The sequence below is a fragment of the Glycine max genome, chromosome 1, assembly GCF_000004515.6.
Source record: "Glycine max cultivar Williams 82 chromosome 1, Glycine_max_v4.0, whole genome shotgun sequence".
Classification (NCBI taxonomy): domain Eukaryota; kingdom Viridiplantae; phylum Streptophyta; class Magnoliopsida; order Fabales; family Fabaceae; genus Glycine; species Glycine max.
Window position 1 is genome coordinate 41,364,701 of NC_016088.4, and position 72,089 is coordinate 41,436,789.

Sequence of the window (72,089 nt, forward strand, 5' to 3'; positions counted from 1 at the left end):
ATGGAAGGAGAACTTGTGGGCAAGTGTATAACCTATCGTAAAATACAAAAAACAAAATTGGTGAATTATACAAAACTTTATTGTAAGAAATAGTCTTTATTTTATTTTATATATATATATATATATATATATATATATATATATATAGATATATAAAATTAATGTGTCTTTTTACTGTCGACGACTTCCATTTGTTGTTTTGTGTGTTCAAAAATCTTCCTATTATTACAAAACCCGAAGACATAGTTAAGCTAGTGGTACGATGCCATTCATTTCCGATCACCGACAATAATGATGGGTGTCTTCTCTGGATTTCCTCTTCTTTTCCTTCTTCCTTTTTGCTTTGCTTCCTTAGCTTTTGGAGCCACTTTGCCAGAAGACGAAGGTACGTAATGCACATGTACATGCGTAGATAGATCTTAGTCATTTTATTCTATTCTTGCTTTGATTCGTGATGGGGTTTGGTTATTTTTATTTGATAGAGTTTATTGATATAAACATTTATATTTATGTGCGTGTGATAGTGCAAGCTCTGAGAGACATAGCACACACAATTGGGAAGAAAAATTGGAACTACAGCGTAGATCCATGTACTGGAAAGAGTAATTGGAATTCTTCCGAAAAAAATGTTGTCACATGCAATTGTTCATTTGTTAATCACACTTGCCATGTTGTAAGCATGTACGTCTCTCTCTCTCTCTCTTTATTTATAGGACTACTTTATTGTCAAATTTATGTTTTATCCTTAATTAATTGTGAGATATATTAATAATTACAATCATTTTTTCGAGTGAGTGTATTTATTAAGCTATCAATAAAAGAAGATATATTTATTGATGGAATAATTATCCTTTAAAAAATAGTCACTTTTTAAATTATTAATATAATGGATAGTCTTGAAATTTTTTTTATAACATATTAATTAATTTTATTATTTTTATTGGTTTTGATGAATTAAATATTTGTTTCTTATATATAAGATTAGAAGTAGTGTTACATTAAAAAACTGAAGTGACACTTATTTGAAGTATTAGTCAAAAACGTAATTAATATTGTATTGAAAAATTAACATGATATTTATTGTGAGACAATTATTTTTATTTTACAAATGCATGTGAGTAATTTTTAATGATGAATTTAATAATAGTGGATACAAATAGATTATTAAGTGAAATTTGCATGAAACTTATTACTACCTCCATTCCTTTTTAATTATTAGATTTTTGGAAAACAAATTATTTTTATTTATATGTTGTTTGAAAAGTTCACTGTCCCATTAATTACTCTTTTACTATGTTTTTTTATTATAAGACATAGTTTAAAAGGAATTGATAGTCCTTTTTATAAGGCATTTTAAAATTCCTATGAATCATTTAATATTTTTCCATTAATGATTCTTATTAAATATTCTAAGTATTTAAGTTTTTAATTGATAGTGATGGTAATATTTTTGGACTTTAATATTTTCATATCACTCATAACAAGTTAATGACTATTAATATTTAATAAGGACATAATTGGTACTCCCTCCGGTCCTATATATCGGTCACATTCTAGAAGAAATACTTGGTCTTATTTATAAGTTATCAACTAACCTATTAATAATGATTTTCCAATTTTATCTTTTATACTATTCTCATCACTTTATTATTAGGGAATAGAAATATTGAGATTAAAGGTTGCTCTTGGTCCATATCCATTGATGGGGATAATAGAATAATAAGTGAATATTAATAATGACGTGGAAGAGAGAGAATGTGAGATAATAATTTAGGCTAAGCATTTAATTAGTTATTAATGAAATTAGTTGGATGTGTAATTATGTTAGGATATAATTGAAAACTTATTTTATTTTCAGATATATTTAATGGCTTAACTTCCCATCCTTGATCTTGATGATTCGATTGAAAAGTGACCGTAGTTGATCAAAGATGTAATAGACTCAATATTTATAAGAAAGATTTCAAATTCAAGTCTTAGTATTAAAAAAACATAATTGAGAGGGAATTTTTTATTAAAGATAACTAATCTAATTTTTCGATAGAAATTATTCATCACAAAACCAATAAATACTTTATATTAAAGTAATGATCCAAAAATAGTCATTGCACGACTTTTTAATTAACACACTCTAAACATAATGCCAATATAACCCTTTTGATTCTTAGTGGTTACACACTTATTCATGTTTTAAGGACAACTCACAATCCTTCATTTTCTAATTATTGTTGTCCAGAAATATATTTTAAAGCTAATAATTTTAAAAAATGAGTAAAAGTAGTAATATAATCGTTAATGACACTGCTCAATATTAAAATTATAAAAAATTAATATATTTGTAAATAGTTAAAGTTTATTCATCTCTCACTCACTCACACACACTATATATATATATATATATATATATATATATATATATATATATATATAATATTTTCATTTCTTCATTATGCATTAACAACTTCATGATTTTTAATGGCTGCAGCATTTTAAAAGAACAAAATCTTTCGGGTATTATCTCAGCGGATCTGGTCAGATTACCCTATCTCCAACAAATGTATGTATGGTGTAACATTCGTAACTTACAATTTGACTGTTATAATATACACGATTTATTATCTTTTAGTTATTAAAATTAATAAAATTATAATTTTTAGTTCTTAAATTTTTTTCTTTATTTTTAATCTTTTAACTTGTTATTTCATCCTATTTTTAGTCTTTTAACAATTTTTCCGTCCTAACTTTTAGTTTCTAAAAGAATTAAAAATAAGGACGAAAAAATTAAATGACTAAAAGAAAGATGAAAAAAAATTAAAAGAATGAAAACAGAAATAAAAAATTTAAGAACTAAAAATATAAATTTAAAAATATTTTCGGACTAAAAAGACAATTTATCTTGATATATATATACCTTCTATTATTTGATTTATTAATTCTTTGTCTCTAATTTATTGTAGTGACTTCACTCGGAACTACCTTAATGGTACAATTCCTAAGCAATTGGGAACCTTAAATCTCGTCAACATGTAATATATCATGCTTTGTTCCTTTGCTTTCACTCTTAATTTTCCTCCTTATTTGATCAGGATTCTCTTGAGGATAGAATTAAAGACAATGGTACAATAAAAAAAAAAAAAAAAAGAATTAAAGACAACGGGTTTTCGTTTTTCTCTTTTTTTTAATGTCTCATAATTTTTTTTTTTAATTTGTTATCTTGTCCTTATTTCCTAAAACAACGGGGAATCTAATTGTACAATTTCCCTTTTGTAAGTTCCTTTCTTGGAAACCGTCTAACTGGTCCAATCCCAAAGGAGCTTGGAAACATCACCACTCTCAAAGCTTTGTAAGTTTCTGGTTTTGTATATTAAAGTTTTTCCCTTTCTAGTTTTTCTTTTTGTGAGAGTTTAGAGGATCTGAATTTAAAATGAATAGAGTATTGGAGTTCAATCAGTTATCTGGAAGTCTTCCTCTAGAGCTTGGGAATCTTACCCAGATTGAAAAACTGTAAGCCCTTTTCAGTAGTCTCTGTATGACTTTGAATTTGGTTGATCGATATTGATTTCTGAAGCTAAGTTTATTGATCATTTGGTGCATATTCTATGCCTTCCATTCATTACTTGTTGTTCCTTTAGGCATCTAACCTCCAACAATTTCACTGGAGAGTTACCTGCAACATTGGCTAGGCTCACAACATTGAAGGAACTGTAAGCTTTGTGCATTTAATATGTTAGATTGTATTGTATTTGACATTGAGAATGCTTAGGCCTACTCTATCTTATGATGAAATTAACTTTATTTTGAAGAGTTGGGGAGACAAGGATCTAACTCTTAACCGTTTGATTATGGAGGTTTTGATGCCATGTCAAGAATCAACTGTCCTAAAAGATTAGGAAGTTAGTTGAAAGATTATGTTTGGTTTTATATCTCTAAGGTATTTAACTTCTATTTGTGGTTTATCCTCCTACAATGCAGTAGAATTGGCGACAATCAATTCTCTGGAGCAATACCCAATTTTATACAGAGCTGGATAAATCTTGAGATACTGTGTGATTATACTTTTTTCTCCTTTTCTTTAATGAACTTTAGTTGTTTTAATTTTTTTAACGTAATGTCGCCTTATCCAAAACATATTTTTAGTGTTATGCAAGGGAGTGGTTTGAGTGGGCCAATTCCTTCTGGAATTTCAATTCTGAGAAATCTTACTGACTTGTAAGTATGATGCTCTCTAATGAACCAAGATTTAAGCATTAACATGCTTTTTATTGTATAATTGATTAAAATATGATATGCAGGAGGGTCACTGACTTGAATGGATCTGATTCATGGTTTCCACAACTTAATAATATGACAAACTTGGTAACACTGTGAGTCAGATGATTTGATTATGATTATTATTTTTACTATTCAAGTTATTGTCTTGATAAGAAAGTGTTTCAGGGAATGAAAATAAAGATATGCTTATGTGTTGTTGCTATCACTTTGCATATTGTATGATTGGTTGCCAGAATATTGAGGAGTTGCAACATTATTGGATCCTTGCCAGAGAATCTTGGAAAATTGACTAATTTGGAAGTATTGTAAGTGGTGATATATTTTCTTTTCCTTTATGTTCTTTTTAAGATGATAAATCTCAATTTTTATTGTCATATTTTAGTATATTTAGAGTTAAAATGTGGGTTTGAGCCTAACTCAACCCCAAAAACTAGCTCACTGGGTGAGGGTTGCCCTCTACTTACATACTCTATCTTGGCACTATTTCTAGCCAATGTGGAACTTAGGTTTTTTTTTTTTCAATATTTAGAAGCTTGTAAAAGTCTTGCAGTTTACTCTCACTGATTTGGTGAAGAACTTAAAACATAATTGTTGTATGCACTACATTATAGGAGCTATGTTTAATGTTCCTTTAATTTAATTTTCCCATTAGAAAAGAACATATTCTGACCGTAATTTCTTTTCTAGAGATGTTAGCTACAACAAATTAACTGGACCAATTCCAAGCATTTTTGGTGATCTTCGGCACTTGGATATGTTGTAAGAAATTTTCCATAATTTTTCTTTATTTTTGCACCAAAATAATCTCATACATTTCTGAGTAGCTAGGAAGTGCTATTCTATTTCATTAAGCTTTCTTCAGTTTTAGTTTGAAATGGTAAAAGCTCTAACTGGGTTATTTTGGATAGACATACAGTATCATGGCATGAATTTGCTAACTGTTCGCCAATATGTTTGTTCAACTAAAGACTTAAACATATCGGTGTTTCTGTAGTCTTTTTATTTGGAATGGACACATACACCCCTCATTTGACTTTGCTTGAATGTTCAGAACAATGTATTTAACCCTTTGAAAGAAAATTTTCTCCATCAGATAATTATGTTTCTATTTTTTGAGGAAAAAAGCAATAGAAAATAAAGAAAAATTGATAGGAAAAGCAATAAGTGGAATTAAGGAGTAGCAAAGCAGAAAAAGATATCGGTGACTGGAATTTTTGTCATTCATTTATGTTGGTCACTGAATTGAAACTAATATTGGTGAGGTAAACTAGATAAATCCTTAAAGACAGTCCACATAATTTTGAATATAGTTCACTAGTCTATTTGTCATTTTTCTATCAATAATTTGAGTTATATTAATTGACTTGATATTTGCTTTGCTAGTTTTTTAGAAGGGAATCATCTCACTGGATCGCTGCCTCGGTTGATAGATAAACCTCACTATGTGTGAGTTACCTTTCAGATGCTACCTATATGATTTATTAATTTAGTAATTCAAGTATTTTGACTGATAAAATGGTGCCCTTGCACTAATTATTTGTTCCTTTTGTGCATAACTTTGGCATAGTGCTTTTAGTGCAAAATATGCAGAAAAATTCTAACTTCGTCCTTAGGAAGAGATAAGAATCCTTTGATCTTTTCATTAAACAAAAAAGTAAAAATAGAAAACACTCCCATATATTAGAGACAAATAATCTGAGTACATTTGGATAGATTTTATAGAAAAGAAAATTCAAGCTTGTATCATTGTCTTTCTTTTTTGTATTTTGACAGTAACGCTATTTCTCCCTTGCCTCATTGTACTATAAAATCCATATGACAAAAACAAAATTTTGAATATGAAGAAAAAAGGTCTTGGATAATATTACATGCTATACTCTGCTTTTGTTTCTTTTAGCATGATGTAGGCAATAACATTTTTTTTATAGATAAACTGAATCATTCGGGGAACAAATGATCCAGAGCAACTATGGTAATGTTGAATATAAACTAGAAGAAAAAAGTCATTGTGTTGTTTTTTCACTATTCTATTAGTTATTAAAAGTTTTTTAGTTATTTTGCTATAGAAGAAATAATATTAGAGTGTATAGAAATTTAGTTCAACCAATGAGGAGGATAAGATGTCGGCTTTACTAAGAATTTACCAATATCTTCCACTCTCTCAAATAGAGAGAAACAAAGAAAACAAAAAGCTAAAGAATCTTGCAAATCTATCTTGTTATCAGAAAGAGATATTTCCACAAGAGGAAGACGTGACTTTAGAGTCTTATCATATAATGGATCTAAAGAATCTCACTTGAGCATTCTGCTCCATCGATATACATAAAAGAGCTAAATCAGCTTCACTTTGACATCAGGCTTAACCGTCCTTATTCTTACCAAAACCTTTGAACTTCACCAAAAGAAACTGCTCCAAACTGAGGAACTAATCCAATGTTTTCCAAAAGAACAAAACTTAGCTTATGTTGTTAGGTACTTTTGGTCTTCTCTATCAAAATTGGAGTTTTATCTTGGAAATCCATGTCAACATTTAATGTTGAGTTTAATTGCGTGAGTTATTAAGGTAAAACATCCCTAAAAGCATCTATCAAACGACATATAAGTTTTGTCTTTGCCAAAACTCCAATCTGATTATTCCACAAGTAGTACTTGACAATGTAAAAATATATGACATGTAAGAAGAAAGAGCTGTGTGAGGCCTATAGATCTGTAGCATGTTTGTACTTTTAGTCTCATCCAATCTGTGCTAACAAATATTTGACTTCATATGTTGGCTGTAGCCATTGTTGAGGGAAAGATACTCTTTGCCTTGATCAGTTGGTAAGAACTTTGGGAGAACCACACCGCAAAACTTAGCCATTGTAGTTGGAGAGTGTAAGGTCTTATAAACCCTACAATAGAATCCCATACCTAATTGGCTCCTGATAGCCCACCACACACTATAGCCTTAGTGTCCACCTGCATTGCTCACGATACCAATTGATAAGAATCTTGGGAGAACCACACCACAAAGGATAGCTAAGGTTTTATAAACCTCACATCTCAATTAAGGCTGTTCTTCCCTATTGCCATTAATGATTATTAATAAGATCACCAATAGAATTCCATTTTTGTTGAGTCTGATTTTGGTTCCTGTATGCTTTCCTAAGGAAGTGATGCATGTTAATTTTATTAAAAAAAATGTTACTAAGCAATTGCTGTCATAATATTTTCTTCTTTTAGCTACTCATAAATTTTTTGATATTTTGTTGCTGGAATTTTTTTCCGTACTTCGTTATAGTTGTATGCTCTATGCTCAATTCAATAGTTGATAAGTAGCTCATAGCGGACCATTTTGATTTTCCCTTTGATGGAATCTCCTATTAAGACTTTTAGAATTCTTAATCAAGTCCATGAAGTCAACATCTTGTGTGATCTTAGTTTCTAAATCACACATTTTATGAACCTTATACAGAGATCTCTCTTATAACAATCTTAGCATCGGCAACAACATAGAGGAGCTACAGTGTCGACAGGAAACTGTGTAAGACTCCTTGCAGTTTCATACTTTTATTTTTCTTTATTTATCTTTCTTTTTAATTTTGTAGTTTTAAGAAGCTATCTAAGCCTTGACCATTTACCATATGCCTCAGGAACTTGTTTGCTTCATTTTCTAATGGAAACAGCTTGTAAGTTTAATGTTCTTAATTCTATATTTTTTTATACTAAATATTAACAAGTTTATACAGGTTATAATGTGTGCTGATTTATCACCCCTACCTCACTCCATTCTTCCTTTGTAACTTTATTTTATTTTTTCAGAGGAAATGTTTCATGTTTGTCAAACATTCCGTGTAAAAGTAAGTTGATTTATCTTGGTTTTCACTATAGACTATTAGTTATTATTTTGACATTTGAAATGGTTGGTTTTTAATGTATTTATACCTTCTTTTTTTTTTTTTTTTTGAACTTAGAGATACAATAACAAAGGGATATCTCTCGTTACACTAGATTGCCAAACTTTTTATATAAGAAAAAAAGTTGTTGTAGGAGTAGGATACTAAACCTCACTATTAAGTTACAATGGTGTTATAAAACCGAAGAAATGTGATATCATCCTAAATAACTAAGCTTGAGCCTTGATGCCTTAAGTTAGTCTTTTGTGATGATTCCAGCCAGGAAAGGTTATTGAAAATTTTCCAGTGACAGTGGACAATGGTGTTTTGTGTTGGATAAAATGGCTACACTCCTGGAGGGAGGGGTGAATAGGTGTGTTCAAAATATTATAAAAAAAATCCTCTTTAATTTTTCAAAAACATTTTGAAATTTTTTTTCAGACTTTTTAATAAATAAAAGCTTGCTTTGGATAGATCCATGTATAAAAAAATATTTTGAATCAATGATGAGTAAGTGATGCTTTTGAAATTTCCTTTAGTTCTTGGGTTCAGTTTCATATCAGCTTAATCTTTAACAATTACAGTTAACTAAAGCATGTTAAAAAACCAAACTCAATAGAAAGAATTTTAAGGAGAGAGAGAAAGAATTGCACAATGATTTTTATACTGGTTTAATAACAGCCTATGATCAAATAACCTGAGTTTGGATTTACATTAATCAAACACTATGATTACATACAAACTTACAAACAATATTGAAACCTACAACAATACCCTTACGCAGTGTAGAACCTACTACATTACCCAATTCTCGAGAACCCTTCTCCAGATACAATTAACAATGAAAAAAATTAGGAAAGATTTCACTTGGATAGTGAAGATATGAAAATTTTAGTTCTTATCTTTTTGTTGGTAGTTGATTAGATGATAGTTGATAGTTGATAATTTTAGAGAATTGTTTTAGAAAGAAGGCTATGTCATTGATTTCTTGGATTGATCAATTACAACATACCAATTGCCTATTTATAGGCTCAAGTCACCAACCTCTCAATGGTGGTGAATGTTTCTACATTACTTTAGGTTTTTCTAGAGTTTTCATGATAGATTAGTATCATGATAGTTCTAGATTCTTCTATCTTATACATACACTTATAGTTCTAGATTGTTCTACCATATTCATACACATTATAGTTCTAGATTGTTCTTCCATATTCATATACACTATAGTTCTAGATTGTTCTACCATATTCATACATATTATACTTAAGAATATTCTAGAAATTTGTAGCAATTTCAACACTCCTCCTTGATGCAAATTTCTGTGACTCCGAGCATAGCTCGTAATTCTTCAAATCTTGGTCTCGACAAAGCCTTCGTGAATATGTCTGCAATTTGATCTTCTGTTCTGCAGTAGTCGAGTTTGATCTCTTTAGCTGCTTTAGCTTCTCTGATAAAGTGATACTTGATTGCTATGTGTTTTGTTCTGTTGTGATGAACTGGATTCTTCGCCATTGCAATTGCTGATTTGTTGTCGCAGTTGATTTTAGTAGGCTCATCTTGTTTTTCTCCCATGTCTTCAAGTATCCTACGAAGCCATATAGCTTGACTCGTTGCTTCAGCAGCTGCCACGTACTCTGCTTCTGCTGTTGATTGTGCTACTGTAGCTTGCTTCTTCGACGCCCAAGAGAACATTCCCGATCCTAGTGAGAAAGCATAGCCAGAGGTACTCTTCATGTCATCTGCTGAACCTGCCCAATCACTGTCGGTGTAGCCAAGTAATTTTGAGTTGGTTTCGGTAGTATACCATATACTGAACTCTTTTGTTCCTTGTAGATACCTCAAAATTTTTTTTCCTGCTCCAAAGTGTATTTGACTTGGGCTTTGCATGAATCTTGATAGAAGACTTGTAGCATACATTATGTCAGACCTTGTAGCTTGAGACTTGATGTAAAGTGTAGGCTCACTCTTGCTCCTCCTGAATCCTCGATCCATGAAATACTGATCGATTCTGTTATACCATGCTCGAGGTGCTTGCATCAAATCGTAGAGTGTTTTTCTTAGTCTTAACACTTTGTTTTCTTTGCCTTCAGACACGAATCCTTGTGGCTGCTCCACATAGATCTCTTCTTCAAGTACGCCGTTAAGGAAGGCGGGTTTGACATCTAGTTGATGGATACTCCATCCTTTTTGTGACGCAAGAGCTATTAGGGCTCTTATGGTATCAAGACGAGCTACTGGTGCAAATGTCTCATTGTAGTCAATTCCGGGTTGCTGTGAGTAACCCTTAGCTACTAGCCTCGCCTTGTGTTTTTGTATGGTGCCATCAGGGTTGAGCTTTGTCTTATAGACCCACTTAACCCCAATGATATCTTTTCCATGGGGACGATTTACTAACTCCCATGTGTTATTTTTCTCGATCATCTGTATCTCTTCTTCCATTGCCTTGACCCATACTTCCTGCTTTGATGCTTCTTCAAAGCTTCCAGGTTCAAGTATGGCCAAGTTACAGGTTTCATATATGTCCACCAAAGATCTTATTCGTCTTGGAGTAAACTCTGGTGATGATAGTTCTTGATCTTGTTGTTGTGATGGAGGTGAAAGTGGTTCACCTGGGTCTTCTTCCTCATCTTCTTCTTGAGGTAGTTGAGCGGGTATAAGAACGTTCTTCTCCACTTTTTCTTCATCCCAATTCCATGAAGCATATTCATCAACTTCAACATCTCGACTGATGACGAGTTTCTTAGTTTGGAAGTTGTAGACACGGTAGCCCTTAGAGATATTGCTATACCCAAGGAAGATACCTCGTATAGTCTTGCCTTCAAGCTTGTGCCTCTTCATGTCTGGAATATGAATGTAGCATATAGATCCAAAGACCCTTAGGTGCTTTGCTGATGGCTTCTTCCCGTTCCAAGCTTCAATTGGAGTCTTGTCTTTTACAGACTTAGTTGGACATCTGTTGAGTATGTAAACAGCAGTGTAGACTGCTTCAGCCCAGAATGTGTTAGGTAGTCCCTTTTCCTTGAGCATCGATCTAGCCATCTCCATAACTGTGCGATTCTTTCTCTCGGACATTCCATTTTGTTGAGGAGAATATGCGACTGTAAGTTGCCGCTCAATGCCTTCATCCTCACAAAATCTTTCAAACTCGCGAGAGGTGTACTCTTTGCCGCGATCACTTCTTAGTACTTTTATCCGTTTTCTACTTTGATTTTCAACAAGGGCCTTGAACTTTTTGAATACTCCAAAGACTTCTGATTTTTCTTTTAAAAAATATACCCATGTCATTCTAGAGAAGTCATCAATGAAGAGTATGAAGTACCTGTTGTTCCCATGTGATAGCGTCCTCATTGGTCCACAAACGTCCGTATGTATCAGCTCCAATAGATCTTTCGCTCTCCATGCTCCACTTGTTGAGAAAGGAAATCGGTGTTGCTTACCAAGAAGACATCCTTCACACACTTCATTGTTCTCCTTTATGCTTGGAAGATCTCTCATCATGTTCTTCTCATGTAACAACTTCAAGGCATGTGAGTTGAAGTGGCCAAATCTTCGATGCCATAGCCATGAATCATCAACTTGTACCTTCATGACAATGTTTGTTGCATATTTTAAATTTAGAGGGAAGCTTCTATTGCTCTTATTCATCTTTACTTGGGCTATCTCAGACCTTTTATTTTTGTTGTCTAAGATTTTGCATACACCCCCTTCAACGTGAAGTGTGTAGCCTCTCTCCATCATTTGACCAATGCTTAGAAGATTTTCTTTTTGGCTGGGAACTAGTAAGACATCATGGATGAGTCGCGTACCTTTATCTGTCTCCACCATGAAAGTGCCTTTGCCTTTTGATTCAACCACACTTCCATTTCCCAGTCGAACTTTGACTTTGACAGACTCATCAATACTTTTGAAAATAGTCTCATCCTTGGCCATGTGATTGCTACATCCACTATCCAAGTACCAGCTTCCTCCCTTTTCTTTTATTGAGTCTTGAGTGGCGTAGAACGTACATTGTTCTTGATCATGCTCCTCTGCGATATTAGCTTGATGCCTATTTTTGTTGCAACAATTTTTCTCTACGTGCTCGAACTTCTTGCAATGGTTGCATTGTGGCATATTACGGAACCAACAATTTTTCTCTGCGTGGCCTTGCCTTTTGCATATATTGCATGAAGGATTTTTATCTATTTTGTTCTTAAGGAAATTCCTAGAGCCTTCTCTTCTTTTGGAGGTTTCTCCATAATTTTTCTTTCCTCTATTTTCTTTGTTTTGGGGCTGAAATTTAAACTTTGACTGGAAGGCATTTTCAATTGTAACTTCTTTATGCCTATATAGTCTTTGCTCATATGCTTCAAGAGAGCCCATAAGTTCTGTCTCTGATAGAGTGGACAGATATTTGGTTTCCTCAATCGTTGTCACGATTGGGTCAAACTTTTGGGGCATAGTAATTAGAATTTTCTCAACAATTTTCTTGTCAAGAATATCTTCCCCAAAAGCTCTCATTTGATTAACTATTTCTTTAACTTTAGAATAGTAATCTTTAACTGTCTCAGACTCCTTCATCTTCAATAGTTCAAAATCTCTTCTTAGAGATTGAATTTTAACGGCACGTACCTTAACACTTCCTTGAAACTCCTCCTGCAATGTGTTCCACGCTTCTTTGGCAGTCTTAGCTCCCATAATTCTTGGGAAAATTGGATCAGTCACCGCTTGTTGCAAGGTGAACAACGCCTTTGAATTTTTTTGTTTATTTTTCTTCAACTCTTTTTCTTGAGATGCATTAAGAGCTGAAGTATCCGCGGGAATGGTGAAGCCTTCTTCTACTATGTCCCATAAATCTTGAGATGAAAAATATGTTTCCATTTTAACACGCCAGAAATCATAATTTTCACCATTGAAGATAGGGACAGAAATAGTTGACGATTGAGTAGTGTTATCCATAGCTTAGAAAAAATATTATTAGAGTGAGTTAATAGTACAAAGGAAATTTTTGAAGTAGTTGGGAGAATTTTGGAATGGTAGGTAGGTAATATAACTACGCCTAATGTATGACCGAACGTAGCTCTGATACCACTGTTGGCAGTTGATTAGATGATAGTTGATAGTTTTAGAGAATTGTTTTAGAAAGAAGGCTATGTCATTGATTTCTTGGATTGATCAATTACAACATACCAATTGCCTATTTATAGGCTCAAGTCACCAACCTCTCAATGGTGGTGAATGTTTCTACATTACTTTAGGTCTTTCTAGAGTTTTCATGATAAATTAGTATCATGATAGTTCTAGATTCTTCTATCTTATACATACACTTATAGTCCTAGATTGTTCTACCATATTCATACACATTATAGTTCTAGATTGTTCTTCCATATTCATATACACTATAGTTCTAGATTGTTCTACCATATTCATACATATTATATTTAAGAATATTCTAGAAATTTGTAGCAATTTCAACACTTTTTATCACACATAAAGACTACCCTATACCAATTTGATTTGATCCACCATCCCTTTCAAGTTGCGAGTTCTTGAAACTTGGTTATGAATCTTCAAAAAATACTCTCCTAGCTCTCACACTCTCAAAAGGTGAGATCATCACAAATTGAATAGAAGAGTTATGTGAAGAGACTTGAATAAAGGAGAAACAGAGTTAATCTATTATTTTGTTCTTGACCCCTTTTGGTTATCAATTTGAAGATAATAGTCGATTATATCATGGGATAAGCGATTAATTGCGAAGGTGTCTTAAATTCTTCCAGACTGAAATTATCGATTATCACAAGTAACTAATCAATTATTTGTGAAACTGTGATAAATTCTCAAAACAGGCACTTTGAGATAATCGATTAATTTGTTCATCACTTTAAGACTTAAAAATATGGAAACTTGTTTCAAATCCAGAATTAATCCAAGTTATTTACTAAGTTCATTTTATCAGAAGGGTGCTAGGATAAGTCTATATATGAGGATAATCTAACCTATATCAATTCATCTCACACACAATCAAGCAATGAAAGAAAAACGAAAGACAAAGCTATAATAGTTTTGTTCCACTCTAGTTCTATTTTTTTTTGGTGAGTTCTCTAGTTCTATTCTATTTCAATATACAATGGCATCATCAGAACATCAAATCAATCTTTGTCATCATGTTCTTCATTTTGTTGGTTCAAGGTTGTCAAAGATGGAGATAGAGATTGTCATGGTGGTACAAAAATTATGTCCCCAAAATGGAGATAACTGCTTTTCAAGAGAGAAAACAATTACAAGAGGTGACAAAACTGGCGGAGCAGTGACAGTGGATGTTAAGTTGTAATTCAGTAGTTAGTTGTATTAGAGGCTGTTAGTGATAGTTATAGACTTTCCTATATAAGGGAGTCACTGTAAAGTGCAGTAAGTGAATAATAGAATTTTGCATCTGTTATTTTCTTTGTTAAAAGGAAACCATGTGGAGGATGAGTGTTTCAACAAATTGGTGTGTAGAGCTTTGTTCGTTTCCTGGAACCAGAAGTTTCTTCCCAAAGATGATTTCTCACAATGAAAATTTCCCTGCTTCTTTATCCATCCTCAATGGTAACAACTACAATAGGTGGTGTCTCCAAATCAGAGTCATCTTTCATTTCAACAATGTCACAAAAATTGTGTAAGATGGTGTTCAAGAACGGGGTAGAAACCCATTGATGGGCAAAGGGAAACTTATCATGATTCAAACAAGAAATATGGTAACACATTGTTCATTATTTATTAATATGTAGATGCAGATAACATGGGACATTCTTGATAAGTCCAATATGGGTGCTTACAAATTAAAGAAGGTTTTTATTAACGGCCCTGTGAAGGCAATGAGCTTCTATAGATGAATGATCAAGAATGTGGTGGTTGAGTGTTTTACTTAGATGTTGACCCTTACAAATCAAATGAAGACTTGTGGTGAGAAGTTGGAAGATTTGACGATCATTGACGAGATTTTGAGAATCTTATTAAGTCCAAGGTTTGATCACATAGTGGTTGCAATTTAACAAGATACAAATCTTGGCGGGATGAAGGTGGAAGAGATGCAAGGGATACTTGAGGCACAAGAGTTGAGACTTAATGAAAGAAGCTCACTAAGATCTTTAGAGCAAGCCTTGAAAGCTCAGACAAACAGATGAAATACCGGTGATGGTGTCAAGAACAAGAAAGGAAAATGAAAATGGAAGAACAAGTGAAAATTAAAATTCTGGTGAAGGCATCCAATGTTATAATTGTCAGAAGTGGGGACATTTTGCTAATCAATGCTAGGGAAAGAAATTGCCAAGAAAGGAAGATGAAGCTCAATCAGCACATGATGAGGGTTCTGATTCCGATAATGTAATGCTAATGACAACTACTAATTTAGAAGGCGATAATTCTAATCTTTGGTACTTGGACACGTGTTATTCCAATCACAAGACTGGCCAAAGAAAGTGGTTTGTGAATCTTGATGAAAAGGTTAAGAGCAAGATCAATTAGTCACAATATTATCATAACTACAGAAGGTATTGACAAGGTGGTGGTTCAAAGAAGAGATGGACAATGATCCTTCATCAATAATGTGCTCTATGTTCCCAACACGAAGAACAATCTGCTTAGTCTTGGGAAGCTATATATTTGAGAAAGGCTATATGTGACACCCTCTACCCTTCACATATATACAAACAAGGAATAAAAATTCAAATATTAATTAAAAGTATTTTTTAAAACATTTTTAAATACAAGCCTTTCAAAGGGATAAAAGGTTCACAATCACTTTCTTCTATATCATATTCAAACTTGTCCTAATAAATAGTAAAGTCATCGGCTCAAACAAGACCGTCTAAGACTTCATACAATTAATACAAAATCCTATACCCCAATGCCACATCCTATCAGAGCGTTGTGTCTCGACGTCCTTCAGCACAAAGTTCCTTAAAATAATTCACCTAGTCATTTGCTCCCTCAAACACAAAGTTCAAGATCATCACAGGATCCAAACACAGACAACACACAGGGAGTGAGTTATCACATTCCTAACTAATAGAGAAGCAAGATAACTAGATATACATATCATATAAATAAAATAAAACTTACTTAAATATAACTCACATAATTCCACCACTTTGTCATTCGAAATTCACCTTTTAATCATCAATCACATTACACAAGAATCACACACTCCGATCAAGACATAATAACACATCAATTTCATAATAAACAATTAGCAAGCGTATGCAACAGTTATGCTAAGACTCAAACCTATATGCAATGTGGTACCATATCAGTGAAAAACCACCCTGGGGCACTTAGGAGTACATAACAAGACACACCACACAATGAGTTTGTCAGGTCACTCTCACTAAGTAAGATCATAGGGAGACCAATCAGGGTCACGATGTTTTGCGAGAATGCTCCAACCATATGAGATCAGCATAGGCTTAAAGGAGCACTCAAACCCAGTGACCCCCAAGGCCTACACTCCAAAAAGTCCGTCAGGGCCTCTTCCTCTTGATTCAGGTCTAACCCCTAAAATAATTTTTGCATGCAGATACTGCTCATGAATTATGCAATACCCATGACCTTACACTCGTGTTTTAAACACGTTCAACACAATTGCGCTACGATTTAACACTAGTTCCTAAATAGGAAACCTACATTTTCTCTTTAATACTGCGCATCAACGCTTTTCTCAAGATAACACTAGTCGGGTTATTGTACAATTCATAGCTTACAACACAAGTAATTTCACATCAAGTGTTAACTACACACTTATCCACAACTAAAACTCATTCACAATTTCACATCTCATAGTGTCACAATCCACCATCACATGTTTACACGTATCTCACAAATTAACACATGTTTAACTTTACACTTATACTCAATCTCAATAACAATATTATAATCTCAAAGCAACATGTTATTCCACAATTCATCACATATTCCATTTATAAACACTGCTCATGAATTACATAATACCACGACCTCACACTCATGTTTCAAACACGTTTAACACATTGTGCTACAATTTAGCACTGGTTCCTAACTAGGAACTTACACTTTTCTCTTAAACACTGCGCATCAACGCTTTTCTCAAGATAACACTGGTCGGGTTATTGTATAATTCATAGCTCACAATATAATTATTGTCACATTAAGTGTTAAACACATCCACTTATTCACAATCGAATATCATGCCCATACTTTAACATCTTATAACATCACGTCAACCATCTCATAACATTCCTAATGATATTCATAAGGTACAACATACACATGTTCATCAAATTTAATCATAATATTCTCAAACTTCAACACTTAATAATTTTTGGAATCATACTATAACACTCTACAATATTATTTACATAAATTATTAATATAAATAACTACTTCTATATATATAAACTAGCATACATCATATTGAATCACAAATTTCAAATTAAGCTTTCAATGCACAAATTCTAAATAATTATGTGAACACTTTGGTCAATTTCAATTATGATATTAATTTTTAAATTATATATAAAAAACCCTAAAAACAAGAAAAAGAGAAAATACAAAATCAATGTCTCACTCTAAATTTCTCCTTACTTTATTTCATCAATTCATGTTAATTAGAAAAATGCTCGATTTATAGGGTTCACGCTTAACACAATAGCATATCAATTTCACAACAATTGGTTTGTCAAACATATATAATTCACAATTATAACTATAAGGATAGAATAAAAATGACGGAAACACCCAGAACCTATTCCAATTGATACTCTAAGGATCCCTACACATGTTCTCACTAATCCTCAATTGTGAATAACTCATCCCTTAACTCTAAGCGGGCTCACGTGTCTTCCGAAAGCGATAGCGGCATCTCTAGTAAGTTCCTAGGATTCCTCAATTTCTTCCTCTGATTGCTCTGATAGGGTTCCCAAATGTTAGAGAGAATGAGAAGAGATTGAAGCCTCCATTTGTACTGTCTTTGTGCGATTCCTTTTTCTCCCTCCAGGAATATTATTTCGCAAATCCCAACGGTGAAGGTGTGCGCAATTGAATTTCGCACAACATATAAAACTTTCACGACAATCCAACGGTTAACGAAACCGGGATCGCAGTTTTATCGAGACAGCTCTGGGTTTCTACGGGAAAGGAAAAGACTACAATGCAAGGGGTACTTCTCTTAGCTTAGACATGATAACGAAATTCCCAACGGTGAGAATTTTCGGAATTTGGTTGCGAACGTGGTGCTCAAATTTCACGACGATCCAACGGTGAATGAGTCAGAGATCGTCATTTTTCTTAGATAGGTTTGGTGGGCTGCGGGAAAAAGAAAGAGTTTTGAGAGGAGAAGGGGAAAAATGAAAATGAGGCCAAGAGGAGGCACCTGACTTATCATAGCTATTTATACCTAGGGTACTCAGCCTATTATTTGTTCTATATTTATTTATTTATTTTTACTAAAAAGCTTTTTAAATTTATTTACGAAAAATTGGGATGTTACACTATATATTTGAAAAACAAATTAGGAAAGTGATCAAGATGTTTAGAACAAATAGAGGGGGTGAATACAACACACATAAATTTCAAAAATTTTATGGCGAAGAAGGAATAGTTTATGAGGTGACATATCATTACACACCTGAACATAATGGTGTTGGTGAAAGGAGAAATAGAAGAATTCTGAATATGGCCAAAAGCATGATGAAAAGAAAGGAAATGTCTCATTATTTTTGGGGTGAGGCAGTATCTATTGCTTCCTATATCTTGAAAAGAAGTCCAATAAGGAGGCAAAAGGAAACCCCACCTGAAGAAGCTTGGTCAGGGAACAAATCTGATGTGAGTCATTTTTGAATATCTGGCTACTTATGCTTTAAGCATGTACCTGAGCAGGCTTGAAGGAAGATCGCGTTGAACATATGGTGCTAATTGGATATCATCCAATATGTGCTTACAAGTTATATGATCCAAGAAGGAGAAAGGTTGTCATTAGTAGAGATGCATGGTGGATGAAACAAGGAGCTGAAACTGGGAAATAAATGCTGCTAGTAGCATTGAAAGGACTGTGGCTATGAACCTTGAAGATGATCAAGATAGAGAAAGTTCAGTATCAACTAGAAACCATCCTGGAAAGTCTCAAATGGAAAGGCATATGCCACAAATGTTGAATGACGATTTTGAAATGTTTCCTCATGCAACAATTACTGTAGAAGGAGACTTAGTAAAAGTTGCTTTGTTCTCTGAGACAGAGCTTGTGAGTTTTGAGCAAGCTCTACAAGTCTCCAATTGGGTGGCTACAATGGAAGAAGAGTAGAAGTCAATTTAGGAAAATCAAACTTGGAAATTAGTCTGTTTGCTTCATCAAAAGAGACCCATAACTATAAGGTGGGTTTACAAGATCAAAGGGAAGCTTACTAGAGAAGTGGCTAAATACAAGGCCAGATTAGTGGCAAAGGGGTTCTTGCAATAACTTGGCTTGGATTATTATGAAGTTTTTGCTTCAGTTGCAAGGATTGAAACAATCAAACATGTGACTGCAGCTACTACCTATAGGGGGTGGTCACTTTACCAATTAAATGTGAAGTCAGCCTTTTTAAATGGGCCCTTAGAAAAAGAAGTTTATGTAAGTCAACCACCTGGATTTGAAGCGATAGAACAAGATGACAAAGTGTACAAGCTAGGAAGGCTTTATATGGCGTGAAACATGCCCCTCAAACTTGGAACAAGAGAATACATAATTTCTCATGCAACAAAATTTTGTAAAATGCATTGCTGAACATGGTCTTTACGTTAGAAACTCAACAACTTTGCATCCATTGACTGTGTCTATATTTGGATGATTAGTGACTGATAGCAATGAAGTAGAAATAGTTGAGTTAATGAAGAGGATGATCAAAGAATTTGAAATGTCAGATTTGGGGGTGTTATCATACTTTCTTGGAATAGAGTTTCCTACCACTAGGAAGGGAATTTTCACACATCAGAAGAAGTATGCGACTGTTGTCCTGAAGAGATTCAACATGACTAATTGCAATCCAACCACACTCCAGCTGAAATGAACCCAATGTAGTTATTCCTTTCTATTCTTAAAAATCCTCCAAGTCATAAATCATAAAATCTCCTATGACTCAAAAATCCGATATAATTTTTTTTAAAAGAACTGTTCAAGAAACAAATGATTCCCTCTTTCACTCCTGGTCTCAATTTGGAAAAGGAAGGGAGTAAACAATTGGTTGATGCTACACTATATAAACAGATTGTAGGATACCTATGCATCACTGTACCTTACCTGGCCAACAGTGTTGGCCTGATAAGAAAAATTATAGAGAAGTGGAGGAAACCTCCCATCTTGGTAGCCAAAAGAATTTTGAGGTATATCAAAGGAAGATTGGATTTTGGCATATTGTTTCCTAATGATAAAAGGTGTTTAAAGGCAAAGATGTTTGAGTAGAAGAGCACAACATTGTATGATTTTATGTTTGGCAGAGCACTAACCTCTCAATACTCAAAGTAGCAAAGTGTGGTAGCCTGATCTTCATGTGAAGTGAAATATATAGTTACATCTATGGTAGCTTGTCCAGCTTTGTGGCTGGAAACTTTATTGGAGGAGCTAAACCTGAAAACTAAACTAATGAGAATGTTGATTGACAATGAGTCAACAATTGACTTGGCTAAGTATCCTATTGCACATGGAAGGTGAAGAAGGTGAAAGTATGCAGAGACAAGATTCCACTTCTTACTGTGAACTAATCTAAATTAGGGGGGGGGGGGGGTGTTAAGTTGTAATTCAGTCAATTACTTGTGTTAGAGACTGCTGGTGACAATTATAAACTTTCCTATATAAGGGAGTCACTGTAAAGTACAGTAAGTGAATAGTAGATTTTTCTGTGTGTGTGAATATTCTGTTACAAAGAAACTGATGATTAGTGTGAATATTTCAACAATGGATGGAGACAAGAAAAGAAGATCAAATAGAAAAGTTAATATTAATAATTTTTTTTAGGGAAGATCTTCACTTATATATATATATATATTAAGATTTAGAGGTGGACATTTATAAATTTTTAAATATATATATATATATATAGAGAGAGAGAGAGAAAGAACAAGACCTTTTAGAGAGAATTTGGAAAATGAAAAGTTTCTTATTCAGGAGAATGTGGTGTTACATAGGCTTTGTATATCATCTATATTTATATGTTATTGACAGATTGAGTGGACTGGAGATTATTTCCTTAGATTATAGTAAGCTTTGAAATTTCCTAGACACTACTACCTCTGGTCCTATATATATATATATAAAATAATTGATTAATTCATCAAAACTAATTAAAGTAGTTAAATTTATTAATTTGTTATAAATTTTAATTTTATTTTAAGACTATCCACGACATTAAAATTAAAAAAATATTACCTTTTGTTTGTTATATATCACATTAGAGGTAATAATATCCATGGACACTAAATGTATATGCATGGTATTATTTCCTAAATAAATATCATTATTTCCAACAAACCTTTATTCCAATATGATTATTTTGGTTGAGAAGAAGAACAAGGGATGATAATTTTGCACCGATTACAGGGCTTTAAACAAAATTACATTGTCCAACAAGTTTCCAATTTTTGCAATAGATGAATTATTAGATAAACTAGAAGCTACCATTTTTACTAAGCCAGACCTAAAATCTAGATATTGCAATTTTCTCATACTCCAATAGAATTATAATTTCAAACAGAGTATAATTTCTCGAAGTATTTTGACTAGACATTGAACAGATGAAAATTTTCAAAACTTTTATGTATTACTATCTAACTCATTTTTACTATGCATAATTAATACACAGGAAGAGGGATCCCAAAAATTTGTTTACTTATTTTAAATGTAAATAAATAACAAAGTTGAACTTTGGCTTTCTTTTAAAAATACTGAGATTGCAACGCCTAACTACCCACCTCTCAAAGCTAGAGTTCAACCACTCCAACCCTAGATGAGGCTCGAAATGCTCATTTAGAGCTAACAAATCACAGTCATATACATCCTCAAATGATTTCTGAAGAGTATGAGTTACAGGTCCAACTTGCAGGAGATACAAGGATGACACAGTGGTTCGGGAATGGTGAAGGGACAAGGGAGGGGGGAGAGTCGCAGGTTTGATCCCCCAACTGACATTTCTAACAAAACTAACATATTAACATTTGCCGATAAAGAAAAAAGGTCAAACTTACATAGGTTCTAATTAGGATTTGGAAGTATTGATTCATTGGTCCAACCTACCAAATTGTGAAATTTTTTGGGAGTGACAAGCATTTTCTTACCTTCCACCTTGAGGACTAGGTGGCACACTGGCACCAGAGTCCATAGCAGGATAAATACGACAGGGAACATGGAATCAGATCAAAATGGGTCTTAACTCGATGTAACAATATACGCCTTATGTAATATATAATATACTAATGGTTGGTTGGTTAGAGAGGAACAACATAAAAATGAGAGAAACTAGAATGTGGTATCTTAGAGAGAGAGAACGATTGGAGGATTTGGAGAGCCTAGGCTTTTTAAACACCTGATTATCACCGGATTCTTTCTTCCCTAACATAGTAGAATATCACATTGGTATCTTCTGGGAATTTAAGGTTTTATAATCAATAAAATACTCCATTCTTTTTTATCTTTTCTGATCCAGTTACATTAGAATGTTAGAAACAAGAGGATGTAATAAAAGTAAAATCTTAATGTATAATTGTCGAATATGATTTATAATTGTGATTAATTGTTCAAGTAGTTGTTAACCAAATTCTACTTATCCAGCTTCATATTCTCTGTATATAAACTGTGGTGGAAATCTTGTAACTGATGGAAGGAAGACATATGATGATGACACGGGTGAGACTACTGGACCAGCAAGCTTTCATAACAACCGTGGAAAAAACTGGGCACTTATCAACAATGGTCATTTCTTTGATACCAACCGCTTAAACTACTATAATGTGACTAATTCGACTAAGCTTGTAATGGAGAATGTTGAACTGTACATGAATGCACGTGTTTCTCCGACCTCTTTGACCTATTATGGATTTTGCTTGGGAAATGGAATCTACACAGTAAAACTCCATTTTGCAGAAATAATGTTTACTGATGATAAAACATATAGCAGTCTTGGAAGGCGTGTATTTGACATCTACATTCAGGTCCATATTTTTATCATTTTCTTAAGTTGGTCAACCACATGTTAAATTTTGAACAAATTTGGTAAAATTCTCTTTGGGAACTTCATGATACCAAATTAAAATCTTCAGTATAATCTTTGACATAAACAAAATTTTCTTATAAGTTGTAATTAAGTTACTGAATGAAATAGTTCAGTCCTACAAATTTTTTACAACATTTCTCAACTAATTACCATCATATGTTTTTGTTTGAATTTCAATATTGCAGAGAAATTTGGTGGCTAAGGATTTCAATATTGCAAAAGAAGCAGGGGGTGTTGGTAAGGCAGTAATTAAAAATTTCACAGTTGTTGTGACTAGTAACGCTTTGGAGATTCGGTTATATTGGGCTGGGAAAGGAACCACTTCTATTCCATTTAGATCAGTTTATGGTCCTCTTATATCAGCTATATCTGTTGATCCTAGTGAGTTGTACTTCTCTTGTTTTGTTTTCTGTTCTCATCTTTAGCTTCTAATCTAATTAAATCTTGCCATAATAATCATGCAGACTTTATACCCCCATCAGAAAGTGGTACTAGCAGCATATCCATAATAAGGGTTGTGGTTGTAGTTGTGGTTGCTGGAGCAATTATCATCTTGATATTTGGTATATTGTGGTGGAAGCGCTTTTTAGGATGGGAAAGATCAGTGGGCAGAGGTAATCACCATGAAGTGAATTAAATTAAATTAACCTGATTACCAACCTTTTGCATGAAACACCCGAGAACTGTTACACACACACACAAATATATATATACATTCATTTGTTTGTAGAACTTAGTGGTTCCCTATCAATTTAGTTGGCCTATTTTCTTATCTATTTTGCTAACTCCCTTGACAAGTAACAGTGCTAGGATGGTGGATCCAATGAAGCCATTTGTTTTCTTAATATAAGATATTTCTTTCGTTTGTTTGCTTCTAATTGTAGAACTGAAGGGTTTAGAATCACAAACTAGTTTATTTACCCTACGACAAATCAAGGCAGCAACAAATAACTTTGACAAATCCTTGAAGATTGGAGAAGGAGGGTTTGGTCCTGTTTACAAGGTATATCCTCTTAAATCAACCACTTTTTCCTGAACATAATTGTTACTGATTTATGTTGGAGTTATTTAGAATAAAAAGGTTTTAGTATGTATATGGGCTTGACCCAATTCCTTGTATATGCTGAACCTAGTATTATAAATATGAGGGTAGCTACACATTGTAGAATATGCCTCTCTCTATCTTTCTCTCTTCCTTATCTCTTTCTACATAGTATCATACAGGTAGGGTTTAGCACCTCCTTCTACAGTATCTTTCTCTCTTTGTGGTGTTTTGGGGGCGTTCTGAGGTGTCTTTTTTGGGTAAAAAAAAAGTGTGGTTCGTTGCTGCGTAAGGATGTCTAACAGCGACGGAGGTGCCAAGGGGCCTACTGCGGAGATTGTTACCACTTCCTGCAAACTCACCGATATCAAGCTTGATGGCGACAGTGAGAATTATGTGGAATGGAAGCATTTGGTTGAATTTAGTCTTGGTGGGATGACTAAGGAAGATTATCTAACAGAAACATGTCCAGATGGATCTAAGGCAGTGATGTGGAATACTAATCTTAGCCTTTCTCGTCAATTCCATTGATAGACAGACTCAATCTGTTATCACCCATTGTAATACAGTGAAGGAATTGTGGGATTTTTAAAAAAAAATCATCTATGGAAAATTCAATAATTTGAATTGGACTTATGCTCTTCTGCAAGAAATTTTCCACCCTAAACAGAATAAGCGGAAATTGATGGATTACTTCTTAGAGTTCTAGAAGTACACTGAAGAATTGACTTTTCTCCTTGCTTGCAAATTTGTAGAGGAGATGGTGACCCAACAGAAGAAGCTTATAGCTCTAAGGTTACTTTTTGATCTTGATTCAAAGTTTGTGGTGGTGTTGAAATTGCTACAAATTTCGAGAATATTTTTAAATATAATATGTATGAATATGGTAGAACAATCTAGAACTATAGTGTATATGAATATGGTAGAACAATCTAGAACTATAAGTGTATGTACAAGATAGAAGAATCTAGAACTATCATGATACTAATCTATCATGAAAACTCTAGAAAGACTTAAAGTAATGTAGAAACATTCACCACCATTGAGCGGTTGGTGACTTGAGCCTATAAATAGGCAATTGGTATGTTGTAATTGATAATCCAAGAAATCAATGACATAGTCTTCTTTCTAAAACAATTCTCTAAAACTATCAACTATCAACTATCATCTAACCAACTACCAACAATGACATCAGAGCTACGTTCGGTCATACATTGGGCATAGTTATCTTACCTACCTACCATTCCAAAATCCTCCCAACTACTTCAAAAATTTCCTTTGTACTATTAACTCATTCTAATAATATTTTTTTCTAAGCTATGGATAACACTACTCAATCGTCAACTATTTCTGTCCCTATCTTCAATGGTGAAAATTATGATTTCTGGCGTGTTAAAATGGAAACATATTTTTCATCTCAAGATTTATGGGACATAATAGAAGAAGGCTTCACCATTCCCGCGGATACTTCAGCTCTTAATGCATCTCAAGAAAAAGAGTTGAAAAAATAAACAGAAAAATTCAAAGGCGTTGTTCACCTTGCAACAAGCGGGGACTGATCCAATTTTCCCAAGAATTATGGGAGCTAAGACTGCCAAAGAAGCGTGGAACACATTGCAGGAGGAGTTTCAAGGAAGTGTTAAGGTACGTGCCGTTAAACTTCAATCTCTAAGAAGAGATTTTGAACTATTAAAGATGAAGGAGTCTGAGACAGTTAAAGGTTACTATTCTAAAGTTAAAGAAATAGTTAATCAAATGAGAGCTTTTGGGGTAGATATTCTTGACAAGAAAATTGTTGAGAAAATTCTAATTACTATGCCCCAAAAGTTTGACCCAATCGTGACAACGATTGAGGAAACCAAAGATCTGTCTACTCTATCAGAGATAGAACTTGTGAGCTCTCTTGAAGCATATGAGCGAAGACTGTATAGGCATAAAGAAGATACAATTGAAAATGTCTTCCAGTCAAAGTTTAAATTTCAGCCCCAAAACAAAGAAAATGGAGGAAAGAAAAATTATGGAGAAACTTCCCAAAGAAGACAAGGTTCTAGGAATTTCCTTAAGAACAAAATAGATAAAAATCCTCCATGCAATATATGCAAAAGGCAAGGCCACGTAGAGAAAAATTGTTGGTTCCGTAATATGCCACAATGCAACCATTGCAAGAAGTTCGGGCACGTAGAGAAAAATTGTCGCAACAAAAATAGGCATCAAGCCAATATCGCAGAGGAGCATGATCAAGAACAATGTACGTTCTACGCCACTCAAGACTCAATAAAAGAAAAGGGAGGAAATTGGTACTTGGATAGTGGATGTAGCAATCACATGGCCAAGGATGAGATTATTTTCAAAAGTATTGATGAGTCTGTCAAAGTCAAAGTTCGACTGGGAAATGGAAGTGTGGTTTAATCAAAAGGCAAAGGCACTGTCATGGTGGAGACAGATAAAGGTACGCGACTCATCCATGATGTCTTACTAGTTCCCAGCCTAAAAGAAAATCTTCTAAGCATTGGCCAAATTATGGAGAGAGGCTACACACTTCACTTTGAAGGAGGTGTATGCAAAATCTTAGACAACAAAAATAAAAGGTCTGAGATAGCCCAAGTAAAGATGAATAAAAGCAATAGAAGCTTCCCTCTAAATTTAAAATATGCAACAAACGTTGCCATGAAGGTACAAGTTGATGATTCATGGCTATGGCATCGAAGATTTGGCCACTTCAACACACATGCCTTGAAGTTGTTACATGAGAAGAACATGATGAGAGATCTTCCAAGCATAAAGGATAACAATGAAGTGTGTGAAGGATGTCTCCTTGGTAAGCAACACCGATTTCCTTTCTCAACAAGCAGAGCATGGAGAGCGAAAGATCTATTGGAGCTGATACATACGGACGTTTGTGGACCAATGAGGACGCCATCACATGGGAACAACAGGTACTTCATACTCTTCATTGACGACTTCTCTAAAATGACATGGGTATATTTTCTAAAAGAAAAATCAGAAGTCTTTGGAGTATTCAAAAAGTTCAAGGCCCTTGCTGAAAATCAAAGTGGAAAACGAATAAAAGTACTAAGAAGTGATTGTGGCAAAGAGTACACCTCTCGCGAGTTTGAAAGATTTTGTGAGGATGAAGGCATTGAGCGACAACTTACAGTCGCATATTCTCCTCAACAAAATAGAGTGTCCGAGAGAAAGAATCGCACAGTTATGGAGATGGCTAGATCGATGCTCAAGGAGAAGGGACTACCTAACACAGTCTGGGCTGAAGCAGTCTACACTGCTGTTTACATACTCAACAAGTCTGTAAAAGACAAGACTCCAATTGAAGCTTGGAACGGGAAGAAGCCATCAGCAAATCACCTAAGGGTCTTTGGATCTATATGCTACATTCATATTTCAGACGTGAAGAGGCACAAGCTTGAAGACAAGACTATACGAGGTATCTTCCTTGGGTATAGCAATATCTCTAAGGGCTACCGTGTCTACAACTTGCAAACTAAGAAACTCGTCATCAGTCGAGATGTTGAAGTTGAGTAGTACGCTTCTTGGAATTGGGATAAAGAAAAAGTGGAGAAGAACGTTCTTATACCCGCTCAACTACCTCAAGAAGAAGCTGAGGAAGAAGACCCAGGTGAACCACCTTCACCTCCACCACAACAACAAGATCAAGAACTATCATCACCAGAGTCTACTCCAAGACGAGTAAGATCTTTGGTGGACATATATGAAACCTGTAACTTGTCCATACTTGAACCTGAAAGCTTTGAAGAAGTGGCAAAGCAGGAAGTATGGGTCAAGGCAATGGAAGAAGAGATACAGATGATCGAGAAAAACAACACATGGGAGTTAGTAAATCGTCCCCTTGGAAAAGATATCATTGGGGTTAAGTGGGTCTATAAGACAAAGCTCAACTCTGATGGCACCATACAGAAACACAAGGTGAGGCTAGTAGCTAAGGGTTACTCACAGCAACCCGGAATTGACTAGAATGAGACATTTGCACCAGTAGCTCGTCTTGATATCATAAGAGCCCTAATAGCTCTTGCGTCACAAAAAGGATGGAGTATCCATCAACTAGATGTCAAATCCGCCTTCCTTAACGGCGTACTTGAAGAAGAGATCTATGTGGAGTAGCCACAAGGATTTGTGTCTGAAGGCAAAGAAAACAAAGTGTTAAGACTAAGAAAAGCACTCTACGATTTGAAGCAAGCACCTCGAGCATGGTATAGCAGAATCGATCAGTATTTCATGGATCGAGGATTCAGGAGGAGCAAGAGTGAGCCTACACTTTACATCAAGTCTCAAGATCAGTACACTCTCTTACTCTCTCTATATGTAGATGATCTTATCTACACGGGAAACAATACTAAGATGATGATGGAGTTTAAAGAAGACATGATGAAGACTTTTGAGATGACCGACCTTGGTTTGATGAGTTACTTCCTCGGCATAGAGGTAAGTCAGAGAAATGAAGGGATATTCATCTCGCAAAAGAAATACACAGAAGGCTTACTTAAGAAATTCAAGATGTATGGTTGCAAACCTGTTGCTACTCCTCTCATAACAAATGAGAAACTACAGAAGAATGATGGAGCACCAGAAGCTGATGCATCCAAATATCGAAGTCTAATTGGAAGCCTCCTATATTTGACAGCTACACGGCCTGACATAATGTATGCTACGAGTCTACTATCAAGATTCATGCAAAGCCCAAGTCAAATACACTTTGGAGCAGGAAAAAGAATTTTGAGGTATCTACAAGGAACAAAAGAGTTAGGTATATAGTATACTACCGAGACCAACTCAGAATTACTTGGCTACACCGACAGTGATTGGGCAGGTTTAGCAGATGACATGAAGAATACCTCTGGCTATGCTTTCTCACTAGGATCGGGAATGTTCTCTTGGGCGTCGAAGAAGCAAGCTACAGTAGCACAATCAACAGCAGAAGCAGAGTACGTGGCAGCTGCTGAAGCAACGAGTCAAGCTATATGGCTTCGTAGGATACTTGAAGACATGGGAGAAAAACAAGATGAGCCTACTAAAATCAACTGCGACAACAAATCAGCAATTGCAATGGCGAAGAATCCAGTTCATCACAACAGAACAAAACACATAGCAATCAAGTATCACTTTATCAGAGAAGCTGAAGCAACTAAAGAGGTCAAACTCGACTACTGCAGAACAGAAGATCAAATTGCAGACATATTCACGAAGGCTCTGCCGAGACCAAGATTTGAAGAATTACGAGCTATGCTCGGAGTCACAGAAATTTGCATCAAGGAGGAGTGTTGAAATTGCTACAAATTTCTAGAATATTCTTAAATATAATATGTATGAATATGGTAGAACAATTTAGAACTATAGTGTATATGAATATGGTAGAACAATCTAGAACTATAAGTGTATGTATAAGATAGAAGAATCTAGAACTATCATGATACTAATCTATCATGAAAACTCTAGAAAAACCTAAAGTAATGTAGAAACATTCACCACCATTGAGAAGTTGGTGACTTGAGCCTATAAATAGGCAATTGGTATGTTGTAATTGATAATCCAAGAAATCAATGACATAGCCTTCTTTCTAAAACAATTCTCTAAAACTATCAACTATCAACTATCATCTAACCAACTACCAACAAGTGGTTTGCTCTCAGATATTATCTAGTTGGCAGGTGGATACTTTTACTGATGTTTTCTTTTGGGTTATGCAGTCCTCTTTTGAGGGCTCTCGCTCCACTCTTAAGGGTGATTCCCTTGATCGCTCTGCTCTAGTGGTTCAATCTAGAGGTCATGGCCATGGTCGAGGTGGAGGTCGTGGTGGACAAGTGACGTGCTATGGTTGTGAGTAAGTGAGTCACTATAGACACCAGTGTGCTCATTCCTCTCAGAATCAACAGTACTCACAATCACAGGGTCATGCAGTGCCACAGCCTGACATTGCCACTCAATCAGAGGAAAAACCTAGGTGGTTATGACTGATGACAAGTCATCTACACCTTATTCTACTTCTTCAACCACATTTGTCCTACACCTTCATCTACTTCTTGACGTTGGGTCATTGATTCTAGTGCCATAAATCATATAACAGGGGATTCAGGTATATGTTCTTCTTTCAATCCTTCTAGTATCCATTCTTTTGTTACACTTGTTCATGGGTCTAGTGTTCATGTTTAAGGGGACTAGGTGTACTACCCCAATTCTTACTTTTTCATTGTCTTCTATTTTGTACTTGTCCGAATTCTCGTGTAACCTCCTTTCCATTAGTCAGTTAACGTGATCGTTAAATTGTTCTATAACCTTTTTTCCCCAATTCTTATGTATTTTATGATCTGCAGACCCAGAGGCTATTGGTAGAGGAAGAGTATCTAATGGACTGTACTTACTGGATGAAGGAGTTTCACATGCTTTTGCAGCTTCTACAATCCCCATGTTTCAGCCTCATTGTCGGCTAGTCATCCATCTTTAGGAGTTCTTAGGAAATTATGTCCACCATTAGAGTCTGTGGAGTCTATTTTGTGAGTCTCGTCAATTGGCTAAACATCATCGTAGTGTTTATTTGCCTTGTTTAAATAAAAGAGCTCATGCTCTCTTTGATATTGTTCATTCTGATGTATGGGGTTCCTGCCCAGTTACTCCAAAGTTTGGTTATAAATATTTTGTTATATTTGATGAAATCTAGATTTGAATTGTTCACCATATTTTGTCATTTTTGTTCTAAAATTCATACTCAATTTGGTTGTCTTGTGTGTGTTCTTTGTAGTGATAATGCTAAAGAATACTTTTCTGAACCATTTCTCATTTTCATGAATGAAAATGGCATGTTGCATCAATCTTCTTGCATCCTCATTCCACAACAAAATGGGGTGGCTGAGCATAAAAATCTTCCCCTTATGAAGGTTTCCTGAGCCTTATTATTTGCAATGAAGGTTTCAAAATTGTTTTTGGCAAATGCAATCCTTACTGTTGCATATTTAATTAATCGCATGCCATCTTCTATATTGAATGGTGTAATTCCTCACTCTGTTCTTTTCCCCTCTCATTCTTTGTTACCCTTACCCCTAAAAATATTTGGTTGTACATGTTTTGTGTATGATGTTTGTCCTCAAGAAACCAAGTTGGATCCAAAGTCATTGAAGTGTGCTCGTGGGTTATTCTAGGACCCAAAAGGGGTATCGCTTTTTCTCTCCAGATCTTGGTCAGTACCTTGATTTTGCAAATGTGTCTTTTGTTGAAGATCGTTCATTTTTTGTTGAGTATGAGTCCTCTTTGTATCTGTATGAGTCAGATGATTTGTTCTTAAATCACACACTATTATCCACTCTGCTCCTCCGACTCATCTTGATACAGGTTTCCAGTTTTTTAAACAAACATATCCTTGCCATCCTAAATAGGTGTCACTTGAAGCTAAAGCCACATGTGAAGCTCCACCAGAGGATACTCAACCTCTACCAATACTTCTTCCAACATCTGCAGATCCTCCTTCATAACTTGATTTCCCTATTGCACTTCGTAAAGGTAAACACACCTGTACACATACTTATCCTATTTCCTCACATATGTCTATTGCTCATTTGTCATCCACCTCAAAGTCCTTTGTTGCTACCTAGATTTTGTTTCTATCCCTAAATCTCTTCTAGATGCCCTTAGTCATGGTGGCTAGAGACAAGCAATGGAGGAGGAAATGATAGCTGTTGAGAAAAATTGAAACTTGGGATTTGATTTCTCTCCCTACAGGGAAGAGGGCTATTGGTTGCAAGTGGGTTTATACTATCAAAATGGATTCTAATGGGTCTGTGGCTCATTTAAAGGCTCGCATCATTGCCAAGGGGTATGCTCAAACTTATGGAGTTGATTTTACTAATACTTTTTCCCATGTTGCTAAGCTTAACTCTATTCGCATTCTTATCTCTCTTGCTGCTACACATCATTAACCTTTATTTCAATTGGATGTGAAGAATGCTTTCTTGCATGGTGACTTACATGAAGAGGTGTATATATACCAATCACCTGGGTTTGTTGCTTTGGGGCAGTTTGGCATGGTATGCCGCTTAAGGAAGTTGTTATATGGCTTGATGCAATCACCTAGATCTTGGTTTGGGAGATTTAGTGGTGTGGTCCTTGCATTTGGATTGAAGCTGAGTCAAAGTGATCATACTGTATTTTATAAAAATACTAACCTTGGCAGCATCTTACTTGTGGTGTATGTTGATGATATTGTGATTACAAGAAGTGATAATAAAGGTACTGACAACTTGAAGAGTTTTCTTCAAACTCAGTTTCAGACTAAAGACTTGGGGGCCTTGAAGTACTTCTTAGGGATTGAGGTTATGTACTCGAAGAAGGGGATCCCTATGGACCCAGGGGTTTAGCTGACTGAAGATGAAGTTCCATTCTCTGATCCACAGAGATGCAGATGCAAATGAAAGGTGGAAAAGCTTAATTATCTTTGTACCACTAGGCCGGATATTTCCTTCCCAGTAAGTTTTGTTAGTCAATTCATGAGGTTCCTGACTAACACTCATTGGGAAGCATTTATCCACATTAAGTACTTGAAGAAAGCTTTAGGAAAGGGGATTGCGTATCAAGATCATGGGCACATATAGGAGGAAGCATTCTCTGATGCAGATCAGATTTGGTCTCATATGGACCGCAAATCTACCATATGAGCTACTGTGTATTTTTGGGAGGTAATTTGATCTCTTGGAAAAGTAAGAAGCAAGATGTGATGACAAAATCTAGTGTAGAGGTAGAATACAGGGCTATGGCCCAAACGACTTGTGAGTTGATATGGGTGAAACAAATTTTGGAGAAGATAGGATTTGCTAATACCTATCCTATGACATTGTAGTGTGACAATGAAGCTGCCACACATACGGAATCAAATCCAATCTATCATGAAAGAATGAAGCATATTGAGGTAGATTGTCACTTAATCCTAGAGAAGGTTCAACAAAACCTTATATGCACCTCTTATGTCAAGACAGGAGATCAACTAGCAGATGTGCTTACAAAAGCTTTGAATGGGGTGCGTAGTGATTTTATTTGTAACAAGTTGGGCATGATTAACATCTATGCTCCAGCTTAAGGGGGAGAGTTAGAGTCATTTATGTTAGAGCTGTTTAGAATAAAAGGGTTTTAGTATGTATATGGGCTTGGCCCAAGTGCTTGTATATGCTTAACCTAGTATTATATATATGAGGGTAGCTACACATCGTAGAGCACACAATCATAGTTTACTCATATGCTCTATCTCTTTCTCTCTTCCTTATCTCTTTCTACAATAATGAATGAAATATTGTACTTGTGTTAATGTTTAATGTAATACTATTTTTCACCTGTATAAAATTTTAGGGTGTACTATCGGATGGCACTGTAGTAGCAGTTAAGCAGCTTTCTGCTAGGTCAAGGCAAGGGAGTCGGGAATTTGTAAATGAGATAGGCCTGATTTCTGCTTTGCAACACCCTTGTTTAGTTAAGCTCTACGGCTGTTGTATGGAAGAGGATCAATTGTTACTGATTTATGAATACATGGAAAACAATAGTCTTGCTCATGCTTTATTTGGTAATTGTTTTTCTCTACTTTCAAGTCTCATTTATGTTTCTGTAGTAATGAACCCTATCTTATTCATGTAACTTACATTTATATGTTGTTTAATTTCCATCTAAGCCAAAAATGATGACTCTGAGAAATGTCAATTGAGATTGGATTGGCAAACAAGGCATAGGATTTGTGTTGGTATCGCTAAAGGTTTGGCTTACCTTCATGAAGAGTCCAAACTGAAGATTGTTCATAGGGACATCAAGGCCAATAATGTGTTGCTGGATAAAGATCTCAACCCCAAGATATCTGATTTTGGATTGGCAAAGCTTAATGATGGGGACAAAACCCATTTGAGCACCAGAATAGCTGGCACTTAGTGAGTTTCCATACATTTCCTTTTTTACCATTTTGCATTGATCATTACTGAGCTATATGTTGGATCCATTATCATACTATATTGTAATTTCACCAAGCTTGATGATGGGGACAAAACCAATTTGAGCATTAAAATAGCTGACACTTAGTGAGTTCCCATACATTTCCTTTTTACCATTTTGCATTGGTCATTATTGAGGTATATGTTAGACACGTACATTATCATAATATAATAATAATCAAGAAAAACAATAGACATCATATATTGAAATACCTCATGATCAAATTTAAATTGAACTTACACTAGTTTATGACTGAAAAATGTACTGTAATTGGTGAATTTTCAATATTGTAGTGGGTACATTGCTCCTGAGTATGCAATGCATGGTTATTTGACGGACAAAGCAGATGTTTATAGTTTTGGAATTGTTGCATTGGAAATTGTTAGTGGGATGAGCAACACCATTAGCCAGCCTACGGAAGAATGTTTCTCTCTCATTGATAGGGTAAATTATGCCTTATACTCTCTTGCCCTCTGCCAATCTAATTTTGAGAATATCTAGCATGGTGGTGTACATTCTGTATAAAACTATAAAATGAATTTCATTTATTGACACCTTACAAGGGAAATAACACTATAGAGTTAATGTTTCTCAAATCTGCTGTAATGTCCAAATTGAAGATACCCAAGAATGCATCATCAATTCCTTGCATTTTGTAAAATTCTTGTGTCTTGTCCGGCAAATATGATGAATTAGCTATCTGCAAAAAAAGAAAAAAGACTTTTTCCACATTATATTTCCTACTTACCTATATATATTTGCACCTTAAATTTGAGGTCTTGTTTGATTCAACTATAATATCTAACAATTTTTTCTTTAACCAAGCCAAATGATATCTTGTGATTTAGCCAACCTCATCTTGTGAGATAAAGCAGCTGCTGCTGTTGTTGTTGTTACTGATTGTTTCAACTTTCAACTGTGAATTTAATTTGGAATCAAATGTTTGATTGTTTGCATTAATTTTACAATACTAGGTACATCTCTTGAAAGAAAACGGTAATCTAATGGAGATTGTGGATAAGAGGTTGGGTGAACACTTCAACAAAACGGAGGCAATGATGATGATCAATGTAGCCCTTTTATGTACCAAAGTCTCTCTAGCACTCAGGCCCACCATGTCTTTAGTGGTAAGCATGCTTGAAGGGAGAACACATATTCAAGAGGTGGTGTTAGACAAAAGAGAGGTATTGGATGATGTGAAATTTTAGATGATGCAACAGTATTATCAACACTGAGGAGAAAATAACATAATTGAGTCTCAGAACCTAAGTGACCCTACGTGAGAAACTTCTAAACTTTTCGATGATACAAGTTCTTCTGGTGAGCAAATTTAAAGTTAGAGAACTTATAGAAATGAACATCTTGTTGTTGCTCTATATATATTTAGTTTTTGGCACAACTTATTTTGCAAAACTGAAGATATGGTTCTTGTATCTAAGTAAGTAAGGGTTTGAACAAGTTTGCATAACCAATTGTAATAGAATTTAATGAGTGGAAGAATACTACGTTTTCAACGGTTGATTCTCTAACCATTAACACCATGTATTTCCAAATAGATTGATGAAAATTTGTAAGAATAAATTTCTTATGTAGAATGAAAAATCAAGAATGCCTTTTTCCTGTGGTCCAAAACATGGAAATATGCTTGAGTGCCGCCAATGGGAGGATAGAGTTGTGCTAGTTTTGTAATCATGGGATTTTCTTATTTTTTTTTCAAGGAATATCCCTTACCGAGTGCAAGGTTTAATCTCAGAGTGCTGCTAGGTGCACCCAGCATTTTTGCTAGTGCACCCAGCAGTTGATGCAAAAATACCTTTGTACCCCTGGCTTAATTTTTTTTTTTAAAAATGGTTCATCTCTCTCCCTCCCTCCCTCCCGCGTTAGCCTTCTTCTTCCTCGTCACCCCTCACCATTTTTTCTTCTTTTTGTTGGCGTGAAGTGATTTTGGTCACCTTCCTCACCCCTGACCTCATCTAAGTCGCGTTCTTCTTCGTTTTGTTTTCTTTGCGTGAAGTGGTTGCTGGTTTCAGAAAACCTTAACCTCGGTCCTCTGCGTCGCGTTCCCGTCGTGAGCGTCGTCTTCTTCCTCCGCGTCGGGAGATTGTGTTTTGCGATCGTGGTGGTCGTTGGTGTTGAGTAGCCCAGGCATTTTGAGGGTGGTGTTCTCCCTCCGCATCGGCATTGTCGAGGTAAGCAGCTCTTCCTCTTCGATTGTCGACGTTTTTATTTAATCCGTAAGGGATTTATAGGTGATCCGTAAAACCTGGTTAGCAGAAGTGAAGATTACGGATCAAGTTGATCCGTAAGCTTGTTTCGGATCAACTTGATCCGGAATTAGTTTACGGATCAACTTGATCCGAAATCACCATACGGATCAACTTGATCCGAAATAAGCTTACGGATCAACTTGATCCGTATGATGGTTGATGAAAGTTACGGATCAAGTTTATCCGTAACTTTCATCTTTAATTTTTAAAATTGGGAAATATTTAAAAAATAGTGAGTTTTTTTTAAATTAGGATTTAGGGTTAGTTTATAATACTTTGAAATTTGGGGGATTATTTGTAGAATACAATAACATTTGAATTTGGTGTCTTTTTTTTCTGAAATTTGCAGGTTACTGATTAAGTTGGTGGATTGAGTTTGTTTCTTCCAAGGTGTTTGTTTGAAGTCTGAATTGTATGTACTTTATATATTATAGAATTTTTTTTTCAACATTGTGTATTACTTTGGTAAAAGATTAAATAATACCTGTAATTTGGATGATTCTTATTAGATTGTTGTGACAATTTGGTTTGTCAATTTAGCAAGAACATTGTTAAATGCGATGTTGTATATTATATTCTTGGAACTTGTTGAGGCTTTTTTGGGTTGAATTAAATTTTACTATGGACACTACATTTTTGGTTTACTATGCACAGTATATTTAGTTCACAACAATTTGGTCATCTTGTCCTAGTTCGAGTTGTAACTGATCTCTTGTGAGGAATGTGTGTCCCATAAAGAGAGCTTGTTAAATATGCTAAACCAACCCTTCTTAATCATTCAACAATATTACATGGACCAACTTCAGTTTCTATGATCTGAGAAAATGCTCATAAGATGACCAAATTGTTGTTTAGTTATCTAATGGTCCCAGGTCAGCTTGAACAAGTAGATGGGTGAAAGCACAGATTTAAAAGCGTATACTAATTGTACAGTGTTAGACTGAAAAAAAAGGTGATGAAAAAAGGTGCACTGGACAAGCCTTTAGGTCCTGAAAAAAGGTCTTGAGTCTTGACCGCTTAGTGATGTAGATGTTTTAATATTATTTCCAACATTAGTCTTATATCTTCTATTATTACCAATGTCTTTTGTAGTTGTTGCCTTCTATTATTACCAATGTCTTTTGTAGTTGTTGCTGTCATTTAGAGTAAGTAGTGAAGCAACCTAATTGAGTAGCAAGTTAGGAAAATTGTTTTTGATACAAAGATTAAAGTTAGCTAACATGCAAGAATTTGTTTGACCTTTGTTTGGCAAGAAATTGTTTTTGATCCAAAAATAGAATGAAGCACTTATATGAAGCTCGATTTAAGCCAAAATGTTTAAGGTTGAGTGTTCTTTGTCTATTATATGATAGCTTTTAAATCTAAACATTAGACTTGTCCTAAAAAGAAGGAACAATGTGCAGACTATGTCATAGAAGTAACTTGTTATAGGCACAAATAGTTGTTACAAAGACCAAAACATGCACATGAATAAAAACTTTGGTTTTGAGAGCAATTTTAACATTAATGCACACAAATGAAGATAATTAAAAAAATGATGAATGTGATGCAACATCCCAGTATTTTACATTCCCATCTTATGAAATGCTGATAACATTTAAAATAAATAATTGAGTGACTGACAGCCCTACATTCAATTAAATGCTGACAACTTGCATGACTTTGAGTCAATGAAATTTGCGTTAGACCAATGAAATTTGAGGGAATGAAATCAGTGATGGAATTTGCGGTACTCATTTGCAGATCATGGTTAGGACCAGAGGAATAGGTCGTGCCTTAGGTCACGTTACTGGCAGAGGTGTGGACAGAGGAGATCGTGATGATTCCGATGATGCTCCGCAGCGACGACGGCCTACCTCATTCGCACGGAGGCAGCGAGTACCTGTGACTGCGGCGCACGATGAGCCAGTGGTCCCTGTGCCAGATGTAGAGGCTGACGTATTTCCCGATGACTCGATGGCACCAGCTGATGTAGAGGACATTGGGGCAGACATTCCTGCAGACACAGGCGTGCAGGCTACTAAGGATGAGCATGAGGGATTTTCAGGTGGTCCGAGCGACCTATCCGTGCTGACCCAGTATGCGGATCACGTTGCTTGCATCGTATGGACGGGAGAGGTATTTATAATATTTATTTTTAGTTAGTTGTTAATTATACTTTATGATTGAAATTAGTTTTCCTTTAAATGATGATTTTAACGAATTCTGCGTTCCTTTATACTTCAATTCAGGAGTGTCCTGAGTTGAAGTTATCCTCTCACGGGAGGAAGGTCCATAGTTTAGGCAGGCCTGTCCCTGCCATTGAGGGACTAGTTGCTGGGACAGGACTAAGTCCTCTGATCGCGTGTTCGGTAGACACTGGTGATCGGAGACTTTTATCCTCGTTTGTCGAGTGGTGGCACCGAGAGACGTCTAGTTTCCATCTCCCTGTGGGAGAGCTGACAATTACGTTAGACGATGTCTCCTCGCTTCTGCATCTACCCGTGGTTGGCGACTTGCACGCCTTTCAGCCCTTGCACGTGGATGATGCGGTTCAGATACTGGTGAACTTATTGATGGTCTCTGTAGAGGCTGCCAGGACTGAGACAGGGCAGTGTCATGGACCGTACATACGCCTGCAATGGGTACGTGATATCTACGAGCGCCGATGCCAGGCAGGTCATTGGATAGCTACGGCTCGCGCATATCTTCTTCATCTTCTGGGTTGCACTCTGTTTGCTAACAAGAGTGCAACCAATGTGCATGTTGTGTAATTGGAGGCCCTTCGTGACCTCAGTCAGACTGGGAGGTACGCCTGGGGAGTGGTTGCGCAGGTGCATATGTACGACCAACTGAACGATGCCTCTATCAGCAGCAGCCGACAACTTAGCGGTTACATCACACTGCTGTAGGTAACAAACATGTTTTTCAATCGTTGAGGTTCAACAATGTTTAACTTTAAATTTTGTTAGACTTTCATTATTAATGTTTATCATTTTGATGTTACCTCTGTAGTGCTGGATATACAAGCACTTTCTCTCAGTCGCGGAGTCCACTGCCGATCAGGACTACGAAGAGGATTCACCGTGTGCCTGTAGGTGGATTGCGACGAAGAAGACCGTGAAGAGCATACATACACCGGCGCACAGGGAGCGCCTGGACCGACTCCGGATGTCTATGTTGGATCGAGTGGCCTCAGAATAATTAAGAAGGGGAGGTTGAATTAATTATTCCTAAACCTTTACTAATTAAAAAATTACTCTTCTAAGGCTTTTACTAAATTGTTAAGAGAATGAGGAGTAGAAGAGAAACTTAACAGAAAGTAAAAGCGGAAATTAAATGCACAGCGGAAAGTAAAAGAGTAGGGAAGAAGGAGACAAACACACAAGAGTTTTTATACTGGTTCGGCAACAACCCGTGCCTACATCCAGTCCCCAAGCGACCTGCGGTCCTTGAGATTTCTTTCAACCTTGTAAAAATCCATTTACAAGCAAAGATCCACAAAGGATGTACCCTCCCTTGTTCTCTTTGAAACCCTTGTGGATGTACCCTCCACTAGAACTGATCCACAAGAGATGTACCCTCTCTTGTTCTCAGTCAAAACCCAAGTAGATGTACCCTCTACTTGTACCACAAAGGATGTACCCTCCAATGTGTTAAGACAAAGATCTCAGGCAGTTAAACCTTTGATACTTTGTGAATGGGGATACAAAAGAATTCTCAGGCGGTTAGTCCTTTGAAAACTTTTGTATAAGGGAAAGGGAAGAATCAAAAGAATTCTCAGACTGTGTCGTTTTGAATTCTTTGACAAGGGAGAAGGGACACACAAAAGAATTCAGGCGGTTAGTCCTTCGTTCTTTTGAAAAAGGGAGAAGAGAGACACAAAAAGAATTCAGACGGTTAGCCCTTGGCGAATTCTTTTTGGCAAAGGGAGAAGATAATGAAAAAGATGAATAGCACAAGTTTTCAAGGTTTGGCAAAAGGAAGAAGAAGAAGTTCAAAGAGACTCAGAAATCAATTGGCAAAAGTTTGTTGTGTAAAGAATGAATTGGAAAGATAGATTGAAATGCAAATCAAAGCCTTGCTTTTATAGACTCTTCATGTCTGGTCAAGAGAACCATTAGAAAAGTTATGACCTTTAGAAAAACTTAAAACCAATTTGAAAAAGTCAAAAACCATTTCAAGAGTTACATCTTTTGATTTATTTAGAAACAATCACTGGTAATCGATTACCAAATCAGTGTAATCGATTACATAAAGCTTTTATGTGAAAGGATGTGACTCTTCATCACTTTTGAATTTGAATTTCAACGTTCAAAGCACTGGTAATCGATTACCAAAACATTGTAATCGATTACAGCTTTTTGAAATTAATTGGAACGTTGTAAATTCAGTTGAAAGCTTTTTGAAAACCATTTTGCTACTGGTAATCGATTACAATAATCTGGTAATCGATTACCAGAGAGTAAAAACTCTTTGGTAAACATGTTTTGTGAAAAATCCATGTGCTACTCAGTTTTTGAAAAAACCTTTTCATACTTATCTTGATTAAGCCTTCTCTTGATTCTTGAGTCTTGAATCTTGATCTCTTGAATCTTGATTCTTGAAATCAACTTTCCTCTTGAATCTTGAAGTGTTCTTGATTCTATCTTGAACTCATTCTTTGATTGACCTTTGAGCTTTTTGTCATCACCTTTGTCATCATTTTTTGTTATCATCAAAACATCTTTGAATCAATCTTGATTCATCATGAAGCTTTGCTTCTACAGTCTATTGGATTCCATATGGGGAGCACTGACCGGTCCGGGACTTTCATTTGATTTCATGATATTCCGATCTCCTGCACTGGGGGCCTGTTGCTGTGTATTACCGACCAGAGAGGGTCGTGCGGCAGTTTGGATACACCCAGACCATTCCTGTTCCGCCTGTCGATTCATGGGTGTCGTATGATGATATACACGACAGGCGGATGCACTACTCAGATCATATGGTTCTAGCAGGTGAGGTGTGCGTTGTGCCAGGTCAGTGTGCCAGCGACTACATGGACTGGTTCTTCCGCATCTCGCATGCATCCTTTCATGACACCAGGCCATGCATCAGATCCTCTACCAGATGGTCATGCTCCGCAGCCCCGAGTCGTCCCTCAGGCCCCACAGACAGATATCCCTCACGTGCCGGAGCCAGGAGCACCGTCGACATCTGCAAGGCTCACTGTAGAGGAGCCTAGACATGCAATGGTAAGTAATACTAATAATTTACGTCATTTATGTCAATATTTTCATAATAATTTGTGTAATTTATTTGTTTTGTATTTAACAGGAAGTTTGCCATGGGATTGCTGAGAGGTTGGAGCGCCATCTCAGCCTAGGGGTGGTCACGCCAGGCTCATCGACACATGAGGTGATCGAAGAATGCCTCAGGATGGCCAGGAGTGTCACACAGGACCATCTAGTATATGTTAGGTCTCGACGCAGGCAGCGCACGGATCAAGCGTAGTTTGTTTACATATTTTATATTGATATTCAATGTATATACAAATATTGTACTTGAACTGACTTCATTAGTAATGTTTGTTTTATTTATTTCCATTAGTAATGTTAGTTTTATTTATTTCCATTGATTGTGTATTCCCTTTGCCTAATCTAGCTTATAAAATTTTATAATTTTATTCTATCAAATTAAAAACCTAGAATCTTATCTCATATTTTACATTTGTGTCTATATACACACGTGTTATTAAAATGGTCTAGTTAACTAAGTTATAGTATATGTAAATTATTATAAATGGTCTAGTTAACTTAGTTTACCAACTAATAAAAAGTAATTTTTAATATAACTTTAAATATAATTGAAATAAAAAAGTTGAAAAGGGTGTAGAAAAGAATAAATTAAACAAACAAGGGAAATTGAAATAAAGAAGTTGAAAACATGGACATGCTTAAAAAACTTCTAATTAAAAAAAATTATAATTTTATTCTATCAAATTAAAAAAATGTTTTTTTTTTAAATTTCTCTCCTCAGATAAAAATCCATATTTATATTTTATAATTTTATAATTAGGCGTAACATTTATATTTTATTTTAAGAGACTAAAAAATAAAACCTTCTAATTTGAGAGACTAAAGAATAAAACTTTCTCATTTGAAGCATTGTACAACATATTAAATTAATAATTGACTCATAATTTATTTATTTTCTTCATTTCCATATTTTGCATCAGAGTTAAATGTACTTTGTTAAATATTTTTAATTAGTTCAACATTAAATTATTTTTAATTGATGACAAAATGTATTTTAATTAAATTTTTATTTTATACTAGTTTCTTTAAAAAAAATGAACTACCCGAGTTAAATAACTAATTGTAATTTTTTCGGTTGTTGTAGTTTTTTTTTTATATTTAAAATAAAATTGCAAGACCGACAAAAAAGTAAAAGTAGTAGAAATCAAATTTAACAGAGAACGACAACTCATCTTCCATTTCCAAAAAAAAAACAATTATGCGATACATGAATTCAAACAATACATTAACTTCAACATAGTCAAACGAAATTAAATTTGCATCAAATACTACGACTAACTTATGCTAATTTTGCGACAAGGACAACTCGTCTTCCATTTTCGGTACAGGTTTACTGAAAACAGCTAAAATTTCTATTGGCCCAATCTTTTTCAAGTAGTTAGACTTAATCAACACCTTCATCACGTCATCGTTGGTTTTGAGTTCAATTATTTCAAATTTTAACTTTTTATGAATACTCATGGTGATTTGGTTTCCGAAAAAACAATCGCCTTACCATTTGTGTTTCATGAATACCATAAGGGGGAATCCCAGTAGGCACAACTTGCTTGATCAAATGCTTCAGTTCATCCATGGTACGTCTGGTGGGAATGTCAAACTTTTTGGGATTTTTTCCTGTGAACGAGTAACCAACAAACTCATTTTGGCGTGACATGTTCCACCTCCCATTGTAATATAGCAAGACATCATGAGTAGGGGTCATAGTAGCTTGAAGTAAGTTTAAAATACCATCTGGGGTTCTAGCAATGCTACATAATAACTCAACCGGACCAACAAACAAAAATTCATGATTACACATTATCATTGTGTTAACATCAGCATCATCTTTCAGTTGCATACATTGAAACCGAAATTGATTACCTGCATATGTGAAAGGCTGTCGGTAGTAAATTTCATCCAAAAATTGTTTGTTGGTTAGCTTAAGGGTATTGTGTATTCTGGTTTTTAACGTTTAAAAATCACACCCATTAGGTACTCGAATGGGAACTGGAGTGGAAGTTTGAAAGGAAACACCACTGTCGTTGTGAACAATGGATCCATTTGGAAAAATAAAACCTAATGTGGAGTTCACAACTGTATGACTGCTTGTCTCTCCTAAGAATGCCATATTTTTTTGTAAGAGTTGGGTTACGATTGAAACTTTTGGTTTTTTACAGTGTTAGGCTATGTCATATATATAGATGAGTTTTAATATCAGTGCTGCATTTTTTAAAGATTAAAAATACGCATGCACATGCTTTCTGTATGTGTTGTCAACTACACCAATGACGTGACATGTTTTAGCTTGCATCAGATCTGCATGTGTAGTCATGCTGTGCAGAGTCCTTTCACGCGCTTTATGTTAATGCAAACAACAATTTATCATACACGTTTTTTCACAATGTGTTGTCAACTCAGACAACGATATATCATACATGCTTTTTAGAATTAAGTAATAATTTTGTTGTGGACGTAACAAATAAATGTGAATATCCAATTCAAATTGATCAGTCATTATAAATTACATGTTCAATCATCATTTATGTCAACATAGTCTCTCTTGAACATCATGAAGCTCTTGTAATGCTGCATTATGCTAATATATGGATTGGGCCACGACTTCGCCTGCGGATGACAATTGCTAGACCATAACAATGCTACAGGCGGTAAGGGACAACGTTCTTTTAAATAAACCTATTGTACATGCGAAAAAAGTGTTAACTCAATCCTACAAATCTCATTGCATAAATATATAAAAAAAAAACACTTCATATCTACAATATACCTCAACAAAATGATTGTCATACACATGACCGATACAAATTATACGATGTAATGAAGAATTTGCCAGCGATTGACTTCTAAGAGGAAAGAATGTTGTGCTTTGTTGTTTAGACAAGGATACAACGATTACGTTATACCTTGATGCAATGACATGTCCCATGTCCGTTATATCCATCCACTTATCCATAGTCACCTGAATGAAACAAATATACACGTCAAACTTAATTTCAAAGTAAAGTCTTAAAAATCAAATACATAAATTACGTACCTTGGTTAACCCATCAACAAGTAGTGACATCCTAAATTCCTCAAATCTCTCCGTGCCACCAAAGAGCTTGATATAGTCTTATGAGAATTTGGAAAGTTCTTTAAGCAGATGGTTGCGGACAACCGACCAAGAGTCTTGACCCATACCTAATAAACCGACAACCGACCGATATCCATAGTTACCATCAGCTTTGACATCAACAATCTTATCAATGAAGTCGTGCATAAATGGCTGAAACTGGTCCAGCATGGGCATCACCGTTGTTCGATTCGGTTGCTCAGAGGATGATGCAGTACGCCTCACCGACGAATTGCTATTTTACATAGATTCAACGGCATCTACATACTCCCAGTAAGATGGATCGCGCTTTGTTGACCTTGGGTTTCTGCTCATAGCTTTCTTCGATGCCCCCTTTGTGTTAACCTTTTCTAGAGGAGGACACATCGAATTTTGATCAAGGTATGCAATTTCCCAAAGTTTAGTCTTCAGAGTAAACTTGCCACAAACATCAAGTTCTTCGAATCTTTTAGATATTGTTTCCATTACTTCCTTGATGCTCACCTCGGGCTCAGATAACCCTTGGTCTGAAAAACTAAGTCTCCTCCAGAACATGTGGATTGAATCTAGTGGGCTGCAACCACTAACATATTTGGATAGCTCACAAGCACAAGAAAGACCAAGCGTGGTTCTCACCATGCAACCACAACTTGAGGGATTCTTTCCAGCATAGTCAACACGCTCTAATTCAGCAGCAATTTGATTTAAAGCATACCTTGAAATCATTCCAAGAAGCCTCCTGTATAAGGTTTTTTTGAACACATGTCCAACGACATGTGTACTTGTTACAAATGATGCTTTAATGTCCGTGTGCTGCAACGTAATCATGTTGTTCATGGCATCCCACACATTGCATAAGTTCCAATTCTATTTTGTAACAGTCTTTTTAAAGACGAGTGAACAGATTCAACCCTACATTTCAAATACACAAATAAAAATAAATATATACAATAATACATTTCCATAAATTTGTCAACGTTAATAGAAATAGTTGAACAGTTTCGTACCTGTTTGTTGTTGTGTTTCCTAAGTGTATCACCTTATTAGTCCAGGCGGAAACAAATTTTTCCTTGTGTGGTATTATTCATGTTTCCTTCACATAGTCAACAAATATTGGCCAAGGTGCGCAAGCCATTTTGAACTTCTTCAGGCATTCATCAAACTGTTGTTCTGAAGGACAATCAGTCAAACATCCCCAGCAATCCATGACATAATCCCAATCATTTTTTTGCGCAATTAATGATTTACATTTGACCTTCACATTCTTTTTTATGTGAAAGCTGCACAACAAATTTGTGCATTCAGGGAATACATCCTTCACTACATTCATCAATGCTTGGTCTCTGTCAGTGACAATAACTCCAAGGAGGGCATCACGCTTTAAAAAAAGGCCTCGAAAGCGTTGTAAAGCCCATACCAAATTATTAACGCATTCACCCTCCATATATGCAAAACCGGCAGAGAATGTCATCCCAGTCGGTGTCACCCCAACAAAATCGAGCAATGGGAGTCTATACCGGTTTGTTTTGTAGGTGATGTCTATCAAAAACACCAAATTACATGCGTTGACTAACTTCACTGCATCATGGTGACACCAAAAGATATCAAGAACCACGTCTTCATCCTTTATTCTATGCCAATGAATATACTGATCACGTTCAAGAAGCTTCACAGATGTTGCATTTCAAGATCGCTTCCTCTTATGGAAGAACGGAATGCACTTCTTGCATTGTATATATGTTTAATGGTCGTACAGTTATTGGCATTGTGTTCCTTCAGAGTTAGCAGAATGTTTCTTGGCTTCACCATGGACTTCGTCATATCAGTAATAAGTGTTTTTTCAGCTTTAGTCAATTGCCCCGCATATGGATGTCCAACTAATGACTTGGCCAATTCATGATTATGCACTCCACAAATCAACATCACCATCTAGCCTTCTCCTCCAACCAATGGCTTGCAACGAAGCTTGAAGGGACACCCATATTTCCTAGTACCAGTGTCTCTTCTGATAAATTCTTTTTTCCTACACCTATACTTGCCACTCCTTTCACAGCCAATTAACACAAACGTAGTCCTTCCTCTACTACCTGTGTTTGTGTCCGACCTTAAAATCACCGCCATAAATCCATTTTCATGAGCAACGGATCGAGCCCACCGCAAAACATCCTCTCGACACTCAAACACCTACAAAGCAATCCACATAATTTAAGTTTTCTACTAGTATTCATTTTATTAAATTTGTGACAAACATTAACATTATAACCTGCGAAGTATTGAACACATCCGAACAATCAACATGTGGTTCATTCGCACCACATGCTTCTTCATTTCATAATCCATATCCGCTTGTTCAAACATTATTTCATACATCCACTCATCTTCGTCCATCTAACCAATGCAAACAAAAAATGACCATACAAAGAAATTAATAATTAAAAAAAAATGGAAACTGAATTCAAAAAACATCACACTTTAAGACACTTACGGATCAACTTGATCGGTACGTAATCTGTACGTCCGCGACACAGCCACCACCTTCTGCGTACCTCGTTTGCCGCCGCCGACCACCGCAACGCACCTTCAATTTCATCGCACCTAACCGTTCACAACGAACCCGAGACAATGCCGCACGAAAACCACAAAAACAGAGAAAAACAACGAACAAAAATGGCAGCTGCGAAGCGCAGGAAAAAAAAAGAAGCTTTTATAAGGGAAAAAAAAGGGGGCATTTTTAGTATTTAAAATTTTGCTGGGTGTACCTAGCAGTACTCTTAATCTCATCATGGGTACTAAAGGTAGAGGATAAGCCCCTTCCAACTTGGTTGGCTATATTAGAGTTGAGAGATCAATCTCCTAATCTCTTTGTCTGGTGGTGAGGAAGGAAAGGGAGGGAATGAAAGTGAATGAGAAAAGAAAAGAAAAATACGGTGGAAATAGATTTGTTCAGTAGAATATAAAGAGAAAGAGTGAATGAGAAATGAAAAGAGAAATAGGGTGGAAATAGATTTGTTCGGTAGTAGAGAAATAGGGTAAAAATACAAAAAGAATATTTGTATTAAAGTTGCCTAGTAAGTATTTAAAAAATAAAATTATTATTATTATTTTTTAAATATGTTTTTAGTCTTAATAAAATTAGTATGTTTTGATTTTGGTGCCTATACAAAAATTTCTTAGTTTTTCATGACTCTAAAATTTTAAATTAATATTTTTAGTCTATAAAATGAGCTTGATTTTTGTTGTAAAATGTTTTTCTTTGATTTTCAATTAAAAAATAAAAATCACTAATTTTGTCCATAAAGTTCATTTTAAGATAGAAGATAAATCACATTTATTCTGGGGATCTAGTTAATTTCTGGAAGTATCACATGCTTACACTGTACCATAGCTAGCAGGTGTCACTTGGGATGATCATTTCACCTTCTGTTATACACATGCAATTAACTCACTAAAAATATATTTAAATCTATTATTATTATTAGTATTATATAAGAAATAGAGGAACCTTAATCAATTGAGTGAATAGGCAATTTAGTCCCTGAGATTGTACCCATTTTGCATATTAGTCCCTATCGTAATGCTAAATTCAAAATAGTCTCTATCTTTGCATAAGTGTTGCAAAATAGTCCTTTCGTTAAATTTTAAAGTAACGCTGTTAGTGAAGTCAATTTTAGTGCCACGTCATTTGATGATGATAGAATGAGTGGCTTCTTCAAATCTGATGGTTCTGAACCAAAGTCAGGGACTAAATTGTGAATGATTTTGAGATTGCTTTATTAACTCTTCTTGCTTCTTCTGCATTATTTTTTGTGACTGACTTCTCAGGGTTCGAAAGTTCAAACACTACGTCAGACACAAAATGAGAGGGAATGATTTGTTATATCACACTTATAATGTCCAAGGCTCGAAAGTTCTCAGAGAGAAATAGTCACACTTAATGCTGGATCAAACATGATTACATCTAAAAAAGAATATCTATGTAAAAAAAAAAAAGACGTATAATTGATGTCTTTCCATATTCATTTTTTTTAAGGTTCACATCTTTCTCCTTAAATTTTCACGCTACATGAACGAATCAAACAAGACTAATACTACTCGGCTGTAATTTTAACCATCTTATATATGCTAGTTTTGGTTTGTGTGAAGTGTGAACATGAACATGCATGATAAGCTTGGTCTCTATACATGGATTCAAGCCCTTGGAATCCTCTTCAACTCCAAACTTTGTCACTTGAAGCCCCCAATGGAATGTAAACACTCATGGCAAGTATAACATTAACTGATTAAGTAATAGTGACATTAACCGTCCATTGACTTGTCAATCATCAAGGAATCTACTTAGTAGACACATGCTAATTTTCTTTTGATAAACAACATCTTTAAATCCCTAGTTGTCAAGATTTAAAAACACAATTTATAAAGAAATTGCACGTGACTGCATTATTAGATGACAAGTTAATGGACTACCAATGTCCTTATTATGTCCTCATTTTCTTTTTAAGTTGTAGGAATCAAATATAGTATATGGGGATTTACAATAATTCACTCACTCTGCTCAACTAGTTAGATCCCCTGAACTTACATCCTCATTTTACATTGTTACTTTGCAATGTGAACTAAAATATGTAAAAAAAAAACAAAACAAAAGGCTAGAATAAAAAAACCCTCTATTTTATAAGGACCAATAAGTCATCTTTTATGTCTTTCTTAAAAAACTACTTTATAATATGATTGGAGTGCAGGTATCTTTTGATCATTTTTGGAATTATATTTATATATATAATATGATTTTCTTTATGACATATTTTTAATATTTTTTGTAAACAGCATCGTTTTTGTGTTTACAGTGATCGTCCTGAGATTTGAACCTAGAATTTCATGTATATACTACCTTAAATTTTCCACCACCAGACCAACACTAATGATTTACATCAAGTGTTTATCCATAGTAGTTAGGGTTTTAAAAGTTCAAAGAATAAAATTTATTATTTTCACAATTTTTTTGGATTTTATGCATCCAAACAAAGTCAAATAAATGTTAGGATTTTCCTATGTTTTATTCTCTGTATTTATCGGATTTCTTGCTTGTCACCTACTAAATCTTAACCTCCAAGAACAATTTAAATTGCTCAAAACTCAGTTATCATCATGTATGTTTCAATTGAGAATTGAAATGACTTTTTTCCTTCATTTGAATTTATAACTTCTTTTGCTCTTAAAAATATCTTCAATTGACGTTGTTTTTACTTACTAGAATTTTGATGGCATTATATTATTGGTGTTGAAAGTTTCGAACATAGTTAAGAAGGGAGACAAATTTGGAAATTTTTCACTATGCATATTTCGTATTTTCGTCTTAATTAATCTGTTATAATGCTCAAATTGTATTATTCTAAAACTAAAATGATATTTTTCCTTGTTATCAACATTCTTAGACTTGGAAAGCCCAAATTAGATTATTTGCACAACCCATGTTTGAAGATTTTGTGTGTTCTTCATATTTAAGTTCACAGTGAAGTCTAGTTAAGGTTTGAAAAACATGTATTATTTAAAACTTATTTATAGATTTGTATTGATGTAAATATTAATTGTTATTTGAGATATTGTGTATTATAAAATTAACTAGTAAAGGCATGCTCTATTCTGAACAAGACTGGGTCAAGCAGAGTGTAAATCCTTAATTTGTTCCACATGTGTTTGTCTTGTTATTGTTCTTTTTTTTTTCTTTTTTCCTTAAAATGGAGTAAGACATCGATCTCTTACTAGAATAAACTCTTTTGATTACAAGGTAAATTCCTCTAAAAAAACATTTGAGCGCCTCTTGGCTACCCTTCAAACCCGTAAACCCCAAATTCAATCACCAAACTCATAATCCTTGCTTTTGAAATCCCTCACCACTCGACTTTTCGCCAGCCACAATGAAACTGCCCTCGAAGTCTTTGTCGGAATTCCTCCCAACGTTTGTGGGGTATTATCACTAGCCCTGTGTTTAAATTGTTGGACTGTGAAAAATTGTAATAAAATCTAGGGTCTGATACTGTTGTTAAAATAATTTATGGCAAACCGAAAAAATTACTGGCTGAGTCGTGGACAATGTCGCTTTCTTTAAGACGTTTCGTGGCATTGTCAAAAATTGTGCAAGCAGACTATCAACCACGAAGTCCTCAGGATAAAACAGCTCAGATAACTGTATAAGATTCCCACTACATTGAGGGAACCTTTCTAGAATTACACCCTCTTGTATGACTTGAAAAGTCACTCTAAAGCCACCTGAAAATATGACTTGAAAAGTCACTCTAATAGCCAACCGAAAATATGACTTGAAGAGTCACTCTAATAACCAACCGAAAATTTAGAGTGACAGAAAGAAAGAGGAAGGGGTTTGCTAGAAATGCATCGGCTGAGATTTGGGAGGGAGAAAGAAAAGTTGAGAAAATGCTTCTCAACTAGGACAAGAAAAAAATGAAGAAAGGGGTTCTCTATATATAGGGAGTAAAATACTATTCAAGTGTTTACCTTGAACGATGTGGGACTTGAAGTTTTTTTTTTCTTTTTTTTTTCCAAACTTTCACCCATTATCTCCTTTGTTCTAACAGATACAACATCATTTTGAGGACTAAATTGTTTAAATTGAGAAAGAACGTTAACCCATTGAAATGTACCAAGATACAATGAATCCGTTAATGAGATTGGAAGCAAATTGAAGTTGAAGGAAGTACATCTCAGATTCAAAGGAAGCATAGAATTTGATTAAGTTGAAAAAGGGCAAGATAATTGTAGCCACTTCAATGATACTTTTTTTCATGGGAATTACTTTAGGCTATTTTGACAAAACTAGCTTAAAGTTGAAAAGTTAGCTAGTAAAATTGAAAGTTAATTTTTTTTAATAAATTATAAGTATTCTTAAAGATAACTTATGAAGTTATTGAAAGTATAAAATGATAGAAAAGTAATAAAATCATAATTTATTTAAAAAGGATAACTAAAAAATTAGATAAATATATTAAGGATAAAAATTGAAAAAATATAAAAAGTTAGAAGTTGAGCGTTTCAAAAAATACTAAAAGTTACTAAAAAAAACTTATCTATTCAATAGTCAAACAAGTTTTCATTTAATGAAAGAGGTTAAAAACTAACCAAAATATCTTATCCAAGATAATTTTAATGAAACTTAACACCAACAATTTTCTTTCTGTTTGGGTTCAATGATGTAGGAAGAAATTAAGAGAGAACAATAACTTCACCCTCGGGTGTAGGGATTTTAACTTCTTTTTTTTTATACTTAGGTGGCTTTTAACAATAGAAAATTATATCAATTGATTTAAATTAAAAATTAAATTTTGCCAATAAAAATTGTCACAAAGTTACACGTCACTTGTCAAATGGAGAACCCTTGTAACATAAAGTTAACAAAGAGACATTAAAATCAGATTTTTAAAAATTTGGAGGACTAAAATATACAATTTTTAGGGAAAAAATAGTCCCAAACTAAGCATCAAATTTATATTTGAGTCTAACGTTTAATTCCTATATCACTCTAATTTTAAATATATTATCTTTCATAAACTAATAATTATGACAAAATTTATAAATATAAAATAGTTATTTTATAATAAAAAAGTATTGTTCGATGAAATACAATTTAAATTTGTGTGTGCCAGGTGGGGCTATTGATCATGATCCATGGTTTTCAATTATGTTGCTTTCCTAGTTTTACAAATCAAATGAATTGAGCAATTTCTCCTTCCATTTCATCCTGTATTGTCCTAAAAATGTCTTTAGATATATTTTTTCATCAGTGTGACATTGGTACGGAGTATTAATTGTGTTGATGACTAATTTTCGTCAAAAAATTTAATTGATAATCTTTTATGAAGTCTCTCCTTCTAATCATGTTTTTTTATCCACAATATTCAAATCCAAAACATTATGTAAGGATATAGAGTCTAGTATTACTTGGACCAACAACTTGTTAGTAGTGTCCTTACGTATATGAGGAGAATTCCTGTACTAAATTTAGCTTATTTTTTAAACTTTAGATATTCTTCATATTTGTGTCATACATAAATATTATTCTTTATCTATTAATTATTTTTATTTTTATTGTTTTCTATATTTTATTAATATTTCAAAAACAATAAGTACAAGATAGTGAGATACTTGTTATTATGATAACATTTTTTAAATTGAGCTTCTTAGAAATTCAAGCTGTAAGTTTTCCTTAATTTTGTTTTTATAAAATTATATGATTTGAATGAGTATTTTTTCTCTAAATATAAATATGAAGTTGTTCCAATAAATTAATAAATTCCATCATTGGTCTACTAGATTAAAGTTCAAAAACCAATAGTTGACAAAAGTTGTCCCAATGAATATTAGTCACTCCTTCCGATGGGAACAACTTCATACCAATATCATAAAAAATAAAAAAGATTCAAGTTCAAAAAAATATTGAGGTGATAATCAAAATATCCATTAGATTTTAGCTCAAATAAATATCATAGTAAGCTAAAATAGTTAAGCGTATATATTAATTGTTACCATATATTTTATGTGACATGAAATCCTTACCTAATTTATTACCATAGTAAAAAAATTATTAGATAAATTTTTTGAGTTTAGAGCCCATTTGGTGGTTAGGATAAGATGGGATGAGATAGAATGTACGAACAAGATAAGAACATGAAACGATAAGAGTAAGATAAGTCTTAATCTTATTCAATGTTTGGTGTGCCCCATGATATGGATTATATAACTATAGGGGGTGGTGGTGACAACAACAATGGTGGAGAGGATGGTGGTGGTAGTTGTGTTGATGACAATAGTGGTGGTGGTTGCACTAGCAATGATAATGGTGACGACAATGGTGGTGATGGTGGTGGTTGTGGTGACGACAATGATAGTGGTGGTAATGGTGGTTGTAGCAGCAACAATGGTGGTGAGTGGTGATCAATGGCGGACCTACATGGCTGTGAGGGTGGGCACTTGCACCCCCTCATTTTTTAAAATTCATCAAATTTGTAAATAAAATCTTATATTTTTATATTTTATTTTATCTATATTTATATAATTGAACCCACTGATTTTATTTTTTATAATTTGCACTCAGTGACTTAGGGTCTTAGATCCGCTACTGGTGGTGATAGCAATGGTAATGATGGTGGTTGCAGTAGTGACAATGGTGACAATAATGGCAATGGTGGTTACGATGACAATAATGACGGTGAGTGATGGCAACAAAGCTGGTGGTGGTTGTTATGACGGTAATGGTGATGAAGGTGGTGGTGGTTGTTATGGCAGTGATGGTGGTTATGGTGACAATGGTAGAGTGGTGGTGGTAATAGTGATGACAAGGGCAATGGTAGCGGTAGTTGCTGCAGCGGAAATTACGGTGAGTGGTGGCAACGACGACGATGGTGGTGGTGGTTGTGATAGTTACATGGAAGTGTTTCTAACACTTGTAGAGGAAAAAAAAATATGATCTATTTTGCATTCAAAATATACAACAATAATAAATAGAGAAAAATATATTTGTGTACCTGAATGCACGTTCTTGAAGTAACAAAATCTTTCTTCACCTAAACCAATCTTTGTTATCAACCCTTTGATGAGTGAAACCCTAAAGAACAAATTCTCTTTTAATGTCTAAAACTAGACTTAATTTTTCTAGTACGTGTGTTTAGTACTTTTTACCTCGGGTAGATACTTCTATTTACCATATTAAAGATATATGGATTTAGGTCTTTTCTCAAAGAAAAAAAGAAAATGTTTTATTTAAAATAATTTCATATCTCTTTACCTATATAAAAATAAAAACTATCTCATATCTTTTATTTTATTTTATTTTAAGAAACTTCCTAGCATAATTAATCACATAATTAATTATGATAATTAATCACATGTTATCTTGATATGCAACAACAAAATATTATTCTTATTTTATGGACAACTTCCACATTTATAAAATAATACTCTTTTTTATATTGATTATATTATTGGTTCTAGCAACAAATATAATAATATTTCACTAAAATATTTATTTGATTAAATTAAATTCTCTAATTTAATTATTAAATAAATTATTTTCTTTTGTAAATATTGGAACACTCATTTGTGTGTGATCCCATAGGTTAAATACTAAATCGATATTTAATTAGTCATAATTAATTTACTAATCAAGGTAGGTATCTAGGAGCACTCCTTAACGTCCATATAATATGAAGTAACATCTTTTACCTTCAAGAACCAATAAGAAACTCTTTTCTTCTTTCATTCAGTTGTCCTGATCAAGATCTTAACTCTATCATAGAGCTCAAACTCATTACCTAAAGTTGATTAATTTCTTCTTGATTAATTATTAATTCTATAAGTATTTAATCTTATCAAATATTCATTCAACTAGTGCCTCAAGACATTAGGTGTTTGAAATTAAAATATAACAAATAACTTGTTAATTACTATGATAATCTCATGCCAAAAGAAACTATTATATTTCTTCTTTAGAACTTCCTATTGACATATCAAGGTAATATTAACTATGGAGAACTCTCAATTAAATCGGTTCAATGATGACATTCACATATATAATCTATATATGCAATTTAAGAAATGAGATATATTAATCTTTATCCAATAAAGAACATTACATATATATTGATGTGTCATATTATTAATATCCTATTTACAATAATCCTACGATCAAGAATAAATTAAAATTATAAAAGAATTGTTTCTCATTATCATAATCTCTATTATGATAACAAGCCTCTAATTTTAATCAAAGACTTGTCAAATTAACAATTTAATAAAACAATAAATATAATAATAAAATAAAGAACAATTATTTACTAAAATTGATAACATGATAGATTGAATGTTGAACACACATATTTATCTCTAATTTTAGTTTCAATTTTTAGTTTTAAAAATACACCAAATTGTTTTATTTGCTGACGTACTCAAAATTTCCTGAAGGTATGCACAAATTTGTCCAAATTTTGTTGAGGAATCGAATAATTCTTTCATTGGAAGCATTCTTTCATCCCTTTTCACAATCTCAACAATAAATTCAACCAAAATTATTATAAATTATTAACTTTAACATCTCTTGAATAAAAACTTAAAATAAACTAAGTTTATGTTGTTTTAACACAAAATAAATAATAAAAAAACTAAATAATTATTATATAATTTCAGTATATAAATCACATATAGATAATACTTATCAAGAATTTTCTAAAATACACTAAGAATCCAATCATTCAACATGATCTCTTTCTTTCAGGGGGCCTAAAAGAAATAAACTCGTTGGTAATTATTAGCCATTTTCCATGGCTAATGAGTCACAATTTTCACACCAGCACAGTGATTGTGTGCAGCCATTAAAATTTTTAAAGAAAACTATATCAAACTACGAATGCCATTTTTTCTTCACTATCTCTTCCTTTTCCTTTTCTTGTTTAATTTTCTCTCATCGCTCAAACAGTGTTAATGTCTAATGGAAGGAGAACTTGTGGGCAAGTGTTTAACCTTCGTAAAATTCAAAAAAAATAAAATTGGTGAATTATTCAAAACTTTATTGTAAGAAATTAAATAGTCTTTATTTTATATATATATATATATATATATATATATATATATATATATAATTTGTCTTTTTCTGTCGACGACTCTATTATTACAAAACCCGAAGACATAGTTAAGCTAGTGGTACGATACCATTCATTTCCGATCACCGACAATAATGATGGGTGTCTTCTCTGGATTTCCTCTTCTTTTCCTTCTTCCTTTTTGCTTTGCTTCCTTAGCTTTTGGAGCCACTTTGCCAGAAGACGAAGGTACGTAATGCACATGTACATGCGTAGATAGATCTTAGTCATTTTATTCTATTCTTGCTTTGATTCGTGATGGGGTTTGGTTATTTTTATTTGATAGAGTTTATTGATATAAACATTTATATTTATGTGCGTGTGTTAGTGCAAGCTCTGAGAGACATAGCACACACAATTGGGAAGAAAAATTGGAACTACAGCGTAGATCCATGTACTGGAAAGAGTAATTGGAATTCTTCCGAAAAGAATGTCGTCACATGCAATTGTTCATTTGTTAATCACACTTGCCATGTTGTAAGCATGTACGTCTCTCTCTCTTTCTATTTATAGGACTACTTTGGACTACTTTATTGTTAAATTTATGTTTTATTCTTAATTAATTGCGAGATATATTAATAATTACCATCATTTTTTCGAGTGAGTGTATTTATTAAACTGTTAATTAAAGAAAATGCATTCATTGATGGAACAATTATCCTTTAAAAAATAGTCACTTTTTAAATTATTAATATAATGGATAGTCTTGAAAAAAAGTAAATTTATAATATATTAATTAATTTAATTATTTTTATTGATTATGATGAATTAAATAATTGTTTCTTATATATAAAATTAGAAGTAGTGTTACATTAAAAAACTGAAGTAACACTTATTTGAAGTATTAGTCAAAAATATAATTAATATTGCATTGAAAAACTAACATGATAGTTATTGTGAGACAATTATTTTTATTTTACAAATGCGAGTGAATAATTTTTAATGATGAATTTAATAATAGTGGATACAAATAGATTATTAAGTGAAATTTGCATGAAACTTATTACTACCTCCATTCCTTTTTAATTATTAGATTTTTGGAAATCAAATTGTTTTTATTTATATGTTGTTTGAAAAGTTCACTATCACATTAATTACTCTTTTACTATGTTTTTTTTTATATTATAAGACATAGTTTAAAAGGAATTGATAGTCCTTTTTACAAGGCATTTTAAAATTCCTATGAATCATTTAATATTTTTTCATTAATGGTTCTTATTAAATATTCTAAGTATTTAAGTTTTTAATTGATAGTGATGCATAATATTTTTGGACTTTAATATTTTCATATCACTCATAACAAGTTAATGACTATTAATATTTAATAAGAACATAATTGGTACTCCTTCCGGTCTTATATATTGGTCACATTCTAGAAGAAATACTTGACCTTATTTATAAGTTATTAACTAACCTATTAATAATGATTTTCCAATTTTGTCCTTTATGCTATTCTCATCACTTTATTATTAGGGAATATAAATATTGAGATTAAAGGTTGTTATTGGTCTATATCCATTGATGGGGATAATAGAATAATGAGTGAATATTAATAATGACGTGGAAAAGAGAGAATGTGAGATAATAATTTAGGCTAAGCATTTAATTAATTATCAGTGAAATTAGTTAGATGTATAATTATGTTAGGGTATAATTGGAAACTTGTTTTATTTTCAGATATATTTAATGGCTTAACTTCTCTTCCTTGATCTTGATGATTCAATTGAAAAGTGACCGTCGTTAATTTAAGACGTAATAGACTCAATATTCTTAAGAAAGATTTCAAGTTCAAGTCTTAGTATTAAAAAAATATAATTGAGAGGAAGTATTTTACCAAAGATAACTAATCTAATTTTTCGATAGAAATTAATCACCACAAAAATAATAAATATTTTATATTAAAGTAATGATCCAAAAATAGTCATTGGATGACTTTTCAATTAACACACTCTAAACATAATGTCAATATAACCCTTTTGATTCTTAATGGTTACACACTCATTCATCTTTTAAGGACAACTCACAATCCTTCATTTTCTAATTATTATTGTCCGAAAATATATTTTAAAGCTAATAATTTTAAAAAATGAGTAGAAGTAGTAATATAATCGTTAATGACACTGCTCAATATTAAAATTATAAAATATTAATATATTTGTAAATAGTTAAAGTTTGTTCATCTCTCACTCACTCTCACACACATGCACTATATATAAATATATTCATTTCTTCAGCATTAACAACTTCATGATTTTTAATGGCTGCAGCATCTTAAAAGAACAAAATCTTTCGGGTATTATCTCAACGGATCTGGTCAGATTATCCTATCTCCAACAAATGTATGTATGGTGTAACATTCTTAACTTGCAATTTGACTGTTATAATATACATGATTTATTATCTTTTAGTTATTAAAATTAATAAAATTATAATTTTTAGTTCTTGAATTTTTTTTCTTTGGCTTTAATCTTTTAACTTGTTATTTCATCATATTTTTAGTCTTTTAACAATTTTTGCGTCCTAACTTTTAGTTTCTAAAAGAATTAAAAATAAGGACGAAAAAATTAAATGACTAAAAGAAAGATGAAAAAAAATTAAAAGAATGAAAACAGAAATAAAAAATTTAAGAACTAAAAATATAAATTTAAAAATGTTTTCGGACTAAAAGGACAATTTATCTTGATATATACCTTCATTAGTATTATTTGATTTATTAATTCTTTGTCTTTAATTTATTGCAGTGACTTCACTCGGAACTACCTTAATGGTACAATTCCTAGGCAATTGGGAACCTTAAATCTCGTCAACATGTAATATATCATGCTTTGTTCCTTTGCTTTCACTCTTAATTTTTCTCCTTCATGCATAAGTGGCCCAATTTAAAATATTAAAAAATAAATACTATTATTTGATCAGGATTCTCTTGAGGATAGAATTAAAGACAATCAATAAAAAAAAAAAGAATTAAAGACAATGGGTTTTCGTTTTTCTCTTTCTTTTAATGTCTCGTAATTTTTTTTTAATTTGTTATCTTGTCCTTATTTCCTAAAACAACGGGGAATCTAATTGTACAATTTCCCTTTTGTAAGTTCCTTTATTGGAAACCGTCTAACTGGTCCAATCCCAAAGGAGCTTGGAAACATCACCACTCTCAAAATTTTGTAAGTTTCTGGTTTTGTACATTAAACTTTTTCCCTTTCTAGTTTTTCTTTTTGTGAGAGAGTTTAGAGGATCTGAATTTAAAATGAATAGAAAATTGGAGTTCAATCAGTTATCTGGAAGTCTTCCTCTAGAGCTTGGGAATCTTGCCCAGATTGAAAAACTGTAAGCCCTTTTCAATAGTCTCTGAATGACTTTGAATTTGGTTGATCCATATTGATTTCTGAAGCTAAGTTTACTGATCATTTGGTGCATATTCTATGCCTTCCATTCATTACTTGTTGTTCCTTTAGGCATCTAACCTCCAACAATTTCACTGGAGAGTTACCTGCAACATTGGCTAGGCTCACAACATTGAAGGAACTGTAAGCTTTGTGCATTTAATATGTCAGATTGTATTGTATTTGACTTTGAGAATGCTTAGGCCTACTCTATCTTATGCTGAAATCAACTTTATTTTGAAGAGTTGGGGAGACAAGTATCTAACTCTTAACCATTTGATTATGGAGGTTTTGATACCATGTCAAGAATAAACTCTCCTAAAAGATTAGGAAGTTAGTTGAAAGGTTATGTTTGGTTTTAAATCTCTAACGTATTTAACTTCTATTTGTGGTTTATCCTCCTACAATGCAGTAGAATTGGCGACAATCAATTCTCTGGAGCAATACCCAATTTTATACAGAGCTGGATAAATCTTGAGAAACTGTGTGATTATATTTTTTTCCCCTTTTCTTTAATGAACTTTAGTTGTTTTAATTTTTTTACGTAATGTCGCCTTATCCAAAACATATTTTTTAGTATCATGCATGGGAGTGGTTTGAGTGGGCCAATTCCTTCTGGAATTTCAATTCTGAGAAATCTTACTGACTTGTAAGTATGATGCTCTCTAATGAACCAAGATTTAAGCATTAACATGCTTTTTATTGTATAAGTGATTAAAATATGATATGCAGGAGGGTCACCGACTTGAATGGATCTGATTCACGGTTTCCACAACTTAATAATATGACAAACTTGTTAACACTGTGAGTCAGATGATATGATTATGATTATTATTTTTATTATTCAAGTTATTGTCTTGATAAGAAAGTGTTTCAGGGAATGAAAATAAAGATATGCTTATGTGTTGTTGCTATCACTTTGCATATTGTATGATTGGTTGCCAGAATATTCAGGAGTTGCAACATTATTGGATCCTTGCCAGAGAATCTTGTAAAATTGACTAATTTGGAAATATTGTAAGTGGTGGTTTATTTTCTTTTCCTTTATGTTCTTTTTAAGATGATAAATCTCAATTTTTATTGTCATATTTTAGTATATTTAAAGTTAAAATATGAGTTTGAGCCTAACCCAACCCAAAAGCTAGTTCAGTGGTGAGGGTTGTCTTCTACTTATATACTCTATCTTGACACTATTTCTAGCCAATGTGAAACTTGGGTTTTTTTTTTTTCAATATTTAGAAGCTTGTAAAAGTCTTGCATTTTAGTCTCACTGATTTGGTGAAGAACTTAAAACATAATTGTTGTATGCACTACATTATAGGAGTTATGTTTAATGTTCCTTTAATTTAATTTTCCCATTAGAAAAGAACATATTCTGACCGTAATTTCTTTTCTAGAGATGTTAGCTACAACAAATTAACTGGACCAATTCCAAGCATTTTTGGTGATCTTCCGCACTTGAATATGCTGTAAGAAATTTTCCATAATTTTTCTATATTTTTACACCAAAATAATCTCATACATTTCTGAGTAGCTAGGAAGTGCTATTCTATTTCATTAAACTTTCTTCAGTTTTAGTTTGAAATGGTAAAAGTTCTAACTGGGTTATTTTGGATAGACATACAGTATCATGGCAAGAATTTGCTTACTGTTCGCCAATATGTTTGTTCAACTAAAGACTTAAACATATCGGTGTTTCTGTAGTCTTTTTATTTGGAATGGACACATACACCCCTCATTTGACTTTGCTTGAATGTTCAGAACAATGTATTTAACTCTTTGAAAGAAATTTTTCTCCATCAGATAATTATGTTTCTATTTTTTGAGGAAAAAAGCAATAGAAAATAAAGAAAAATTGATAGGAAAAGCAATAAGTGGAATTAAGGAGTAGCAAAGCAGAAAAAGATATCGGTGACTGGAATTTTTGTCATTCATTTATGTTGGTCACTGAATTGAAACTAATATTGGTGAGGTAAAACTAGATAAATCCTTAAAGACAGTCCACGTAATTTTGAATATAGTTCACTAGTCTATTTGTCATTTTTCTATCAATAATTTGAGTTATATTAATTGACTTGATATTTGCTTTGCTAGTTTTTTAGAAGGGAATCATCTCACTGGATCGCTGCCTCGGTTGATAGATAGACCTCACTATGTGTGAGTTACCTTTCAAATGCTACCTATATGATTTATTAATTTAGTAATTCAAGTATTTTGACTGATAAAATGGTGCCCTTGCACTAATTATTTGTTCCTTTTGTGCATAACTTTGGCATAGTGCTTTTAGTGCAAAATATGCAGAAAAATTCTAACTTCGTCCTTAGGAAGAGATAAGAATCCTTTGATCTTTTCATTAAATAAAAAAGTAAAAATAGAAAACACTCCCATATATTAGAGACAAATAATCTGAGTACATTTGGATAGATTTTATAGAAAAGAAAATTCAAGCTTGTATCATTCATTGTCTTTCTTTTTTGTATTTTGACAGTAATGCTATTTCTCCCTTGCCTCGTTGTACTATAAAATCCATATGACAAAAACAAAATTTTGAATACGAAGAAAAAAGGTCTTGGATTATATTACATGCTATACTCTGCTTTTGTTTCTTTTATCATGATGTAGGCAATAACATTTTTTTTTATGGATAAACTGAATCATTCAGTGAACAAATGATCCAGAGCAACTATGGTAATGTTGAATATAAACTAGAAGAAAAAAGCCATTGTGTTGTTTTTTCACTATTCTATTAGTTATTAAAAGTTTATTTAGTTATGTTGCTATAGAAGAAATAATATTAGAGTGTATAGAAAATTAGTTCAACCAATGAGGAGGATAAGATGTCGGCTTTACTAAGAATTTACCAATATCTTCCACTCTCTCAAATAGAGAGAAACAAAGAAAACAAAAAGCTAAAGAAGCTTGCAAACCTATCTTGTTATCAGAAAGAGATATTTCCACAAGAGGAAGACGTGACTTTAGAGTCTTATCATATAATGGATCTAAAGAATCTCACTTGAGCATTCTGCTCCATCGATATACACCAAAGAGCTAAATCAGCTTCACATAGACATAAGGCTTCACCGTCCTTATTCTTACCAAAACCTTTGAACTTCACCAAAAGTAACTGCTCCAAACTGAGGAACTAATCCAATGTTTTCCAAAAGAACAAAACTTAGCTTATGCTGTTAGGTACTTTTGGTCTTCTCCATCAACATTGGAGCTTTATCTTGGAAATCCATGTCAACATTTAATGTTGAGTTTAATTGCGTGAGTTATTAAGGTAAAACATCCCTAAAAGCATCTATCAAACTACATATAAGTTTTGTCTTTGCCAAAACTCCAATCTGATTATTCCACAAGTAGTACTTGACAATGTAAAAATATATGACATGTAAGAAGAAAGAGCTGTGTGAGGCCTATAGATCTGTAGCATGTTTGTACTTTTAGTCTCATTAAGTATAGCTGGTGCTAACAAATATTTGACTTCATATGTTGCCATACCTTCGCATAGCGAAGAGTCTCTGGGCAATGGGGTACGAAGTTTTTATTTATGTTGGCTGTAGCCATTGTTGAGGGAAAGATACTCTTTGTCTTGATCAGTTGGTATGACCTTTGGGAGAACCACACCGCAAAACTTAGCCATTGTAGTTGGAGAGTGTAAGGTCTTATAAACCCTACAATAGAATCCCATACCTAATTGGCTCCTGATAGCCCACCACACACTATAGCCTTAGTGTCCACCTGCATTGCTCACGATACCAATTGATAAGAATCTTGGGAGAGCCACACCACAAAGGATAGCTAAGGTTTTATAAACCTCACATCTCAATTAAGGCTGTTCTTCCCTATTGCTATTAATGATTATTAATAAGATCACCAATAGAATTCCATTTTTGTTGAGTCTCATTTTGGTTCCTGTATGCTTTCCTATGGAAGTTGTGACACCCTCTACCCTTACAATTATAACTAACTAATCAAATAAATCATACAAAATTTAATTAAAAGATTATAAACACATAATAATAAAAGAAGGAAAAAAAAACATGCAAAATTAATTAATAATTTTTCTTTTTAAACACATTTAATCTAATCAATTCAAAAGGATAAAGGTTCACATCCACTTAGTGAAAACGTAATAGAATATTACTTTTTTTAATAAAAGATAAGATTATCTCGGCTCAAAACAAGGCCGTCCACTCTAAATAAATAATAATAAAAAATCTAAAGTAGAAAAGTATAACACAATTATATCATTCAGTAAATCATAATCCCTATCACAGACTAAGTCTCTCCATCTCTAGCATGTGACTCATCATATGAAGGCTCACATGAAACAAAGTGGCAATCAGCCCAAACACAAACACACACCGGGAGTGAGTTATCACATTCGTATATAATAAAACATTAGAGCATGTGAAACATATAATACTTAAAGCTGAATTTATATAAATAGCATTACTGTACAAAATCGCACACATTATTCACACCCATTCAAGTTTACACACTCCATAAAATAACATCAACCACAATTGTTAACTCAATGAAATTCAAACACAAGCGTTATGCAACAATTATACTAAGACTCAAGCTTATATGCAATGTGGTACCATGTCAGTGAAAAACAACACTGGGGCGCTTAGAAGTACATGACAAAGCACACCACACAATGGGTATACTCGGTCACTCTCACTAAGTAACATCATAAGGTGACCAGTCAGGGTTACTCTGTTTTGCGAGAATGCCCCAACCACATGGGATCAACATGGGCTTAAAGGAGCACTCAAACCGAGTATCTTTACCCCCAAGGCCTAGACTCCGAAGAATCCGTTTGGGCCTCACCTTCCTGATTCAGGTCCAACCCCTAAAATATTATTTTTTTATTTGCACGCAGACACTGTTTATGAGTTATATAATACCCACGACCTTACTCTTATATTTCAAACATATTTAACAAATTGCGCTATAGTTTAACCCTTCAGGATCCTAACTAGGAATCCTACAATTTTCTTTAACACTGCGCATAAAAGTTCTCTCAAGGTACACACTGGTCGGGTTACTGTATAACTCATAACTCACATGACAAGTAATATCTCTACAAATATCAATCACACACTCATTCACAACCATGTTTCATGTCTACAGTTTAACATTTCACACTCTAACTAATTACAAAATATACTCAACAATTAGATAACAATGTATCATAATAATAATAACATACAATATTTAACTTCAAGGCTTATAAACAAGTAACTATAAAATACACGTAAAATATATATATATAAGTATATTATATTCAAAATATATAACAAAATATATATATTAACGTAAACGTAAACGTACATATCACATATAACATATAAAAAGTATTAAATATATATTAATATAAAGTAATCACAATAATATCAAATATATTATTAAGTAAATACAAATTATATATAACAATAAAATATATACTCATATTGATTTCTATGAACAACATGTATACCTATATTTTAAATATATTTCAACTAAGTTGCCAACATCAAGAAAATGCCTAATTACAATGTGAATACAACTTTAGTTAATTTCTTTAAATGATTTTAGCCAATTCAATTATCCAACAATCCCTACACCTATGAATTTCATGACAAGAAATCACCCACGTGAAATAAAATATACAGTTTGTAAAAAAAACAGTATCAATATATATGTACACGTATACACTGCGGTGTAAAAATAATTATCTGGACACAATATACATTAGCACAGGAACAAGATTGAAAGGCCAACATATCTGGTATAAACAAAATCACCACCACACAATTTTTATGTTAATTATAAAGAATTCTAATTCCTAAGGTACACACCTAACAGAGAAACACATCAATCCTACAACAAACTCGCAACAGAACACATCAATTCTACAACAAACTCGCAACAGAACACCAATTGGTTCATCAAACACACTCAATCCGCGATTAAACATGAAAACATAATTAAATTCATAAACACCCCAAAATAACCCAAAAATTGATCCTCTAGGGATCCCTACACATGTTCATTCTAATCTCCAAGCGTGAGTAACTCATCCCTTACCTCAAGGTAGTCGCTTAAATGTTCTCTGTTAGCAATGGTGGCGTCTCTGGTGCTCTCTAGAGCTCCTCCTCTGATTGCTCTGTTAGGGTTCTTGTGCGTCTGTGTTTTCCAAAAAGCTGCTCTAGGTTAACATTTGGCTTATATAGTGGGAATTTATGACCTAATAATTTTTATTTTATTTTTTCTTATTTATTTATGTATTAATTTATTATTTTCTTATTTACTTATTAAAGTTACGGCTGTTACAGAAGTGATGCATGTTAATTTTATTAAAAAAAATATGTTACTAAGCAATTGCTGTCATAATATTTTCTTCTTTTAGCTACTCATAAATTTTTTGATATTTTGTTGCTGGAATTTTTTTCCGTACTTCGTTATAGTTGTATGCTCTATGCTCAATTCAATAGTTGATAAGTAGCTCATAGCGGACCATTTTGATTTTCCCTTTGATGGAATCTCCTATTAAGACTTTTAGAATTCTTAATCAAGTCCATGAAGTCAACATCTTGTGTGATCTTTGTTTCTAAATCACACATTTTATGAACCTTATACAGAGATCTCTCATATAACAATCTTAGTATCGGCAACAACATAGAGGAGCTACAGTGTCAACCGGGAACTGTGTAAGACTCCTTGCAGTTTCATACTTTTATTTTTCTTTATTTTTAATTTTGTAGTTTTAAGAAGCTATCTAAGCCTTGACCATTTACCATATGCCTCAGGAACTTGTTTGCTTCATTTTCTAATGGAAACAGCTTGTAAGTTTAATGTTCTTAATTCTATATTTTTTATACTAAATATTAACAAGTTTATACAGGTTATAATGTGCGCTGATTTATCAGCCCTACCTCACTCCATTCTTCCTTTGTAACTTTATTTTTTCAGAGGAAATGTTTCATGTTTGTCAAACATTCCGTGTAAAAGTAAGTTGGTTTATCTTGGTTTTCACTATAGACTATTAGTTATTATTTTGACATTTGAAATGGTTGGTTTTTAATGTATTTATACCTTCTTTTTTTTTTTTAACTTAGAGATACAATAACAAAGGGATATCTCTCGTTACACTAGATTGCCAAACTTTTTATATAAGAAAAAAAGTTGTTGTAGGAGTAGGATACTAAACCTCACTATTAAGTTACAATGGTGTTATAAAACCGAAGAAATGTGATATCATCCTAAATAACTAAGCTTGAGCCTTGATGCCTTAAGTTAGTCTTTTGTGATGATTCCAGCCAGGAAAGGTTATTGAAAATTTTCCAGTGACAGTGGACAATGGTGTTTTGTGTTGGATAAAATGGCTACACTCCTGGAGGGAGGGGTGAATAGGAGTGTTCAAAACTTTATAAAAAAAATCCTCTTTAATTTTTCAAAAACATTTTGATATTTTTTTCAGACTTTTTAATAAATAAAAGCTTGCTTTGGATAGATCCAAGTATAAAAAATATTTTGAATCAATGATGAGTAAGTGATGCTTTTGAAATTTCCTTTAGTTCTTGGGTTCAGTTTCATATCAGCTTAATCTTTAACAATTACAGTTAACTAAAGCATGTTAAAAAACCAAACTCAATAGAAAGAATTTTAAGGAGAGAGAGAAAGTGTTTGGCAGAGCACTAACCTCTCAATACTCAAAGTAGCAAGTGTGGTAGCCTGATCTTCATGTGAAGTGAAATATATAGTTACATCTATGGTAGCTTGTCCAGCTTTGTGGCTGGAAACTTTATTGAAGGAGCTAAACCTGAAAACTAAACTAATGAGAATGTTGATTGACAAAGAGTCAACAATTGACTTGGCTAAATATCCTATTGCACATGGAAGGTGAAGAAGGTGAAAGTATACAAAAACAAGATTTCACTTCTTACTGTGAACTAATCTAAATTAGGGGGGGTGTTAATTCAGTCAATTACTTGTGTTAGAGGCTGTTATTAACTTTCCTATATAAGGGAGTCACTGTAAAGTACAGTAAGTGAATAGTATATTTTTCTGTGTGTGTGAATATTCTCTGTTACAAAGAAACTTGTGATTAGTGTGAATGTTTCAACAATGGATGGAGACAAGAAAAGAAGATCAAATAGAAAAGTTAATAATAATAATAATAATAATAATAATAAAAATAATGCTTCCATATTTTTGGAATATGGCAATAGAACTATGACGGGACAAGTCAGAAAATCAAATGAAAATTTGACTAAATTATAACAATAGATTTTGTCTACTCACCTTTTAGGAGTTTCCTGTTGCAACCTACCTTCAATCTAATAATGGTAAGATGCATTTGATAGGAGAGAATAAATAGCAATTATGAGAAAATAAATAGAGATTCAGGGAGACAAATTAGGGATTGGATTGGCAAATAAATGGAGTCACTTGGACCATTCAACATACTACCTTCCAATCTAATATTATGCTCATTCCACTGGGTTGCTGTGACTTAGTGTTGGGAATTGACTAGCTGGTAACACTTGGTGACATTACCTGGAATTTTGACAAATTGAGCATGGAATTTAAAGTGCAGGGACGACGACATGTATTAAGAGGGGCTTCTTCTAATGCTGTCAAGACTATCCGAAGACAACAAATGAGTCAAACTTTGGCTAATGGAGTTCATTTATCTATGCTATAGCTTTGTGACACTGAGGGTGGATTACTTCATTCCTTAACTACTCATGCTCAACAACCTACAGTCCCAGCTGCCATAGAGCAACTTTTGGAGGCTTATTCAGACATTTTTATCGAGCCAACTACACTTCCACCACCCTGGGCAGAACATGATCACAAAATATCCCTAGTGCAGGGTGCAAATCCGGTGAACAAGAGGCCCTACAGGTATGCTAAACATAAAAAAGATGTCATTGATCGACTTGTACAGGAATATTTGACTTCTGGAATTATTCAAAAAAGTAGCAGCCCTTATGCTAGTCCGATAGTCTTAGTCGGTAAAAAAGATGGCTCTTGGAGACTTTGTGTGAATTATCGAGAGTTGAATAAAAACACTGTCAAAGATAAGTTTCCTATTCCGCTCGTTGATGACCTTTTGGATGAATTACATGGCTCCACTATTTTCTCCAAAATTGACCTTCGGTCCGGGTACAACCAAGTGCGAATGGATCCTTTGGATGTTCATAAAACTGCCTTCAAGACTCATAGGGGTCATTATGAGTACTTGGTAATGCCATTTGGCCTTACCAATGCCCTTGCTACATTTCAAGGGCTGATGAATTCTATTTTCCAACAGTTTTTTAGAAGGTTTCTTCTGGTTTTCTTCGATGACATTATCATCTACAGTTGCAACTTGATAGATCATGTGGATCATTTACAAAAAGTGTTATCTACTATGAGGACTCACTCGCTTTTTGCCAGGAAGTCTAAGTGTTATTTTGCAGTCCCCAAGGTGGAATATTTGGGTCATTACATCAGCAGTGATGGCGTTTCTACCGACCCTACTAAAATTACAGCGGTTAGGAATTGGCCATTGCTCAATCATTGAAACAACTTCGTGGATTCCTTGGCCTTGCGGGTTACTACCGAAGGTTTGTTAAGGGATTTGGTGCAATTGCTCGGCCATTAACTAATATGCTTAAAAGAGATAATTTTTGTTGGACCGATGATGCAAAACTTGCATTTCAGCAACTCAAAGACTTGCTACTCCAAGCACCTGTGTTGCGACTCCCCGATTTCAACAAAACTTTTGTGGTAGAGGTTGATGCTTCTGGTGTGGGACTTGGAGCCATCTTAATGCAAGAACATCACCCGATTGCCTTTATTAGTCAGGCCTTAAACCAACAACAACAATCTTTATCCACCTATGAAAAGGAATTACTGGCAGTAATTTTTGCTATTCAAAAATGGTGCCATTACCTTCTCAACAGGCAGTTTGTGATTAAAACGGATCATCGAAGTTTGAAGTATATCCTTGATCAGCGGTTGACCACTGCTTTTCAACAAAAGTGGTTAGTGAAGTTAATGGAGTTTGATTTCTCCATTGAATACAAGCAAGGTCGTGAGAATGTAGTGGCCGATGCTTTGTCACGAATGAGAGAGGTTTACCTCCTTCTTACGATAAAAATGTTATCTTTGTTGTTGTGGATCGATTAAGCAAAGCTGCTCATTTCATGGCACTGTCTCATCCCTACATAGCAAGCGACGTGGCTCAATCCTTCCTAGATGGATTAAGCAAAGTTGTGTTAGTATAGAGCAATAAAAGAAGAGAAAGAAATAAAGGGAAGAAAGAAAAAAACACAAAGTTTGACGTGGTTCAGCACACAATGTATGTGCCTACGTCCACGGCTACACTAGGAGAACTTTTTATTACTTGCACATAAAAGCTTACAAGGTGTCTCTATATATAACACTAATGAGACACAAGTTTTTACAAACCAAGCGATGTGGGACTAAGACCACACAAGTTTTACAGACCAAGCGATGTGGGACAAAGGAACTAAGACCACAAACTCTAACAATTCTCCCACTTGGGGTCTAAGTTCCAAACTCTAGCAGCTCCTTGTAAGCAATGAGTTCATCGACTCTTTACCTAGTGTAGCGCCTTCATCTTCAATTATCCTTGAAGGCCAACTGAGGCAATGCAAAGCCTCAGTTTGTCAGTTGTAACAACTTTAGTCAACATATCTTCTGGATTCTCTGATCCTAAGATCTTCAATAAAGATAAGTCTCCATCATTTATCAACTCCCTGATAAAATGGTATCTTAATTGAATATGCTTGCATCTAGAATGGAAGACTGGATTCTTAGCAAGACTTATAGCACTTTGACTGTCACTAAACATTGGAGCATCATCTTGTTCTTTCCCTAATTCATTGAGAAAATTCTTTAGCCAAATCATCTCCTTAGCTGCTTCTGAGATAGCTATGTACTCGGCTTCCGTGGTTGAGAGAGCAACTCTATCTTGAAGTTTAGACTTCCAACTCACAGCAGTACCTCCCAAGGTAAAAATGTAGCCTGTGGTGCTTTTCTTGGTATCAAAATCTCCTCCCAAGTCTGCATTTGAAAATCCCTGTAAAGTGAGATTGCCTTTTGTGAAACACAAACACAACTCTGAAGTACCCTTCAGATATCTGAGTATCCACTTTACGCCTTCCCAATGCTCCTTCGCTGGATTTGATAGGAACCTACTGACAACTCCCACTGCATGTGCTATGTCAGGTCTGGTACACACCATAGCATACATCAAACTCCCAACTGCTGATGCATATGATATTCTTGACATGTAACATTTTTCTTCATCTGTCTGCAAAGATTGCTTCTTTGAAAACTTCAAATGAGATCCCAAAGGGGTATTCCTGGTCTTAGAATCTCCAAGGTAAAACCTGTCAAGCAACTTGTGTATATATTTCTCCTGAGACAGCTTCAAAATTCCTTCTGATCTGTTTCTAAGAATTCTCATACCAAGGATTTGTTTAGCTGGACCAAGATCCTTCATTTCAAAGTTTTCTGCCAACTGCTGCTTCAACTTGTTAATTTCTGCCATACTAGATCCTGCAATCAACATGTCATCAACATACACGACAAGGATAACATAACTATTAGTATATTTCTTAACATAGCAACAATGGTCCATGTCACATCTTTTGAATCCTGAGTTGCTCATAAACTCATTAAACTTGTACCACTGTCTCGGTGCTTGTTTCAAGCCATATAAACTTTTGTGAAGCTTGCATACAAGATTCTCCTTGCCTGGCACTTCAAAACCTTCTGGTTGGGTCATATAGATGTCTTCCTCTAAATCCCCATGCAAGAATGCAGTTTTAACATCTAACTACTCCAAGTGAAGATTCTCTGCAGCTACTATGCTCATAATAACTTTGATGGTAGTCATCTTTACAACTGGATTGAAGATCTCTGTGAAATCAATTCCTTGTTTCTGCTGAAACCCTTTCACCACAAGTCTCGCCTTGTATCTTCTTCTACCGTTAGATTCTTCCTTGA

General features: G+C 34.0%; 2 protein-coding genes and 2 long non-coding RNA genes across 6 annotated transcripts in view; 3 read left to right on the forward strand and 1 right to left on the reverse strand.

The window, feature by feature from the left end:
- The first annotated feature begins 212 nt into the window (after positions 1–212).
- Positions 213–42,209, forward strand: LOC100800529 (probable leucine-rich repeat receptor-like serine/threonine-protein kinase At3g14840). 3 transcript variants are annotated; one of them, XR_005886474.1, is made up of 28 exons: positions 213–385; positions 525–681; positions 2,486–2,557; positions 2,958–3,026; positions 3,272–3,343; positions 3,433–3,504; positions 3,633–3,704; positions 3,973–4,209; positions 4,293–4,364; positions 4,506–4,577; positions 4,960–5,031; positions 5,656–5,718; positions 7,727–7,795; positions 7,905–7,940; positions 8,074–8,111; positions 22,942–23,321; positions 23,569–23,764; positions 23,848–23,997; positions 24,268–24,386; positions 33,786–33,996; positions 34,102–34,351; positions 34,706–34,856; positions 35,387–35,732; positions 36,427–36,601; positions 37,029–37,091; positions 38,423–38,797; positions 41,428–41,895; positions 41,978–42,209. XR_005886474.1 is itself a non-coding variant. In XM_014774684.3 (23 exons), the coding sequence occupies exons 1-23, from the start codon at positions 292–294 to the stop codon at positions 35,618–35,620; spliced, it is 2,958 nt and encodes a 985-aa protein (XP_014630170.1). In that variant the 5' UTR covers positions 214–291; the 3' UTR covers positions 35,621–35,953. The 3 variants fall into 3 exon arrangements, 1 of the variants encoding a protein (XP_014630170.1); XR_003266798.2 differs by lacking the exons at positions 38,423–38,797; positions 41,428–41,895; positions 41,978–42,209 and having other exon boundaries at positions 37,029–37,280; XM_014774684.3 differs by lacking the exons at positions 36,427–36,601; positions 37,029–37,091; positions 38,423–38,797; positions 41,428–41,895; positions 41,978–42,209 and having other exon boundaries at positions 214–385; positions 35,387–35,953.
- Positions 13,475–14,708, forward strand: LOC102666047 (uncharacterized). The gene is made up of 2 exons (XR_412839.4): positions 13,475–14,221; positions 14,319–14,708. It is a non-coding gene; the product is annotated as an uncharacterized lncRNA (long non-coding RNA).
- A 14,510-nt stretch (positions 42,210–56,719) lies between the features above and the next one.
- The window catches only part of LOC100801071 (probable leucine-rich repeat receptor-like serine/threonine-protein kinase At3g14840), a 30,791-nt gene continuing 15,421 nt past the window's right edge, over positions 56,720–72,089 (forward strand). Inside the window, exons 1-16 of the mRNA XM_006573301.3 lie at positions 56,720–56,880; positions 57,020–57,176; positions 58,959–59,030; positions 59,433–59,501; positions 59,781–59,852; positions 59,944–60,015; positions 60,144–60,215; positions 60,484–60,555; positions 60,649–60,720; positions 60,804–60,875; positions 61,017–61,088; positions 61,469–61,540; positions 62,166–62,228; positions 66,704–66,772; positions 66,872–66,907; positions 67,035–67,072. Coding sequence (XP_006573364.1) covers positions 56,787–56,880; positions 57,020–57,176; positions 58,959–59,030; positions 59,433–59,501; positions 59,781–59,852; positions 59,944–60,015; positions 60,144–60,215; positions 60,484–60,555; positions 60,649–60,720; positions 60,804–60,875; positions 61,017–61,088; positions 61,469–61,540; positions 62,166–62,228; positions 66,704–66,772; positions 66,872–66,907; positions 67,035–67,072 — 1,174 coding nt within the window. The 5' untranslated portion in view covers positions 56,720–56,786. The remainder of the gene's footprint in view (positions 56,881–57,019; positions 57,177–58,958; positions 59,031–59,432; positions 59,502–59,780; positions 59,853–59,943; positions 60,016–60,143; positions 60,216–60,483; positions 60,556–60,648; positions 60,721–60,803; positions 60,876–61,016; positions 61,089–61,468; positions 61,541–62,165; positions 62,229–66,703; positions 66,773–66,871; positions 66,908–67,034; positions 67,073–72,089) is intronic.
- Positions 67,765–72,089, reverse strand: part of LOC102666760 (uncharacterized) — an 8,918-nt gene continuing 4,593 nt past the window's right edge. Inside the window, exon 3 of the long non-coding RNA XR_001387967.3 lies at positions 67,765–67,884. This is a non-coding gene — a long non-coding RNA (uncharacterized lncRNA). The remainder of the gene's footprint in view (positions 67,885–72,089) is intronic.

Coding starts and splice junctions, on each gene's coding strand:
- LOC100800529 (XM_014774684.3), top strand. CDS start 292: ATGATGGGTGTCTTCTCTGGATTTCCTCTTCTTTTCCTTCTTCCTTTT. Junction 4,210..4,292: donor CTGAGAAATCTTACTGACTT/GTAAGTATGATG, acceptor TATGATATGCAG/GAGGGTCACTGACTTGAATG. Junction 5,032..5,655: donor CTTCGGCACTTGGATATGTT/GTAAGAAATTTT, acceptor TTGCTTTGCTAG/TTTTTTAGAAGGGAATCATC.